Below are 52,952 nucleotides of genomic sequence, written 5' to 3' on the forward strand. Positions count from 1 at the left end.
GCCTTTCCTTATTAAGATACACAACATTTGTTGCATTGACCAGAAAGTTTACTTATAAAGTAAAGGTTTACTGACTTCAATCAGGCTGACCACTTTCTACATTTTGATTCTTGATTGTGCATCAGTTTCTAGATTAATATCTGATAATTTTCCATATTTCCTCCCCTTCCAATCCAGGCATATCAAATGCGAGATGCTGGAGCTGTTATTCACAGTCATGGGATAGAATCATGCCTTGCAACAATGATCAATCCATCAGCAAAGGAATTTAGAGTGAGTTTTCACTTCTTAGTATTTATTTACAAGGGTGAATGTTGTGTGTGCTCAATCCCACAAAATTTTTTAGTTCATGCCCACCTTTGTCCAGATCTGCTTACTTTCTTTGGATCTGGATGAAGGCTATGACTGTATGATGTATGAAGATTAGGAAAATCATGTAGTTACTCCCGTGATCTCAAATAGCAAAGAACTGTAAGAGAAAGTATGAAAAATGGATGTAACACGCTTAATATTGCTTCAAGGGAACAAGATGAAGGCTATATGATGATGAACTGCCTTTTATATGAATTATTTCCAGCTCATTGGACTAGATAATCTTTGGTTGATGCTACCATGAATGCTATCTGGATTTGCAAAGATGCCTGTAGGTGGTTAGCTAAATATTTTGCAATATGCCTTGTATTCTTTCATTTTTTCTCAATGAAGCTTGTGTTTTCTATATATATATATATAAGCTAAATATTTTGGAAGGCAATATAGTATAGATGCAAAATGTCATGATGATCACATGGGAATATATTATTGTAGTTGTGAGCTTGTGAGAGATTTTTTAATAGTTCAATGTAGAAACTTGGTCATAAGATTGACAATTCTACAATAAATTTGAAACTTAACCTTGAATTCAGATCTATTAAACAAAATTAACAGTTAACGTTATTTGTGTAAAAGGACCTGTTGTAATCTTCAGGCTAATATATAATAATAAAATATTACAAAATTAAATTCGACTGATGTTTTTTTCATTTGAAGAGAACATTAAACATATGAGAGATAGGCCAAATAAACTGTCGTTTTAGCTAGCATAATCGTACAGTTGCATATAAACTTGTCGAGCATATCAGTATTAGAGTAGTTTTGGAAAATAGTCGTGAGACGCACTGAAATATAATCCATGGCAACATGTGAAACTCTATCATGAAGACAAGAATATCCTTAGTTTTCTGTTATTTATGGATCTGTTTTCTGTTGAATTCTCAATTTATTTGTTATTATTATTTATGATTGCTCCTTACTACTATTACTGCAGATTACCCATATGGAAATGATTAAAGGAATCAAAGGGCATGGTTACTATGACGAACTTGTGATCCCAATAATAGAAAATACAGCTTATGAATATGAGCTCACAGAATCTCTAGCTAAAGCAGTAAGTAGTCCTAATCTTTTAAACTTAAATTTTATCTGCTGGATTTTCTCCTTTGTCTCTCCTATTATGACAAGACTTTGAGGAGAATTAGAAAAGGGACCAATTATGAACAATTTCCACTTAACAAATGATAGACTAATACAGTCTTTTATTTGAAATTCAATTTACTAATTGATAAAGTTCCTATGTGTATCACTGAATGTTGGGTGACTTGACTATACTTATCAGTGTATCTTTTGAGTATTGATCAACATTATTTTTATATGTATTAACTACTATGTCATTAAATGAAAATGATGGAATTATTGATATTGATTGATTACTGCATACTCTGGCAAGTGTTTATTTTGTTCTAAAATCTTCATTTCACTAGTAGACCACGTTTGATGGGCTAATGGAATTTCCTTTGCTTTCTACAGATTGAAGCCTACCCAAAAACAACTGCTGTGCTTGTTCGAAACCATGGTATTTATGTATGGGGGGATTCGTGGATTCATGCAAAAACACAGGTTTGTTATACATGGTAGTTTAGGGCCGAGTCAATATTTATGACATCACTTGATTTCAAAATAATATGGTTCCTGCTACCCTGTTGGTATTGAAGTTTTCTAGAGCTGTACACTTGAACACTGAAAGATGAAGTGCATCTATACTCTGCATTTTAAGATCCTATTTACATTCAGAAAATATGATTTGTAATATTTGGATCCTTGCTCACTCTTCAAAATTTCCAGCTTTATACAATAATGGTCCAACATGGAAGGCAAAAGAAGATATTAAGTTCAATATTCTTACACGCTCTTTCTGAATAGTCCACTCATTGTTTCAGGCTGAATGTTACCACTATCTTTTTGATGCGGCCATCAAGCTTTATCAATTGGGCCTAGACTGGTCTACTCCAAATCATGGTCCCATTCAGAAATTCAAAGAAGTTGCAGTAGGTGGTTGCAACGATGAAGCATCTTTGAAGGTTATAGCTCTGATATAATCTATACGCTTAGGCAATTTGATTGTAGTACAATCTTTGTGTTGACTGTAGAGTGTGTACCTACATGTCTGTGTTAAATTAAATTGTTCTTTAATTATTTTCTTGAGTTTGAGTTTGTAACTCTAAAATTCAATTCATTTTTTGGATATTTTTTTCTGCAGCGTTGCATTGTTCTTGACATAGAAGGAACTACTACTCCGATATCATTTGTGACTGATGTTCTTTTTCCTTATGCTCGCGACAATGTTCACAAACATTTGTCTCTAACATTTGATACTGCTGAGACTAAAGAAGATATTAAGTTGTTGATATCCCAGGTGAGATAAGTTCTATTCAGGGCTTTAAGGTCACAAAACATCTTTGGTGTTGGATTAGGATACTTTAAAACAAGTATCTTAGGAAACTTAATTCAAATATTGAAGAATGAATTTATGACAAAAAGGAGAAGTCATTATGAAGTAGTGTCTTGTTATTTAGAGAAGCAGACTGAAAATTCAACATGGTCCTCTTACAAGTTCGAAAATTCCAGAGTATTAAAGCAAAGTTTGACCATAGATATAAATCGTTCAGTTTGAGCTTAGTAAAAAAGTATTCTAAACATGTGTTGGAAAGTAACTTTGGAAATCCATTGCAGGTGCAAGATGATCTGGAAAAAGGCGTTGCCGGTGCCGTGCCTATTCCTCCTGATGATTCTGCGAAAGAGGAAGTTATTGCAGCTATAGTTGCGAACGTTGAAGCCATGATAAAAGCTGACAGGAAGATTCCTGCTCTAAAACAGTTGCAAGTAAGCAGAAATAAATTGTGAAGGAAAATTGCTAACTTTTGAACAACAAGAACTAACCTCCAGCTTTGTTAGGGTCACATATGGCTAACAGGATTCGAGAACAATGAATTGAAAGGTGAAGTTTTTGAGGATGTACCAAGAGCTCTGGAAAGGTGGCATGCCTCGGGCATAAAGGTTGTATAGTATACACTTTTCTCTCTTCCACATTTGCCATGCTGATGATTACAATTTTTTACATACAACCTTACTTGAACAGGATTTGTTTTATGGGTTGTACAACTGTGTCCTTGAGTTCTAACGGGTTCTAATGTGACTATAACTACTCTGCTCCATCACATTTTTTTCCTTCTTATAAATTGATGCAGCAACATTTTCTCTGATCACTTTCTGGAAAAGTATAATTAACATCTCAAAGCACATTAATTAGAATTTTAACATTTGACCAAACACCACGAAGTTTTGCTAAGTACTCTCTAAAAGTAATTCTTCAAAAGTTATATCAAACTCATTCCATGCAAATTATATCCTTTAAATCTATCTTAATGCTACGGTCCCTACTATTTTTAGATGGAATCTACTGAGTCCTTGACCTGTATTCTAGTAATATCTATTTTGTTCCAATAGTTTTCTGATTTTTGTCATCCAATGATAAATGAATCTTCATACCTGAATGCTGCTGTGAGTGCTAATACAACCCCTGGGAGCTTAACATAATATCGCCATCCGGGTGATTACGTACTGTAAAGTTAGTTTTACTCACGGTTAACTCCCTGTGGTCAAATTTTATTAATAATCAACCAGATAACTCAAAAAATGAAAGTTCTTTTCGTTCATCTGTATATTTTTCACTTCAATCTGAATTCTTTTGCTCTCATGGCGTAGTATCTGGAATTACATGATGAGGAGGTAACCAAAGCAGTATAAATACATTCAAAGTTTCTATGCTCTCCTTTGATTGTCATTTTTCATTTCTTGTACTATCTCTTAATTCTTGCAATGTTTGGAGAGTTCAAGTTTCTCCACCATTTGTTTCTGACATGACTGTTAACCATGAATGAGATAATAAAATAAAATTTGCAGGTATATATATACTCGAGCGGTAGTAGGTTGGCACAGAGGCTTCTATTTGGAAACACAAAATATGGGGATCTGAGAAAATATTTGTCAGGATATTTTGATACCGCGGTGGGGTAAGATCTAATTTTACTTTTGATACTTTTCCTTTTAGGATAAAAATACGTCTTTACACTCTCATACCAACTACTAATTCTATGCTCTCAGGAACAAAAGAGAAACGCGCAGTTATGTCGAAATCAGGGAATCTGTTGGAGTCGATAAGCCATCGGAAATTTTATTTGTCACTGATGTCTACCAGGAAGCTGTAGCTGCAAAAGCAGCAGGTATCTAACATCTTAACCCCTTTGGATTTATGTAGTCTATTAACATCTAGTTGTAACAGTCATCATCTCCTTGGCATTGTTGGTTTAAAATGATTAAAAATAAATAGTGATGAGTAATTGTCTTGTCATGAGACGAGTTTAAGAAATAATACCATCCCTGCTAGGCATCATGATGAAGGAAACAATACATAAACTCCAAACCTTCCTAACAAAATTCTGATATGTACGACTAACGAAATATCTGAGACGACCATACGAACATCAAATGCATCAGTGATTGACATATACAGTATCGTGTTAACTGTTGATCTGACTTTTAACAACTTACTACTAAGGAAATAATCAGTCTGAGGACGAAGAATGCTTTTCCTAGTTCACGGAATTTAATCAAACAGAGAATCCCCACATCAAGGATTGATCCCTATGGCGTTCTTTTTTTACTTTTGTTTTTGTTACAAACCATATCAAACTTGTTCATTTTTGCAGGATTGGATGTGAATATATCCATTCGACCCGGAAACGCTCCTCTTCCAGATAATCATGGGTTCAAAATCATTCAATCTTTCTCAGAAATTTGAAGAGCTGGTATGTGAGTCTCTTTTTTCATAGTGGAATGGAATGTACAATAAAGCTTGAGAAGAGAGACTATTTTTCTCAAATAAATAACTTCAGCACCTTTGCGTTTAAATGCAAGTTCCCATTGTCTGCATCAATAAATAATCATCAATAGTCCTCCTTTTAAGTCTTATTCCTTTCTTCTATCCTGCTAGACTATTGATTAGCGATGCCTCAGACGACTATGTGTAGCGGTAACACTCGCCAAAATTTTGTTTTCCTGTCGCTGACCTTTTTCGTTATTAGTTTTGTTACCAACCTGATCTGAAAGTTGAGTTCTACCTTTGATTTACGTTGCGTTCATACAAATGAGGATTGAATTATCTTGCACGTAACAGAAACATAATCCTAGTTTGATGTATGATCTCATTAGCTAGAAGGAGAGACTTCTATCAAATATAAAGTTATATGCAATCTATTTTCTACTTTGGTTTCTGAATTGTACTTAGTTAACTAAAATCACAATAAATTTGAGCTTACAAGTCATCCTTAATTTGTTCAACTCTAATGCTATTAATTTTATCTTTTAATAAAGGGTTCTATAAAAGGAAACTTAACCAGCCAAGCTATCTTAATTAATTACTTTCTGAGCTCATTATTTTTGTATCATTGATGTTCCAAGAGTACCATACAATGAATCAACAATCATTTTTAGGTTCAAAATCTATTAATCTCTTGGAAATTAATTTTGGTATAACTGAGTATTTTAAAACTCCTTACTTATACCGTTTCATACTCTCTTGAATTGGATATTATTTTTCCAAATACTTTGTTTCCATCTCTTTAACAAAGTTGTTTGTTTTCTATTCAAATGATTTGTCCTTTTTTTGCCGTTTTATTTTGGAATATATATTGACTAATCAATTCATTGTGCTTACAAACACAAACACACATAAATAAATAAATAGGTTAAATTGGACTAAATAAAACTCCATTTTTACTTTCCTAAAATTAGCATCAACTTTCAAAATTGGTTTAAAAAAAGCTAAATTATTTTAAAAGTTGTTTTTAAATATAGAAAAATGAACTAAAATATTTACGTAAAATTTCATATATATTATTGATAAACTTCTACCAATATCTATAATTGATATAATGCATTTCTTATAATTATATTGTGTACTATCTATCTTTGGTTTCAAAGATACACTATACAATGATACAATATATTATAAATGATACCTTAAAATTAATATTGAAATGCAAAACTCGATAATTTGAGAGAGACACGTGTTCCTCCTCCTGCAGATTCTTATGTAGATTTGTAAGTGATTATAAACTAAATAAAATAAACATAATTTTGAAATTCAGAGATGAATTTAATACAAACTCTAAGTTTCAAAAACCATAATCGAAACACGTATCTTTTATGTCATATTTGTTCATCACGAAAAACTAACATTTTCTACAAAGTATTTTGAAATCTCTAATAATTTAAACGAAAAGTCTTTGAAACTTATGAAGTAAATAATAGAAATTCATCTCGACCCTTTTAAATTAATAGATATCAAAACAGAGGCACATGAACACACAACTTATTGCCTAATAATTTCGAACATAATTTTGCCAAAGACAGCCTAAATTCCAACCCAACCCTTTGGAATCAATCCAATTGAAGAAACTTTTAGGTAATTTTGTGAATTGGTTAACATTTTCATAACTCACATCCCATCTCTAAAACTGAAAACATCAACAAATTGACTTTGATTTCAGGTTGTTATTCACTGCCACTTTTAATGGTATTTGTTTCACTTGTAAATTACAATACTTCTTTCTTTTTTTTTCTCTTCTTTTCGAGTGATCGACAACGAAATTTGATATTTTTCTTTTTCAGCCTAACGTAACACATACATTGGATTGAACATTTTAGGTTCAATTTTTAACATAAAACTCTTTTCATTCTAATAGTTTTTAATTCAACTGTTTTACACTTTACGATCTCATTTTTGTTCGATCTTTGAACTACTCACACTTTTCAATACTCCTATAATTTTTATATTTAGTAATATTGTAATATTAGTAAATCTTTTCATTCGCATAGAAGCTATAAAATAGTATTATTGTAAAGATTTTAGGTATACATGGTATTAATAAAGTCTATGCTAATTCGATTTCATACTATTTTCATTTTAGTCCTTAGTATACAATTCATGAAGTATGATTTGAAAGAGAACAACCAATTTATTGTTCTTAAATTTATTTGGAACCATACAAAGGCTCAAAGTATGTATATATATATATAAAACTAAATAATTGATATAGGTCCTACATGGTTCCTACTAGCACGAGTGGTAAATACAACGTCAAAACATTGTAAGATACTAAAAAGATATTTTAAGAGAAAGTGCAACATAAAGAGACATATTTAAAAGTGGTAAAGTGAAATTGTTCATCGATGTCAAAATAAGTTTATTATGTGTCAGTAAGAGTGAGATTTGCGGTTCAAATTTTAGAGTTGGCTAAGGGGTTGAGTAGTTGAGGTATGAAGTTGGAAAGCAATATATTGGGTTTAGGAAGTGATGTGTTGGAGAAACGGCGCTATTTATCGTGGGGTAAAGAAAGGTTAAAAGTAGAAAAAATTTCAACAAATGTATAAAACTTGAATGGGTAAAGGGCATTGAAATGATGAATTATGATATATGTAATGTGTGGGGGCAACCACCTTCCAAAAAGAGTTTTGAAAATTTGGGAGTATGGGCAGCTTTTATACAGTTCAAAAGTCATACCAAACTATCCACAGGACTTACAAAAAGGACAAAGCCAAAGCATTTGAAAATGAAAATAATAATCGAGAGTTTTGAGAAGAAAAAAAAAAAGTTGATTATTTTTGGGTGTTTTTAAAAACAGAAAAGACAAAAGAATGAGAAAGGAAGAGGGGATTTAGAGGTCCAATTTTGAAGAACAAAGATATCCATGAAAACATTGAGTGGAACTTCCAACCATTTTCCTCATCAATCTCCACCATTGTTTAATCAATGCACTCTCATTGACTCACTCACTCTTTCTTTCCTATTACTGAACTTTCAATTTTCAAATTTAATACATAAAGTTACTTTTATGTCTACTAAAAATTTAGATATTCATTGATCATTTTAAATTTTTTACCTAAACGTGATTAAAAAAGAGAAATTTGTGTTTATTAGGACAGTAAATATTAAAAGAAAGAAAAAAACACGTTAACAAAATAGAGAGAAATCTGAAATATAATCTACGAAATTTAAAAATAAACCTAAGATTTGCCATAATTTCAAAGGTATAAAGTGATTGAAGGAAAAATTATGGCAATTCAAAAATGGTTGGATCCCCCACCTTGGAATGGCCTTTGTGGTTACCACTCAAAACAAACACAACAAAAAATTTCTCACCAACTTTCCGGGAAAATTGAAAAGAAAATAAATGGGAAAATGGTTCATAACAAAAATCTAAGTTGAATTCAGTTCAGGCTTTACCATTTTCCAATGGATTTCTCATCAAATTGTACATCGAAAATTCGTAACACTAACATCTCCCTTCTCTTGTTTGTAATTTTTTTGCCTTTTGTTGAATCTCAGGAGAATCAATCAATTCATCAAACCCAAGCCCAGTTAATTGATTCGTCAACCGATCATCTTTTCATCTTGGGGTTGGAGAAAAATCAATCAAGAAGTTACAAATCTCTACAAATCAAACAAACAAACAAACCCTCGATTTCGTTACGAAGAAGACGATGATCCAGAAACCCTAGGCGAAGTTTCCGGAAACAGAGAAAGAAGCTGCGGCGGGTCAGCGGCTCTAGGTGTATTCATCGGCGATGGATGCAAGTAAAACCCCTTTTCAGCAATCGCTCTCTCTTCCTCCGACGAGCTCCCAAGCGACGGCGACGACGACGATTTATCAAACAACGGGTCATCATTCAACGGCGTAACAGGACTAAGAGCAAGAGAAGGAAAATCAAGGATGCTAGGAGAGAGAATCTCAACGTTGCGAGGAGAAAAACCCGCTGCCGCACCAGAACCGGAGAAATTGGGGATTAGGGTATTGATCATGAGACTATTCTTGAGGTGATTTCTTCGTTCGTAGAGCTTGAAACTCTGTTGTTTCTTAGGGGCGGTTTTGATGGGAGGAATCGGGAAGTTTTTGGAAGATTGAAAAGGGTCTTGAGAAGAAGGAGGAACAGAACAAGGTTTTGAAGATGGGGTTGGTGGGTGTTGCGGTGGCCGGGGAGATTCCGATGAGCCAGTGAGCATTTGAACAACATGTTTGAAATTGGAAGTATCAGCTTGAACAAAAGTTGTGGGGTAAGGATTTGAATCAGATCTAGGAAGAAGCTTAGGAGGAGGAGGAGGAGGATTGGAGTTGATGGTGGTACTGTTAGGGGAAGTATTAGGAGAAGGGTTTGTTTCTCTTTCATGGGATGATCTTGTTGTTGAGGTTGAAGATGAAGTGATTTCCATTGATGGGGTTTCTTAAGAAATGTAATACAAATTACAAAACAACACAAACCCACTTCGATGAAGAAGAAGAAGAAGAAGAAGAAGAAGAAGAAGATGGAGGAATTGAGGGGGTGAGTTTTGATTGGAGGGGATGAGAGAGAGAGAGGGGGGAAGAGTGAGAAAGAAGGGTTTTGATGAGGGAAAAGGGGAGGAGAATGGAGGAAGAAAAAGAAAAAAGAAAAAAGAAAAGTGGAAAATGTTTAGGCTTTTGGTTGTGTATGAAATGTTTTTGTTGTTTTCTGTCTATTTTCTCTCTTTTTCTCACTTTATAATAATTTTTTTTTCTTCCATCTTCCAAAAGTCTTCACTTTATTATTCTTGGTGGGGTTTTGCAATTGTTGAAGTTTTCTTCTTCTTTTCCTTTTCATATATTTCAAGTTGTTTTAAATATTTCAAAGGGTAACCCATGAGATGATCATCACATATATATATATATATATATCTATTATTTTTTAAATCATTTTTACACCAACATTTACTTGAACATTTTCTTCTTCTTAAAGTCAAGTTAAAACTAAATACTTATGTTGTTTGGACATGATCATATATAGTTTGGAGGGTGATTAACTTTCTTAATGACGTTATAAAAAATCTTATAAAAGTCTTTTTCTTTATTGATGAGTCAGTGATGGTTAAGTAAGATAATCCATGTTTTCTAGTTCTTCCATATGAAGCGTTACCACAACACCTCTATAACTCTTGTTGGTTATTATACTTTGACTCTTGGTTGTAATTTTGTTAGAGGTTGCTTTGACGTTTGTTACCTAAGAAGAAGCTTTAGAAAGAATAGGTGATGTTTTAACCGTTGAAGCAACAACAATCATGGTTTATCTACCAAATAAAACTCCATGAAATACAACTTTACACAAGAATCTCCCTTTAGATAACTATTTATTTAATTTGTCAACTTAGAAAGAATATAATTTAAAATAAACAATAAGAAAAACAACAACAAAGGAGGAGTGTTAGTGGTGAGTGACTTGGTGAGAAAATGCCCAACAGCCCACATAAGTAGAGAGGAAAAGGATGCCATTCCCTTGGTTTGGTTTGACAGAAGGAACCAAGAATTTTCCATTTTTCTTTATTTTTTCAATTTTATAAAAATAAGGAGAATTCTAATATATATATATATATAAAGCAAATGTTACAAAATATTTGTAAAAATATAACAAAATTTTGAGATTCTATCAATAATAGACAATGATAGCCACTGATATTCTATCAGTAACATTGACAGAGAGTGATGAAAATTTATCACTTTCTATCATTGATAGAATCCAAAATTTTGTTATAGCTGTAAATATTTTAACTTTTAAAAATACTCATAAAAATAATAACTGATAATTGATAAAATAAATTAGGTTATTTTCAACTATAGTAAAATGAATCAAAATATAGCAAAATATCACTGTCTATCTAAGATGGACGGCAATAAACCAAGATAGGGTTACTATACGTGTCTATCACAAATAGAGTATTATCTTTTACAATATTAATACATATTTTTTGTTGTAAAATTTAAGTTCTCAAACTTATAATAATCGTTGTAATTGGATTTCTCAACGATAAAAATTTAAACCGGAACCTTCGTTTAGACAGTAATCATCAATTGAACAGTAACAAATTAGTTTGAGAAAGGTGATTTTAGCAATTTGTGTGGAGGGCAAAAAGAAAAAAGAAAAGAAGAAAGGAAGAAAGAAAGAAAGAGGAAGTAGGGTTTGACTTGAGAAGGTATGAGCTGACGGTAGGACTTGTTTTGTTTGAGTGTGTGCCCGACTGCCCCATGTAGTTGGACATTTTTACGCCCTGCCTTTCACACCTCAATTTAATGTTCATTTACGTTTTCCTTCTTTCAAATTTTTGTTTACTTAAATTCCTTTTTTTATAATACACATTCATTTTTTTTATACTAATATTTGAACTTCTTACCAAAATTTTAAAAATAAAAATAAAGTTGTACTTACAAAACAAAATAAATAAAAATACCTTTATGATTTTTTCTTTCTTTTTTCCAAAAAAAAATTGTTATCTTACAATTAATTTTGGTATCACAAAAGTAATATTGAAAAAGAAGAAAACTAAATATTAAAATTTCGTTTAATAACTATTTTTGCTTTTGTTTTTTTAACGAAAGACAATAAAAACATATCAATGTCTACGGATGTTTATTATAAACAAGATCTGAAACGTAAATATTTCATTAAATTTACTATTTTTGATAATTTGTTTTTAAAAAACTAAGTAAAAACTTAAAGCTAAAAAAATAGTTTTGTTTTTAAAAATTTAACTAAAAATTCAATCTTGTATTTAAGAAAGATACAAATTAGGTTAACACATACAAATCAAATAGACTTATTTTTTAATATTAAAAAAAGTAAATTGATTATTAACATTAAATTAATAAACACATATTTGAAAGAAATTTTAAATTTGATTTAATGATTTTTAAATTAGTTTTTGAATTTTTTTTTTTAAGGATTTGTTCTTTTTAAGAACTGTCAAATCAAGGTGGCTCTCCAAAATATCTCTATGCATCATTTTTCTTCTCTTCTTTTAGATGAAAATTTATATTAAAGAGATGCATACATAACGTGACATGTAGTTTTATATAGATGTATGTTGAAGAGAAAATTTAAAAAAATATATAATTCTCTAGCACTCATGTGACAATGTTATGGAAGAAAAATGTATGAGTTTGATTTCATAGGAACTAAATATCATCACTGACACACCTTAGCTTTAGATGAAGTGTCTCATATATATCAAATAATTAAGCACATGCCTTCCTTCTCCTTTGGAATACATTTTCTTTTAAAGATTTTATTCTGTTTTAAACTTACGGATATGTATTAGCTTATAACATTTTGTAATACTTTTTCTTACGATAATAAAGAAGCATGAATTTCAAGAAATAAGTAGAAGTTTATAAACACAAGCCTCCTAAAAGATTAAAAATCAAATAGGCAAACCAAAAGAAATCTCACTCACATCTTTAGAGAGGGATGAAGAGAGATTAACAAAACGAGTTCCACAAAATTATCATAAAACACTGTTGCTCGAGCAAGACAATGCAATGCTCCATTCGTCGCTCACAAACACCAGGCGAAGGACACAACCTGCTCAACCTCAAACAAAAAGCTCCTCAACTCATAAAGGACTTTCCTTGTATGAATAATAATAGAGTCATACTCAACATATAGGAAGAACTATTTCAAATTAAACCAAAAGTTTTGGAAAACCTTTAATCACTATGAGAGCCTCACAAAGTTTGCTCCTATAATACGAGATACTATCCATTTATCACTTACACTACCCACAATATCTTACTACATTTTCCAACTGAAATGGAATATTACTACACTGAAATTGACTTGTACATCGTCTAAAATAGTCCTAAGAAGACATGATTGATCCCAAACGGGTGCTTGACATGTACCCTCTTTTAGATCAATTACAAGGAAACAAAAATCTTTATCTGCTATCAAGCACGAGTTATGCAAAAATAAAACACCTTTTAGGAGTATCAATATCGTTACATAAATCATAAATGCATGAATATGGTATATAAAAAAAAATCACACATATATATATATATATTGAGATGGTTTGATTTATGAGAAACATGATTGTTGAGAAAATGGACCATAAAAAAGGGGTCAAACTTTGACATTTTGTGGACAAAGTGAAAGTGAAGGCTTCTTAGAAGCAAAGCAAAACTCCATGACATCATATTTTAACCTAACCTTTCATGACTTCGAGATCCGAAAAATAAAAGTACAAATTACAACTCATGTATACATTAATATCATCATATTACATAATTTAAATTATAAGATATCATTAACTCAAACAATATCATCGTCAAATTAATTATATAGTTCAATTGATTAAAAATATCTAACGACAATATTTATATTTGTAACTCTATATTATTCTAAACAAATCAAGGAATGTATATTTTTATATTTGAAAATTTGGCTAACTTTTTTATTTTATTTTATAGATTTAATTTGAATTTAAAAGTTTTGTAAAATATAATTTATTTAATAAATAAAAGTGAAATTATTTCCACTATGTATTGAATATGAATAAGTTCTTGTTCCAAAAATAAGTGTTTGCATTAGTAAGCTGAAAACCCCAATTAGATTCCCTAAATTAAAGTATTGTCAAATCCAAAATTTTGAATATGTTTATTCCCACAACCACATTAGCTAGTGGCTCATAGTTTTGTTTTCATTTATTTATACAAAAAAAAAATGAAGGAAAGAAAGAAAGAAAAATACACTTTTGGGAATCATACCCTTTTCCATTTGCATTTGAAAACATAGAGAAGAAGGCATTGTTTAGTTTTGAGAGTCAAAACATATAAATCATTTTAATACCAAAAATGTGGAAAATTTGTTAGAAAGTTGGCTGAATAAAATAGTGAAAGGTTACTCGAACCCTTTATTAAAATTTTAGGAGATATATTTGAACTAAAAACTAAATAATTTCAATAAATAATCGACAAATATTTGAAAATTTATTTCTTCGTCTCACTCATTCCCTACGTATCATGCGATAATATTTATGTCTCATGGTCTATGATGTGATACATATATCATACTTTATCAAAAATTTTATAAATTTAATGATCATAAGCACGTAGTCTTATGCGATATAAACATTTTAAGATATCTTTAATTATATTGACATTTTTCCAATAGTTCTTCAAAATACTCTTTTCTTTTCTTAAATTTCTAATTGCATCCCTTAATTGAAAATAATTTAGAAAATGAATCAATTTAAATTGATGAAGAATTAATAAATAGTAGTGGACAATTTAGGGATGAGGTAAAAAAGAACACCAAAATATATTTCGTAAAAGAATATAATTAAAGACAAAAAAATGTTTCAAAATACTTATGATTATGGAGTGAAAATGGTGAGGGGACCTAAAATGATAACACAATCTATAAGGTCAAAAATGATGGATTTGTTAGCTCAAATATCTATGTGATTTGATTCACATTCACACACACACACTGTTCAAAAGCACCATCAAAGGTCCACACACACACACACACTCAATTCTATATATAAATTATTAATTAAAACCCCTACCTATAATATTTTAATTTTTTTTAATTAATAATAGCTCTATTATATAAATTAAACAAATGAAATTAAATAAAAGATTGTTCCAATAAAGCAAGGCTTAGGTTCTTGGGTGCTCAAAATATTCTTTTCAATTCTTTTTCCATAGGAATATTGGATCTTGCATCTTGTTGGTGGATGGAATATTAAAATAAAAGCTACCATCATGGTTTTCAAATATATTTATATATTATTGTATTGTAATTATAAAGTAGTTTTAAGACTTATTATTATAAGTTGATGGTAAAGTTTTTTTTCCTTCAAAACTTATTTTAAAAAATTAAATTTGGGGGGAAAACATTATCTAAATTAGCAATAAGAAGAAGAATGGCATGATATTATCATCCAAATAGTTGTTTCATAAGAGTAGTTAATGCCCTAATTTGGTCACATTTTGGAAGAATTATAATATTTATGAAAACAATTTAGGTAATGTTTGAGGCATCTAGTTGATTGTTATAGTGAGTGAATATGCATAGTATTTTAGTTTGAGTTATAATAAACTAAACGGCAAACTATTTTAGTATGAGAAAAAAATAATAAATATGGTATAAAAAATGAGAAAGAAAATGAGCAGAAAATAATAATAAGAGAAATTTAATAAAGTAATACTGTACTCAATTGTGAATTATAATAGCTAAGAATACAAACTATTTTTGTAATATTGTAAACATGAAGTGGACTCGATTGCACTCGAAATTGGTGGCCCAAACAACCTCTTTATATATATATATAGTTAGGGGTGAACATTGATTGGTCGAAGTCAATTTTTTGATTAAATCGACTATGATCAATTTAGTAAATGTTCAAACCGTCCCTAACCACAAAGGATTGCAAACTGACCATTTTTTAGTCGATCAATCGGTTTATGTCAATTTAAACCTTTAGTCAATCAATGCTTCTATTAGTTGGTCGAATTTGATCAATCAACTCGATCTTTTAATCTATCATATTAACTCTTATATGTAGTTGATGTGTGAGAGAGAAAGAAAAGAAGTGTCTGATAGGAGGGAGGATATGAAATCCAACGTTAACAACATAACACAAGTTGATGGAAGGTGATATGTGAGGGGGTTTTGTAGGGTAATGGCTCATGTCAAAAGTGAAGTAATAATTGGAAGACAATGTTTATTTTTGTTTGAGCATGAGGTTGAGGGTGTGATTTCAAAAAGGCTATAGGGCAATGTCAAAAGAGTCATGAATGAGAGAATATAAGCAATTCTTTGTAAACTTTTCAATGCCCTTTTTCTAGGGCACACCTCATAATCATTTTGTCTTCTCCTTCTACCCACAATCACATCTCATCTCATCTCTCACCCTAACAAAAATAAAAACATATTTAAAATCTACAAAATATATATACACATTGATGATGAAAATATGGTTTTCAAGTAAAATGCTATTAGAAAATATTGGAATCATGTGAAGCTATCAAAATTAAAATAAAACGCTTAAAAACTTTTTATTATAAAATTTGGTTAAGAGTGATGATGGCATCAATTCTTAGACTAATTTCAAAAACAAAAATAAGTGTCTTTTAATTTTAAAATTTGTGTATAACAAATATTTAACATATAGCTTGATAATTATTTGTTTCTTTGTTTTTTATTTTTAAATATTAACTTACAATTATCTAAATATTAATTTTAGAAAATAAAATAGTTATTCAAAGAAGGTTGCATTTTTTAAAAACTTGTGTTTAACTAATCAATTACAACCCATTCAACTTTTTTTTTTTAATAACTCACACACTTATTAAACACAATTCATTATAATTTTATCTTTTTTCTACAATATAGAAAAATATAATGAATTAAAAAGAATCATACACAATCCTAAAAATTCAAGATGAAACTTGTAATAAAAATTATATGTATATCAACTATCTTTTTTCTTTTTTTGACAATATCAAAAAGTGCTTTTGAAAGGAAGAGAAAGAAAAGGATTTTAATTTAAAAAAACAGTGGTGGAGAAGTCATATGATATGTTCAAAATTGCCAAGTTTACAAGGAAAGGGAATGTGCTTTCAAAATATTTAAGTGAATTTAAAATTTGATTATGAAAGAAAAAAAGGGAAAAAACATATTTTAAAAGGTTGGGTGGCTTGACTTATTATTATTATTATTCCCCAACTATTTTCTTATAAAAAAAATTGAATTAGGTTTAAATTTGAATGTGGAAATTACAAAAGACAAAATTAAAAGGCAAACTCCTACTTTCATATATTCCCTTAGTCAAAATTATTATTATATCCTACAAATTTTTACATTGTAGGGTCCACCCCCACCAAACCCCAATCATTTGTCGCCACATCACCTTTTGATAATTGTATCTATTTAAACACTCAATTTTATACGTGAGTATCATTGTTGTCGATTGAATCACAGTCAGTTGGAGATGAGGAGAAACATTTTTTAAAAAATTGAAAAAGTTCAATTAACCCAATTATCAACTCGTACTCTTCGCGATTGGAGTTGGTTGAAAAACCAACTCTCATCAATTGATGCTCACCCCTACTCAATTTTCGAGTTGTATTAGTTTAAACTATAAATTAATAAATACATTAATTTTTAAACTATGAATTTTTATAAATATATCAATTTACACCTTTGTTTTTTTAGATTTAGTTTGTAAATGATAAGACGTAAACATTTATGTTTAATTTTGTAAAGTTTAATTGATTTAACAAGATTGGCTATAATTTTCAAATAAATTTTAATTAAAAGTCCAAATTCAATTGATAATCTAATTTAAGAATTGAATTGATAAAGTTTGGTACCAAATTTATTAAAATAAAACATAATAAAAAGTTTAAATCAATAATAGATTTATAAAATTTAAGATTTAAATGGGTATAATACCTTGTAAAAGTTGGTTTTAAAATAATTATAATTTATTGATTTTTATTAATTAGAAGGTGATTATTACAGAGTTTGAATAATCATTATATAAATCCATAATCAATTTAGTACATTAATTAATCCATGTTAGTCAATAATTACTGTAATTTGTCTTACTCAATAGAAAGAAAACATTAACACTTTTCCTTTTTTTAAAGAAAAAATAAAAATCCAAAAGAATATGAAACGTTGGTTCAAATTTTATTAAAGTCTAAGGGAAGCTTTCCCCATAAAATATTTATTGACTTTTTATTCTAATTTTTATCATTTTATTGTGTTTTTCTTATATTATTTTTTAATAAAAAATCTAATTTCTTCTTTTTATTTTTTATGAAATTATGTTTCGACAACTCTGTATTATCCAAAATCATTTGTGTTTAATGTATTTAATTTTGTAAATTTTTTTTGATGAGATTAATTAACTTTCGTTTTGTTTTTAAAAAATTAAACATATTTCATCACATTTTTTATAATAATTTGTCAACTTTTAAATAAACTGGTTGGTTTCTTAGTCAAATTTAAAGAATAAAAACAAGTTTTTAAAAGCTATTTGCTATTCTTTTATAAAAAAAGATCAAAATTTGGGTTTGTTTTTTAAATCGTTGGTAAAAGGTAAATAACAAATAAAGAGGTGAAAAACAAAAACAAAAAGGTGGAATAATTACCAGATAATTAGAATATTAATTATAAACAAAATATTCAAATTAGAGGATTGAAATATGAACAATCACTGAAAAATAGGTGAGACGAAGAATAATATCCTCAAGTTATATTGAAAGTAATTAACCTAAAAGAACAAATAACACGTAAGGCTTTGTTAACCAAGTTCGGCAAATTTAGCCTACGTCTGATGAGCTTTTCTACTCTGACAAGAAATATTATTAGGATTCAAATGAGTAATCAACAACACTCTTAAGTTATAAGAGAAATTTAATCAAAGACAAACTCTCCTGAATTTGTGTTTGAATCTACTTGAAGATAAACTCAAACTCCCTTAAGTTAATTGACCGCAATTCAATTATTTCAGTTATTCTTTTATATTTCTTAGATGCAACGTAAATACCATTTGCAAAACTTCAGTAATCCACCTTCATAAATAAGGAAATTCGACTACCTTCCCAAATAATAGAGAACTTCTCCGAAATCAATTTTTCATCAATGTGCACAAGAAATTAAGCTCATAGCTTAGCTATTTAAAGATTACGATAATATACATCCTCTAACTTCATTATGCAAAGATATAAAAGCTTCATGTTGTGAAGGAAAATCTTTTATCTTCAAATAATATCTTTATCTTTATTTTAAATAACTACAAAATAATAAAAAGAAATGAGAAATATCCAAACACCACATTCTATGAAAATATGATAATCACTAGTTAGAGTCTTACCCGCTTAACTATACTCAAATTTACAACAAGAATGATCTCTAAACCTAAAAGATCTATAAATTATATAGTTAAATAGATTCACTTATACAATTGATCTAGAGGTCGGATCAATTTTCCACTTCATAGTGTTAAAAAAAGTAGTAATTTAACTTTATTCATAGCTAGAGTATTATATATTAACGACAAAGATATATATGATTCGAACCTTGTCTCCTCTCGCACAAAAATCATTTTGGTATCTATAGAATTTCTGATGCTTCACTTTTTTTTTTTTTTCCACACACTCAATTTTACTAATCTTGGTTTGTAAGAAAGAATATATATAATTAGATCAATTAATTGGATGCCATTTCCCACACTATTAATTAATCCTATAATTTCCACTTAATTAAATAACCCTTTCTTTGTACTTTTTCTCAAGATTGAATCCAACTTCTTCAAAGCTCTTTAAACCTTCTCAAGTTTTGATTAGGTAAAAATTTTGGTCACCAATCAACATCCAATATGATGACATTTAAAATCCATTGTTTTTTAAGATTGAAATTAATATTATTATCAACATTTGGTCTACATTTGAATTTAACCTCAATATTCAACTATAAATATATAATACAATGCAATTTCATGTAGATATGTCACCCTTACCATCCAAATATTATATCTTTTATTCTTAAAGTGCAATTTCATGTCAAATCTAAATATGAACATCTCTTTATGCTCCCAACCATCTTAGTTCAAATTCCCATTTAATTTTTTTCCCTTTCTTTTCAAAAGCTTAATCTAATTTGACCTTAGAAAAATATATATATATATAATTGATTTGATCGTTCTTATAACGTAGGATTAATAAAATTATTATTTATGATTAAAATTAGATTCTTAAAAAATGAAATAGCGAAACATTTATACTTTATAAATATTCATTTATTTATTATATTAAAAGTTGAATAAGTTTGTTTATAGTGGATTTTGGTGGTAGTGCCTACCACTTGGATATTGGAGACCAAAATTAACTTTATAATATACCATAAATATAATGTTGTTTAGTAGTCCAAATTAATAGATATCATGTACTTTTCAACCAATATTTGACATAGTCCTCCAATTAGGTATGTAATTCTATAATAATATAAATTTAATACAAATAATTGGGTCATTTTCTTTTGTTGTTTTCTTGTGATGATTGAAAAGAGTGATTTGAATATTATCATGCAAAATTTTCTATTATATGTTTTTTTTTTTCTTTTCTTTTCGTGGGGTGAGAGTGGGGGAGCTTCTACAAATTCCATTCTTAATTTAAATCCCTATTTTTTTAAATGAATTTTGCATCATATATTCACTAATTAAATATTCTTTTTTAGGTTAAAATCAATAACCTTCCCTTTTTATTTACACGTGTGTTCTTCTCGTTTGTTCTGTAGATTGTGTTCTTTTAAGATAGACTTAACAAAATGTTCGTTTTGGATTTATGAACTTTAATACCATCTTGAATCGGATAAGTATTTTCTATCTCAAAACAAATTGATAATAAGTTACGATAACAAATTTAAAGAGTAAAAATTAACAAAAAAAAAAATTAAATAGTTACCAAATAGATCATAAATATTATACACGTGAAAGTTCAAAGAGTAAGCCTACGGTTTAACTCAATTATATGTTAAATACAGTTTTTAACTCATTTCTGATTATGGAATTAGTGAGGTTTGATGTGTTAATGACTGACTTGTGATTTGGAAGCAATATTAGTTTAATAATTTGTTACGTCTCAATTTAAACTCAAATGAAAGATGTAATATAAACTATAAGGTTAATAATGGTAATTGAAATCAATTAGCAAAGTGCAAACATTAATATGTAGTGGACTAGTTCTAATCCAGGTGAGTTGAGAAATACTATTCAATTTCTATGCTATAAATCAAAATTTCACGTTCAAAAATTTATTATATTTTGTAAATATTTTAATTCATTTCGTTAGATTTAAAAATCAAATATGATTGATTATTATTGTTGTTATTATTATTTGATTTTGGCATGGACAAGATTTGAAAATTATGAGTGTTTTGACTTTTTAATTTGTAGACCAACCCATATTTTCTCTCATTTTCTTTTGATCTCCTTCTCTTAATTAGATCAATATATAATCAAGTGCAAAGCATATATGTGAAGTTGAATAATAGTTTTCTACATTTTGACATTTTCAATGCATCTTCTACATTTTTTATTTTAAAAAAAATAGTAGAATTAAGCATATTCTATAAAGATGTAGATAGATGATTTGGAAACTTTCTTTTGGACTATTTTGTTTTTTTTAAAAAAAAAAATTAAGTTTGATTGTATGTTCATGTTGTTTATGTCACCTCTTGATTAAAAAACGAAATTCATCTTCACAATCATGCATATTTTAATTAATCAAATTTATTAAAATTAGCATAAGTGACAATCAAAAGTTCGATTTTCCTTTAAAAAACAATAATTAAATTGTAACTTTTTTATTATGATCACTATTTTTCACTATTTTAATGTTTAATAGACATTATTCTACACTATAGATTTATTTGAGTCCTTTTAGTCCAAAGAAAAATTGGCTTTTGTTAAATAATCAATATGAAGTATTTTTTAAAAATGGTTAAATTACAATTTTCTTTCCTTCGTAATATACTATTTGAAAACAATTTTATATTCAAACAACTTTTGAAGGCCAAAAACAATTTTTTAAGCTGTATTTTTTCCAAATAAATAAATAAAAGTGAGGAAAATGGACATTGTTTTATAAAAGCTTAAAAATCTGAAATCTAAAAACTAAACCAATATATTAAAAAAAAAGCATTAATAAATTAGACTAAAATATTATTTTGATGTATTTTAAGTTGTCGTAAATAAATCTTAACTTTAATCTATGTATTTATCAATAAATCTTAATCTTATTATTCAAATAAATTTTACTGTATTAAAATTGGTTCAATAATAATAGTAATGATTTTTTTTTATTTTTTATTTGCAAAAAAGAATCACTACATATATATATTTTCAAAATTTATAAAGAAATATTATAGAGTTCAACTAAAGAAGGAAAAAAAAAACAGACAATAAGCTATATAAAGTGATTATTATGAAGATTTATTGGACATTTAAAAACACATTAACCTTTTTTCTTCGTGGATGGGTGGACCATTACAGACTCGACTAATCTCACGAGACGTAGATATTTTAACAAAAAATACATTAGAGAGAAATCAGCTCAGCCTACTTAATAATTGAGGATGAACAAACTTGCAACTTGTACCATCTGCATTTACAAAGACAACCAAACATCTAGACCATAGCCTCCTGACCACAAGCTTTACAAAAAAGAAAAATTAATGAGAGAAGAACTGCCTCTGACCACCAATTTTTTCACTGGAAGTGTTATTAAAGAACTCCATCCCCTTCAACTTTTAACTTTCAACTTTAATCAATCACATGCACATGAGCAAAGTTATTCAACTAATTCTGGTTGGGATTGTGGAAAAAGAATTGCCAAAATCAAATTGTCCATACTTAGATGATGATGGCATTAACATACTGCCAGTAACGTTGTCCTGCAATCAAGAAATATCATGGTCCTACAGTTTGATAAATGTACAACAGGATGAGGAGAACAGATCAGTAACTCCCCTTTGTTTGTTTTCAACATTTGGTAGCTATCTTATTTGATCTTATAGACTTCTAGAACAATAGGAAAAGCCAACGGAACAATTGAAATAATAAGTTATCTCAATAGGAAAATTAGCTTCTATTTTACATAATATGTAAATCGAGAAGAACTGCACGATCCTAAACAGGAAAATAACACACTTTCAATATGCTCTCACAAGTGAAATAATCAGGGAGTTGAGTTTCTAGCATTGATGCAGGTGAAGTGAGACAACAAAGTGATTGACCCGCACTTTTGAACTCATCAAAACTTGCTTTTCATATTCATTACTCCTGACGCTTCTAGAGAGATTGCGATTTAGAAGTACCTCAAGATGAGGATATACTTACATTGCGTTGTGCCGCCAAGGACGGAAAATTGAAATACTTCGGGTACTTGGAAGTGAAATCGAGGAATAACAATCGAAATTCGAGTTCCATTAAACTATCAACAAAGAGATTGAGCTACAGTTTTGAACTCGTTCAGGCATGTTTGTAGCGTCTTTTGACGCTTTTGGAGAGACTGTCTTTCATTCTGAAGTACCTCAATAGCACCTGGAGCTACGAACATGTCTGTGAACTTCTCGTCATTCACGGCAAATAATTCCAAAGAGAGTGCCACCACAAGTCTTTCTCGACTGCAGGAAGGCATATATAACGAGCAACAATGAGTAATTGCCAACAAAAGTTGAATAGTTTCTTTTTGTATTTGTTTCTTGAAGAAAATTAAACTGTCTTCTTTACCTCATTGTCATATAATATATCTATTTTTATAAACATTTACAACTCTGAGCAAATTTGGGAATAATAGCCAACTTACCAAGGTGTTAAAAATCCAGAATTCAGTGTAGACATCACACTTCGCTCGATGAGAACTTCACGAATCCGAGCAAAATGTTGCGCTGCGGATGAGCAAATTTCTGTGTAAGCTGAGCTACATCTTGAACTTCCATCACCATTACCAAATAAAGTTCCACAACCATCTTGACCACCTATCCGGCTAGAGTTTTTTATTCTTGAAACCCTTTTTCGAACTCCAATATCCATCCCATTCCCAAGTTCCTTCTTTACTCCATACCCAGCATCATTAGGTTGTTCTGGTGATGGAGTCTCAGGAACGGTAATTTGGCATTCTCGAAGGGCATCTCTAGATTCTGTACCTTTTCCTGGTGTTATCTGCTGTATGTTCTTTTCTGGAGGTATGTTCTCCTGATCCTTCATTGTTTCATCGCGAGATACTCCACCACAATCAGACAATTCAAAGGAGAACAAACTAATCCGATTGATTTTCTGGAAAGATGATGCATTTGAGAGAGAGCCTCCTTCAAAGTCGTTCTCATAGCAGACAAGTGAATATGGGCTCGTAACAGAATCTAGATGGTGACGAAGTAGTTGCTTGCACTGTTTAGCAAGATCCTTAAGAAAACGATTGTACGCATGCCTTAAAGCAGCGTGAAAACCAACGTAGCCATCCATGTTGCAGTGCTTCTTCCCATCTGAAAACAAAAATCGTTGTTTGAGAAGGCACCAACCAGAAATGAATTAGAATGCAAGTTATTTTTTCCACTGAACAAACATAAAAGAAAATGAGAAGACCGATCCCCGGAATGATTACAGTTCTCGCTCATTCATGATTATAGATAAGTCAAAGATGAAGTTCTATAGAAGTTGCAAAGAAAGAGAAAAACCCCAAGAAAAGTGAATAAATGAAGGCAAACTGGGCGAAGTCTTTTTACTTTGCGATTCATAGGCACGATTTCTTTCCAGAGCAAGATCAAAAAGATTTTCCAATACAAAAGCTAGACGATCACAAGCAGTATCTAGAAGAGGAGCAAGCCATGATCGTGCAGCAGCACGGGCAATCTCTGCAGCTGCCTCAGTCAACCCCCTACCTCCACGTTTGCCAGCATGAGCAAGTAATATGTTTGCTACCTGTTTCCAAGAAGCAAAGGAGCTTAAGCAATAGTTGATTGGAAAATTAATCAAAATTGAAGAATGAGTGATCCTTGCCTTCTCTCTTGAAACTGAAGGACACTCAATGGAGTAAGCAGCACATCGAAACTCAAACATTACTCTTTCAAAAGCAGCACCACCATACAATCGAAGACTAGAGTTGGCAGGTTTGACTTCTGTTATGACACCAGGCCAACTTCCGATACCACTTCCTAACTGTTCCTCTAAAGTAGTTTTCCCCCATTGCTCTGGGGCAGGATCCGCAGCTCCTTCAATCAATGCGCTCTTTACCATAGATGAACAGAAAGAAATTATTTTATTAGTCTAGAAGTTAAACTCAGTTAATGAGAGAGTGATATGAAAGAAAGAGTAAAAACATTAAGAAATGCAAAAACTATAGTAAATAAGTGATGAGGAAACATGACACAATTTTCAAAACTAAAAACTAAACAAATTGTTATCACATGGGACCTTAACAATTCAGTGATATTTCATTCACGCTGTAGAAAGTTCAAGCAAAAAAAAAGATGGTTGATTTGCAGCTCAGATGGATATGAAATGTGAAAGCAGTTTTAAACATATGACACAAATTTGGATCTTCAAAATGTTGGTGTTCCCAATCCAAAGTCCAGATAAAAGATTGCAAACAATAAGTAAATTATAAACTGTTGGTGATGTATAATTAAATTTGCTTTCAACCACTAGCTTATGCTTTTGGATGAATTGATGGTTCAAGCCCTGCATTGTCGTTTCCTCCTCAATTAAAATCAATTTCTGGACCTTTCAAATATTTCAATAATTAAATTTACCATCAACCACTGGCTTATCCTTTTGGATGAATGGGTGGTTCAATATAGATAAAAACCTACAATCACAAATGTCAACTTCAAGAAACTACTCACCACATGATTGCTGATAGAAGCCGTGTACAACATAGCAGATCTCCTAAGATGTGCAATATCGGAAGTTGCTTGTATTTTTGAGTCCATTCTACATAGTTCAGATGAAACTTCGACACAACGTTGCTCTAACAGAGCCAAAGTTGCTGGAGCCGCTTCCTTGTATCTCTTCTGAAGCTCAGATTCTAAATATTCCCTGAGGCAGCCAAAACCAATGTAAGACCTATATTTCTCTTCGTCAAACCCTCCCTTGACACCATCACGTAGATGACGAAGAACATCGGAATCCACTTGTGATATTTGTCGGCGAAATTCATCATTAGAAACAGTATTTCTATCCTTTGGCAGTGCCACAAAAAATGGGTGTGTGTTATCTCCAAGATAACCGCTGGCACTCAAATATTTATCCACTTCCCATCGGTCACCGAATTCCTGAGCATGAAAGAAATATCATAAAAGTTTATTCCTGCTGTACATGTTTCAGTGAGTTTTTTTATTTCATGAATTAGCAAAATCCGAGTCTTTAATAGCCCATGAAAATGATCAAAACGATTTTGATTCAATGACTCAAGTTTACGTAACTTTCTGGTGGTAAAATATCCATCTAACATTTCTTTAGAAAATGGGTTTCACAGTGTGCAATGAATTCATACATACCTTCAGACGGTTATCAAATTTGGAGACAACAACTATTGTCCGTCTGAAAGCTGGATCAATTTCACGAATAGAATCCAACCACAAGGATGAACACCATTCTACACTACTTTGTTGAAGGAACAAGAGGATACGATGGGGAGGACTGGCAAGGGACTTCACCATTGAAAGAATTTCGTCTGGCGTGTTCTCTGGTTCTCCCTTCCTTGCCTGTTATAAAGGAAAAGGATCAATCGATCACTGAGAAACGGGAATTAATATATGTTTAAAAGAACGTCAATTTTGAACGAATTAATCATATCATTATTGATAAGTTCTATACCAGACCTTAAGTACAAAGCCGGGGGTATCGATAATGGTAAGGTTGGGGCAATGTGCATATTCTGCTCTCATCACAATCGGCTTGGAAGAAACTGCACTTTTGGTCTTCTTCAACAGTGCCTCAGTTCGAGACTTTATAATGTCTGCAATAGCAGATGCTAAAACAACAGGATTTCCATATTCTTCAGAATCTTCCTCCTATTTTCCCATAAACAAACAAAATGAATAATCAAGACAATTGAAATTCACTCAAATTATTTCCTATGAGGTAAAAAATGAATGATGAAACTAAAGCCCCAAGTATACCAACAGTAAACTACAAAGAGAAACTAAATAAAAGCAATAAGTGGACCTGAAATCGGCAGCGGGGATCGAGAGCAGTGGGATCGTGGACCATTTGGAGGATCAAGGGTCTGCGTGTCCCCATTTCGACTTCGCGGACATTGAAGCGGAATCCAAGAAGGGCTTCTAAGAGAGAGCTTTTTCCATCGGATTGACCACCCAAGGCAACGATCTCAGGAATGGGAAGCTTCTCACCAAACGCAACAGCCGCCGCCTGAAGGCGATTGTAGGCTTCGAATCGAGATCTGGATTCGGAGGCGTCCATCCGGGTGGAGTTCTGAAGCTTCCTCGAGGACTTTTCTGAAGGGGTTTTGGTTTTGGTTGGCGTAGTGAAGTACGAAGTGGAGGAAGCCATTGGAGTAGTGAAGAAGATGAAGAATAAGAAGAAGAAAAGGGGGAAATGGGAGCGGACAGAAGAAGATGAATTTGAATTTGAATTTCGTTTTAACGTTCAGGGGAAGGCTGGGCCTTTCAGTTTGGGCCTCCCCAAAATTTCATAACTATTTTCCATTATTTCCATTTTCAAACTTTCTATTTTTATATATATATTATGTGTTTATGTAACCTTCATTTCTTTCTTCTGCTTTTAAAAACAGAGTCAAAATGGCAACAAGCCAATTCATGTATTCTTCAGCCTGAAGACTTCAGGTATTACACAAAAGGCAAATTTAAGGCCTCAAAATAAATATTTATGTATCAGCAAAGAAGATTGATCATCAAAGTCAAAATTTGGAAATACATTGAAAGAACCAAAATGCATGTTTTTCAACAGTAAAAACACTGTGAACCTGACTAAAATGCCAACCATTATGAGTTGAGTCCATCCACAGTAAGGATGAAAATAAACAGAAATAAACATAATTAAAAATACAACTTATCCTCCTCTAAAAGCACCCACTCATCATCAGCAGAAAATTTTGTCTCATCCATAAAACCTCTTCTAACACCTAGTTTCACAGTTTTTTTTCTTAGAGAAGGTAGTAATAGTAATATCCAAGAACCAGAAGGATCACAAGTAACACCGCAGCACCAGCAGCAGCAGGACCAGCCCATTCCAAGTAATTGATCGACTTCTTGCGCTTCCGAATCACTTTCGGAACAGAATCCAGCCCTCTTTGCCTGCCAGGCCTCCTAACAACGGTCTCCTTTGGGATTTTGGTCTTCACTGGAACTGGAGCTTCAGCAGTTTCATTAACCTTTTCAACCTCTGTGGATTCCTCTTCAACTGCATCAGCATCAGTAGGTTCTTCATCAGGAAGTGTGGCAAATGATCCAGATGTTGTTGCCTTCTTCTTTGCTTTCTTTTCACGGTCCTGAGGTGGTAAATACAGAAACTTGTCACTATCATTCATCACGATACAAACGTAAGAGAAAAATGTAGTTCACTAATGTCAAACTATATGTGTGTGTATATAAATAATTTCCTTCAATTTCTTTTCTGCTTCCTTCTGAGCTCGTAGAGAGGCTTTTGCAGCTGCTTTCTCTTGCAATTTCTTCTTCCTTTCCATGGCTAGTTTAGCTTTTGCGATTTCCTCCGCCCTCTTCATTTCCTTCAATTTTGCAAGATCGACCTCGGGTTCTTTAGGGATGTCCTTTGACAATTTTTCTAAACCATGGATCTCATCCTCTGCTTTATCCTCTTGCTCCAAGGGCCGTGCGGACTTTCCGACTTTGTGTTTAACTTCCTTATCGACTTTCTGTGCAGGAAGAGTATCAGATGGCACTGGTTTGGGTTCTTCCTTAGTTCGTTTAATGTTAGGTTTTGCTGCCATCTCAGTTTGAGGAGGTGCAGGTTCTGCAGGCGCAAGTATTGGCTTCTCATCAGGGTTCCTTATCCGACCATCTCTACTCATCTGCCGACCATCCAACGATGGAAGAATTCTTTTTTCATACTCATCCCTGAAAGCCTTATCACCATTCCAGAGAGACATAAACTTCTCAACCTGATCAACAGAAGTTTTGAAGTTACAAAGTGAAGCCATGAGCAATTGTGAAAATTAAGATTATTGTTCTTAACAAACCTCATTAGAAGCAAGCTCCTCAAGGGCCTTGACGTCCTTCTGTGCAGCAAGATCTCTGGCTTTGTTTAAGAGTGATCGGCTCTGATAAAAGTGGGCGTTCTGGAAAACATAAATAACATCCAAACAAAAACTATCTCAAACCCCATTATAACTAACCAGATGAATATTAAACGAAGGTAATATAAGAAACAAACCCAAACCCAAATTATACTAGAAAAGAACAAACATTGTTTTGAAACTCTCTTATTCTCTATGTATGTTGTTTCCATCTGTTTAGTTTAGGCTGAATTTGAAACATCAAGTTAAGAAACTTAAAATTGAATAGTTGCATTCAAGACACCCAAACTCCAAAGAAGCCTCAAATTACAGGATAAAAGGCAGGGACAATACTTCATTGGACTTGTATTTTTGTTTTCAATATCCTCTGTACTTTTAAAACCCCTAATCTTTAGATAAAATAGATCAGTCAAATCCAAACCATCGTCTTAGTTCGTCAAACTTAGAAGACAAAGTGAATTTAGAAAGAGATTGATTATTATTCATAGATTATCAAAGTTTTCCTACATATTTCCTAAGTGTTCGATTCAACTTGTTCACGAGGGATGATTTAATATTCTATCATAGCTGCATGAACTACCATCAACTGGCCTCCTGCAGAGAACAATATAAACAGTTATATAACTAAAATTGTTAAGATCAAGTAATCCAACACACCCCCTCATCACGGTTCTTCCTAAGTTGCTGAATGCTTTCGTGAGCTCTGCCTCTCTTCTCTGTAACAGAAGTTAGCTCATCCTGCAAAGTTTTAATTTCATTGTCTATTGCCTTCAAGGCATCATCGAGTTGCTTTATCTTGGCTCTAACTGCTTGTTGTTCCTTCCTCACTCCATCCAAATCGCCACCTATGATCTACATTGCCATAATTTGTAAGACATGTGAATTGATTGCATGACAGAAGTTAATTTGTAAAACAGAATCGAATTCAACTTCACAGTTCCTAACCTTGACTTGATCTTGGAGGGCTTCTTTCTGTACCATCGAATCCTGAAGCTTTGCTCTCATAGCAGCATTAGCAATAACTTTCTCCCTCGTCCCTTCAAGCTGTTTAATTTCTCTTAAAATTTGCTTTTCCTCAGAAAGTGGAATGCTTTCATGTTGTATATGGTATTGCAGGCTCTGAATCTGTAGGCAGCAACCCAAATGGGATTAAAAAAAGGAAAATGAGGAGAGAGAAAGAACAAGATGCAGGATCAGAAGGAAAGAAATTAGTAGTTTTGAAATTTTCTAAAGAACTCAAATCACTTACAACAGCATTAAGCTCTTCCTCAGATGAACATAAACCACCATTTCGACCTGCATTGTTTGCATTACGGAGCTTGCCAAGAGCTTGGTTAAGAGGTTCGATCTCTTTAATTTTCTCGTCAACTATTGATTTAAATTGCCTGTTGTCATCTCTCAGAGCTTTCATCTGAGTAATCAACTCTGCTCGTTCCCCCTGTCAAATTATGATCATCAATTACATTCTTTCATCTGATTGCATTTGCACACAGCTTACACAACTCAGAAGAAAAAAAATGCAACATTTTAACAAACAGGAAAAGTATATAATTTTTAATGCATCCATGTAATGCATTTTTCCATGCAAGACTAGAGCTAGTTTAAGTGCCTCTACCAAGGTCAATGAGACATAACTCTAAATCCTTTTGAATTATGACTATCAATTTCATTCTTTTCATATAATATTATCTTTTTTCTTCCCCCTTTTTTTCTATATCCATAGATGTTCGGACCAGCTTAATCTGCAGAAATTTGAGTTGTATATTTTGCACATGATAGAAAGCATTCCAAAAATTGAATAGTATATCATGCTTTAGATAGAAACCCTCTCATAATTTGACCTAACACCTATTCCTCGAACTAATTAGGGGCTTCATTTGCCTCCATGCTTTAATCAGATGATTTCCCTTCACACGCAGAGTCATCACACATAAAATTAAGAGACCAACAAGGAAAGAGATATATGTGTGTGTTACTTTTTATCGAATTATGCTTAAAATAAACAAAAGGTATACTATCATTTCCATTTCAAGCTCCAATTTGTTATATATAGAACACGCCTTTTCTTACCCTCTTTCCCTTAAGTGCTTCAGTGATTTGAAACCGAGCTTGACTCCTCTTCTGTATCTCTTTATCAGCCAAATCAATTTTGGCCTTGACATTCGGATCATCATAAGCCCGATGCCTCACGAAGTAGAAGGTATGGATTTGCTTAGGTGCAGGCCATTCATCAGCAGCATCTTTGGGGACATTGGTGGTTGAAGAACCATCTGCCTGTTCTTTAACGGGCTCATCTTCATGAGAACCAAATTTGATGGTCGCATTTTTTTCAGGCAATTGATCCAAATCTCCATTTTCCTTGCTTTTCAAAACAGAATTATCTGCAGAATCCATCGGTCCATTCACCATCTCAAATCCAACAACCTCGACACCCATAGCTCCCAACACAAGGGAACTAAAAGATCCTGATACAATATGCCGAAAAAAAATTTAACCTATAATTCAGCAATCAAAACCAAAACCAAAACGCAAACGCCCCATTTAGTTAAGAAAAAAAAAAACCAATCCAAACATTCAAAATTGATTGACTATAACAACAGATTACAATTCCTAATAAAGTTTCAGTTTCAAAAGAACAGATCTCTTAATTAACAATGCGAAAAAGAAAAAAAAAACATAAGGCAACCCGATGAAAATTCTCGATAGATTCTAGAATTAGAAAAAGAACCCACAAAAGGGGGATTGAAAAGAAAGAAAAAGGGCATGAAATAACAGAACATAACAAGCAGATGGTGAAAGATCAAACCTAATTATACGAAATCAAACAAGGGTATTCTAAAAAAGAGAATCACAAATTCCTAATTCACAGAGGAAGGGGGGAAAACCCAATAAAAGAAAGAATAATTACCAGTAATGGAAGAGGGTAAATACGAAGAAGATGATGAGGACGACCCTTTTTGAACGAAGGGATCTCGAATTCCGAATTTAGACAAAAACCCAGAAAGGAAAAAAGAAAGAAATGGGTCAGACCCAGATCTCGCCCTCTATTTTTAATCTGAAAACAACTTCTCTCTCTTAAAAATAGAGGGGGGGCTGAGAGAGAAATATATAAAGAAGAAGAAGAAGAAGAAGAAGCAGAAGAGCAGAAAAAAAATGGAAGAGATTAATCGATCTATATATTAATATTTGATAGGGTAGGTGTTTGTTCGCTCCTTCGCTATGATTTTAATGGGCTTTTCTTCGATTTTGAATTTTCTTCTTTCCAAATTTTTAACTTTCCTTTAATGGGTAACACAAATTTATGGTCATTTTATGAACAAAAATTGTTCTTGGTTTCGTAATCCATTATCAAACAAAATAAAAATTTTAATCGTTGTTTAGTTTCTTCTACAATTATATACATCCCTTTTCTGAATTTCTTTTTTGCTTTCCTTTAATAATTTTTTTCTTAAAAAAAAAACTTCTGTATAAAAATTATAATAAAAATCTTTTATATTTTTGTAATTTGTTTAAAATCAGAAAATAGATGTTTTAGGTTCGTCAAACTTGGAAGTTAATTGGTTAATTGATGTTAGTAATTTATTTTAAAATTATATAAATGGATTGAATTGGTGTTTTCTTAAGCATGAATTGATATTTTTCGGTTGTAGAGCTCACAAACCCTTTGATCCAATTAAGGGTAAAGTTAGAATTCGAAACATATATTAATAATTCAACTGTGTAATGACATTTTTGTCATAACTCAACAATTTAACCTATTTTCTATAGATTTCAAAAATCAAAATAGAAAAATATTATATTTTATAAATATTTTTATATTTTGGTTTATGGCTATATTTTTATTTTCAACTTTTATTTTTTATTATTGGATGTAAGATAATTACAATAGGGAAAACGGTAAATATTGAGTAATAAAAAAGGATTGGCGTTTTGAGATTTCCTTCCATATTTTGGAATTTATATGATGAATCATGATAATAAAAATTATTTATTATTGAAATTAAGTTTTTTTTTATTTATTTTATGATGTAGTTAATAATAGTAATTTGACATTAAAAAAGGTTAATTATTTAAGTTGACTTTTTAGGCAACAAAACTATGAGTCCCTTTAAAAGATTAGTGTCAAAAACTTATAATATGTTTTTTTATTGTGGACTAAAAAATCTCTACTTACAACAAAAAAAAATTACTATTAAAAAAATACGAGAATATAACATTTTTTATCCTCCTTCTTTGAACCTAACTTTTTTAATGATATTTATTCGACTCTCACTAAAATCGTCAAAAAAATTTTGAAATCTCATATCTCTAAGTTGAAGAATATTGGAAGAAAATACTATTTTCTCTTTGAAGGATCCAGTGTGAATCAAATCATATAACAAATGAAGTAATCACAAAATTTTTAAATCATCTTTATAAAAAAATATTAATTTATCTTTAAATATTTTTAGCTGCTAATGTGGATATTTTGAGTACATATCAATAAATCTTACCAAACTATTATGGAAGAAAATTATAAAATACCAAAATATTTATAAAAGAAAAAACTAAAAAAAAAAGAGTTGAAGAGATAAATGATTTGTATAATATAAAAAACAAAATGGAGAAGTTTTTTTTAAAAAATGGAATAAATAGGTGAGTTTACAAAAGAAAAGAAAAAAACAAAAAAAAGCAAATGGTATTTGGTTGGTTAGGGAAAAGTGGGGGAAGGCGCGTGGGTTACACTGCTGGATGAAAACTGAGCAGTTTTGTCTTTAATACCCTTTCTGTGTAATGACGTTAATACCCTTGCAGTTTCTACTTTGTATTATCATAATTCTGTCTCCTTCAATTCAGTCAATTTTAATTTCCCACGTGTTAACACGTGGATTTTTAGGTGCCCTTAATAAGGACACGTTCACAAATCTTACCACAACAATACCCTCTACTTTCTTTTTTTTTTTCTTTTTCCATAAAAGATATCTAAAGCACTTTGGATACTTTCCTTATTTTCTTCTTTTATTCTTTTCCACTTATACCTCAATTTAGGGGTTTTTTCTCGATCATTTTTTAAGAATCTTATAGTCAAATTTATATCCACACTCAAATTTAAAGATTATGAAATGCGAATTTGAGACAACCAACCAGGCTTGGATCGTGGACACCAAAGAGTGAGCTTGAAAATAGGGACGTCTCTCCCTCCGAGGGTGAGGCGAGGAAGTTGGGTCCTTTTGTTCAATGTCTTTCCTGTTCATAGTCTCTTCCTCCCTTAAAGTCCCTTACCAGTTCATGATTTTTGGTTCAACGAATTAGTATATTTGTTGTTAATAATTAGACAAAATGTACTTTTGATCTCCGAAGTTTGATGTTATTGTCTATTTAGTTCTTAAAGTTTTAAAAGTGACACTTGAGTTCATAAGATTTAAAAAATAGTTATGAATGATTTATATGTTAAGGTTGACCGTTAATCGGCTAACGAAAAATTGATGTGGCGCTAAAATACAATTATTCTAATAATTTTATATTCATTTATTTTATTTTATTTTGCCTTTCTTCTCCATCTTCTCATCTTAAACGTTTATTTTTCCTCCAAATAGATAGATTTTCAATTGGTACCATTTTTGTCCTATGGTTAGTTAGTTATTTATTTCTCTCAGATAAATATATAAAATTGTTGTAGCTATATAATAAACTAAGTTTGGCTTTTTATTTCCTTTCACACACGTGTAAACAAAAACCACATAAAGAAAGACAATAGAAACAGGACTTTATCTTATTATATAACTTTTGCAATCATTCCCACTAGAGAAGTACGCCACTACCCTCAAAATTCTATCATTAGTACAAACCACTAACCCACTAGACCATTACCATTTATACACAACTCATACATAACATCTCCACTACATCGAATTGCTAGAAACTACAAACAAGTTCATGGCAGAGACTTACTACATGGTAAAACCAACAATGTTAGTATCAGTTAAGCTTTTTGTTAAACTGTTATAAATCGATTTATCTTACTGTTATAATGACCAATGAGTGAAGTCCTTTCCTCCTGAATCATCTTATTCCTTCTATTTATATAAAATAATAATAAATCACTACAATTGATGAAGATTTTACCAAATAATTTGTGGATAATTCTAATGCGTATATAAATATCACATTGATTGGGAATATTCTCCTATGGGTTGGCGGGCCAAGTCAAAGTACGCGCTTTTGAAAACCGTTTTAGGCCTTTGAACCGCCACGTGTCATAATAGATATCTGGTAGGTCCCACTAGACATTTCTATTTTCCTTTACTTCTTTTTCTTTCTTTTTTTAGTTGGACGGTTTAGATGAGCCCAAAATGATTAGATCATTTGGACAGAGGCTCAATTGAGTCAAAGCCCAAACCCTAAGGACCTCCAAAACTATCTTTTTCATCAATTCCCTAACCTCAATTGCTTAAAATGAAAATATATATTTGGAAAAATATAGAATCAATTGCTTAGATTTTACTTTTCAATCGTATGTATATTATTATATTATTTCATTTATATGGTATTTATCTTTTGTTGCTTAAATATATTTTTCGTTTGATTTTAGTTATATGTATTTCCACTTTTTTTCTTAGTTTTTCCATACAACCTATTTTGGCAGTTTCAATATTAGGATAAAATGATAAAGATCTATTAATAAAAAAACAAATTCATAAGACAATTTCTTTTTTTGTTAATTGAATTGCTGTTGACGAAATGCATTAGAGAGGAAATGAAGAAAATCTATTTAAAAAAATGTTCCCTAACGAGTAATTGTGATGGTTTCTGAACTAATCTTTTAATTATTAAAACGAAAAATATGAACTTTTTTTTTAAAAAAAATTTAACTATATAATTATAAGAAAGAAAGTTATTTTAAATTTAAAAAATATTTACAAATATAATAATAATTACTATTTGTGTGAATTGTATTTTTCTTTTCTTTTCATTTGGCTATTTTTAGAAAATAAATCACAACTTAACTTGAATCTTAACCATTGGGCATGCATGCATACACGTCTTATTTTGTTTTTTTGTTTTTTTGTTTTTTTGTTTTTTTATACTTTTAATAATTAGTCTCAAATGAAATTTAATTGGGAAATGATTGGACCAATATTTTATTTAATAAATAAACAATAGATGGAAAGCAAAGTCCATCCCTATATTAATTATTTGAGGTCAAGATCCCTTATTTGTTTCTTTTTTTTTAGTATAAGACAAGTCCTTTTTGAAAACCACTTTTTAATTTATATATAGTAAAAACACATGAGTTTGTGTGTATATATAAATATATCCAAATATTATATTAAAAGGTTTTATTTGTGAGATTTGAAAAAGATTACTTACCATCTCAGTCGCTTTGATGGAAATTACAAACATGGACCTTTGAAAAAAATTGTACTCTTAAACTTAAATAAGTGTACGAAATTATAACACTACTAAATTTTAAATTCAATTATTTATTATTTAGATAGTGAGTGTTCAATTTTCACCGCTAATATAAGTTAGAGAATCAAATTTTAACGCTTATATAAGTTATTGAAGCTCATTTTCAACTATTCTTTTTTCTTATATATATATATAATAGAATTTTAAAGTATTAAATTTAATATCTATAAAAAATACTAAATCTATAAAAAAAATCAATTTAAATGACAAAATTTCTAAATATAATATTTAGAAATACATAAAATATCACAATTTATTGTAAAATATTATCTGTGTCTATATATAAATTGTGATATTTTGAAATAGTTTATATATTGTAAAATGAGGTTTTAAAAAAAAATTGACATTTTTTTATAAAGGGTAAATATTTTGTAAATATTTTTTAATAATTTTTTGTAAATTTTTATTATATTTATAAATATTTATAGCCATATAAAAAATTTGTATAGGAACTAAAATTCTAAAAACTTAACAAAATGTTGTTTAGAAACCAAAATTCTAAAAACTCAAAAGTGCTAAGATGAAAGCGATATTTTTACTAGAAAACAAATTATAATGGTAGGGTAAGTAGCCGTTGTCTTGGTCAAGATCCCAAAGAAAGCTAACACCATAACAGAAATGGCTAACTCTCCAATTCCTCCTTTCTTTTTCCTCATTATTTTATTTTCCCATCTCTGACTTTCATCTTCTCTTCTCAGTCCAAAATCTGAGCAATCCTTTTTTTTTTTTATTTCCTTTTTTAAATAATATTCTTCCTTCTTCTCTGGACGTGCGTACAGCAAACCCATGTCGCCTTCTGCTTCATTTATTCCTTCACCAACATAATTATCTTCTTCTTCTGTTGCTTCACTTTTGATTCTCTTCTGGCTTTGAATCAGATTGCTGCTCTTCTTCTGCTCTCACTGGTGCCACCATTTCTGGGTATTCTTTTGTTTTTGTTTCTTCTTATTTGTTATGTCTGTTTTCGTTTTGTGCCTCTGATATTGTGAATAGTTTGAGTTTTTTCTTGGATTTGGGTATCTGGGTTGATTTGATAAATCGATTTTCTTATCTGGGTCGTGCTTGTTTTTGGATTCTTATTGGTGCTTTAGTCTTAATGTTATTCAGTTGAATTTGCTGCCTATTACTGAGTGTACAGATTGGGGTTTGTTACTGTTTCACTGATTTGGATTCCTAGAATTTTGGAGAGAGAAAGATATGTTAGTTCATCCTCATTGTGTTTTAAGCATTTCCTCTCTTGTTAATTGTGTTTATCAAATGAAAACGGTAGGTTTATATGGTGATTTTAGTGCAGTTTTGGCCAAATTTGATGTTATTTGGACTTGTTTCACTTTGTTTCAATATCAAAAGCTCTTGTTACTTTGTGAGAATAGATGTTAATTCTAGATAGTGGTGTTTTTTCTTTTCTTTTTTTCTGTTCATTTGATTAAAGTCTAAATGTCATTTATTTGTTTGATTAAAGACTGTTGATTGGAGTTGCAAAACATCAAGCAGATGAGAGTTTGATCTGCAAGAACTTATGATAAGAATCTGCTATGGGGCATCTCAGCTTAGAGAAGAAATGGCTATTTCCTCTTGGGATAAGTTCTGTAATATGTATATTCCTCCTTGCTACTTCCTTCAACATGGGACTAATCTCTTCTGTTCACACAATCAATTCAATCTTCTCAATGTTTCCATCTCCAATGGCCACAAACCAAACGGACCCAGCGTTGTTTGCCGAGAGGAAAATTGGGAGGTTACCACAGTCTCCGCCACCGCCGAACCCTGCATTTATGATTCCACGGTTTGCTTACCTGGTTTCAGGATCAAAAGGCGACTTAGAGAAGCTGTGGAGAACTCTCAAAGCAGTTTACCATCCATTGAATCAATACGTTGTTCATTTGGACCTGGAGTCACCTGCAACGGAGAGATTGGAGCTTGCTTCAAGAGTGGCAAATGAGTCCATTTTTGCTGAGATTGGGAATGTTTTCATGATCACCAAAGCAAATATGGTTACTTACAGAGGGCCAACAATGGTGGCTAATACTCTCCATGCTTGTGCTATTCTTCTCAAGAGAAGCAATGACTGGGATTGGTTTATCAACCTTAGTGCCTCAGACTACCCTCTCATCACTCAAGACGGTCAGTCTCATTTCCATCATTTAATTTTGGCAATATACCAGCCATTTGCTTGCACCAGTGAACCTTTCTTGCTTATGATCTCGTTAGCCACACTGCCATCAATTGATTTGAGAGTTTTCAAGCTGTGAAACAAGACCCGGTTGAATATTTTTGTCTCATTGTTCGAATAAATAGATAGGCATAAGGTTGAGAAGTGCTTCCCCATTCTCTTTCAACATATGAAACAAGGTTGGAGGGTTTAGAACATAGAAGTTCAGTAGCTAAAATCACCGGTGTATCTAATTTTCTTTCCTTTTCTTGCTTTGGTGTGATTTAACGAGGAAAAATTTTGATGCTACTTACAGATCTTCTGCACACATTCTCACCACTAGATAGAAATTTGAACTTCATTGAACACACAAGCAAGTTAGGATGGAAAGCGTGAGCATTTTCTTCTCTCTTTCTCTCTTTCTCTTCCTATGGTGGTGAAATGAGTCGATATTTGAATTTATTCTGCAGGGCTAAACGAGCCATGCCATTGATGATAGATCCTGGATTATACAAAACAACCAAATCAGATGTTTTTTGGGTCAACCCATCACGAGCTCTTCCTACAGCATTCAAGTTATTCACTGGTTTGTGATGAGATAACTGATCAAACATTCTAATCTACTGAATTTGAATACGTTTTAGTTCATTAAAAAACAGAAACTTATCAAACGAGTTCTTGGCCTTTTTCTTTTACTAGGATCGGCATGGATGGTTCTGTCTCGTTCATTTGTGGAGTATCTCATCTGGGGTTGGGACAACCTTCCTAGAACACTTCTCATGTACTACACAAACTTTGTTTCTTCCCCAGAAGGCTACTTCCACACTGTAATCTGCAATGAGCCTGAGTTTGCAAAAACTGCAGTTAACCATGACTTGCATTACATCTCTTGGGACGTTCCGCCGCGACAGCATCCCCATGCCCTCACCATTAACGACACAGAAAAGATGATAGCCAGCGGCGCTGCCTTTGCTCGGAAGTTTCGGCAAGACAACCCTGTGCTGGACAAGATTGATCAAGAGCTACTAGGACGTTATGATAAAGGGAGTTTTACCCCTGGCGGATGGTGCTCTGGGAAACCAAAATGCACAAAAGTTGGAAACCCATTGAAGATCAAGCCAGGACCAGGAGCTAAGAGGCTTCGCCGCCTCACAACAAAGCTAACTTTGGCTGCTAAATTAGGTCAAGATCAGTGTAAATAGTCTTAGCTAGAAGAAATATTGATCCATGAAGAAGGTAGAAGATAAAAAGTTTGGAATTCTTGTTCCCACGTCACTCATCATTCTCTGATAAATAGTTGTTATCGTTTGGATAACATTCTTGTTTGTTGTTTCTCATTCAGTTCATTGTTTCTCATTTAAGTGAGAAACAAACATGTTTTTTAATGACTTTTATTATATTCACTTCATGTGTAAAGAAACATAAACAGGTTTCACAAATTTAAAATAAGTAATGAAAATGTCATCAAAGGAACGCAAGTTAATTCTATCTAGTAATATTTAAGTTCCCTTCATATTTTCATTTTGCATATTGCTTTTCATTTTTTTTCCAATGAAGGTCAAACATATTGGATTATGATTTTCCTATGCTATGTTCCTCTGTTTAGGAAAACAAAAATTTGTTTCACAATTTGAAAACAAATAATGAAAACGTTATCTAACCTAGTATACTTGTTTACATTGCATGGATTAAAAATGCAAGACTAAAATTGTGACTGTTCTTTAAAATCATCTTTACGCTACTTTACTTGATTCTCATTAAAGATTAAATTTTTTTAATAAGCATTGACAATGGTTGGCAATTGACATATTAATGGTGTTACATTAAAACGATTGGTGAGACAATCAACAAAGAAGCTGATTTGAAGGATTGAATCCTGCAGTAGAAGCGACTTCCGATTCAACAATACCAAACTCAGATTTACATAACATCTCAAACATCTCATGTTGTTTAAATTTTAGGCTAAGCATACAATTAAAGGATTTAGAAGTATTACCTTTGAAGACCTTCGTCAAAAACTTCTCCAAAATCTTTTTTTTGTGTCCGAGTTAAGAAGACCTCTTTCTTAGCAAATTGGACACTTCCAATGGATCTTCCCTATGGAAGCTGTTTGAGAGAGTAAAGGGAATTCAATACTCGTTGTTTTAATTATGATGTTTATTATGCCCTGAGCTTAATTTAATGGGTAATTCTTCTTTTTTATTTCTTTTTTCGTGTGCTTCTGAAATTTTTTTTACTTCATTCACCTATAGATGCATGTATGTATAATATATATGTAATGAGTTTTATCCTTGTGTCTCATTGGAAAACTATTACAATCCAAATGGTTGAACCAATTAATGTAGTTCTTAGACAGCATTCATTCCAACAGACACGTATAACTAATTGATTAGCATCTTAATTATAAAAGTATGTATTAGTCATTAAATTGGATGTGAAACTAATAATCAAATTTTCATTAAAAAAAATAATCAAAGCATCTATTTCATTTGAATGGCCTAACCACCTTTATTTGGTTCAACTTTTTGTACTCTTTTTTTTAAAATCAAACTACTCACTCTTCATTTAGTTCTCACTCAAACTTGGCATACAAAATTAGAACAATCAAACAACAAAACATTATTCAGTTTGAATGCCACTTTGTAAACTTACATTGGAGATTTTTCTCTTCAAATCATTGGCTAAATCTCCCCTGCCTTGAACCTGAAGCTTCTTCAGAAGTCTCGTGTACACATGAAAGTGTGGTTTAAGACCTGCATCCATCAACTCAGAAAGAATTTTTTGAGCATCAACTAAGTTTCCTCTTTTCTCATGAAGAGTTGCAAGCAAGCTATATGTTGCATTCTGTGTCGTGACATATTTCAAGCTAGAATCAACTGCATACTGATACGCTTCCTCGTATCTTTGTGAACTGAAGTAGCTTTTCACAAAGGCAGCGTGTGTCGAAAGGCGAGGCATAAGACCCCCTGCCACCATCATGTCAAGATAGCCGAGTGCTGATTCAATGTTACCAATTTTGCAGAGATGGCAGATAATGATTTCAAATGTCAAAGAGTTTGGAGAACAATTTTGTTCGAGCATTTCTTCAAGCAGGTTATGTGCTTCACCAAATTTGTCATTCTTGCATAAACTACTGAGCAGATAATTGAGAATCCCCGCATCTGGGATACAACCCACTTGCCTCATCTCATCAAGTGTACATCGAGCTCCTTCGAAATCTTTTTGTTTACATTTTTCCCGAACAATTATATAGTAGAAAGATGATCTTTTCTCAGTTATCTCAATCACAAACTTGGCCATTCCAAAAGAACCAAGGGAACAGAACATCTCAATCAATGCCATGATCCCAGATAATCTACAAGTTCCTCCCGCTTCATTCAACAACTTAACAAGTTTTACAACAGAAAGTTTCATTGAATGTTCATTTGATAGTGGAAGTAAAAACCCAAATGCTTTGTGGTTTAGCTCAATTCCTTTGAGACCAAACTCAATCAGAACAGGAAGAATCCCCTCATAATCATCTAATCTACCAAAATTATCAATAAGTAGACTGTAAACATCAGAGTTACAAGGAAATTTACAGGATTGAACACTAACCCAGTTGAAAAAACGAGAGGCAGAAATCTTATGCTTATTCAGCATCTCCAAAATCTGACCAACTAAAACATTAGTTAAACGTACATTCGGAGAATCCAACTTGGACTCCAAATCCTCTTGATTTTCCCGAATGATATTGATAATATTTGATAATTGATTGGAAGTGACATTCCGTTTAGACACATTTAAATTACCAGTCCCACATTGACGCTTCTCCAACGAAAATGATGAAAATGCACGGCAGCTTCTGTAGTGGTGTCGAAACAATGCAAGATTCAAATCCGATGTTCCGCCATTACATCTCTCAAACAAACACAACGAAGGCACGGATTGAGAAGTTGAATTGCAGATTAAGGACGACCCAGCAGCAGAATCGGACGCTAGTATGGTATAAAATCGAGAAAAGCGGTACAAAAGAAATGGAGAACGAGGAGCAAATGAATAAATAGAGTAGAAGTAAGGGTTGGAGAAATTACGGAGGTTTCGAGAAAGACAAGGAATCTCCATGGATTTCGTTGCTGTCACTGTTTACGGAGAACTGAAATGAAGAAGAGTCTGGGGACGGGACATAGCTCCGGTGGCTTCTCCGGTAACGAGATGCTTGTAATAGTAGAGAGAGGAAAAGGGTAGGGAGGAAGGAGGGGGTATTTCCTTCGCCATTTCACATCCCTAAAAAACAAATAACTTATTGTCAAGTTCAACCTTTGATGAGTCTTGAGGTCATTTAAAGCAAAATTTAGACTAATAGCTTAATTTTAATTCTATCATAAATACTATTGATAATATATTCACTATTAGCGTGTGCTTATGGTCATTAACTACGTATTTAATGAGTGTCTATCAAAATAATACTGTCATGTAATCAATCAGACATCCAAGAATGGAGAGAAATTCCAATAATTTGGAGGAAGTGGGAAATTATGAGATTATCAATTACTTAATTACTTAATTATTTTCTTATTTCTTTCTTTCATTATATATTATATTATGAGATACTTTCTAAAATACTAAAGTAAATTAAAATATTTATAAACCGTAGTAAAATTTTGGATTGATAATCTATTACTGCAAGGAGAGAATTTGCTATAGTCCTAAATATTTTGTAAAATTTGCTAATTTTAAAATTCTTTTTATATTATATTTTTTCTTTCGTTATATATTATTTTATTTTAATATTATATTTTTCTTATCCCTCCAACAAATTCATTATATTACGGTTCATAAAAAAAATTTGAGAAATTTTTAAAAGTAGTAAATTTTACCGAATATTTACAACTTATAGCAAATTCTATTACAGAAAGTGATTATTATTTTAATTTATTTTGCTATTTTTAAAAATATCCTATAAATTTTTTGTTTTTTTATTAATAAAGTCAAGTTTTCAGATAAATTTAAACTTATCAATTATTAATAAAAAAAATATATTTATTTAATATAAATATATCCAAATGCATTTCTTACTGTATTAAATATGGCATAGTATGTATGAGTCAATCAAATTAGATGTGAAATTAATAATCAAATTTTTATTTTAAGAAAAAAATAATGGATATCAAATAGTTGCATTTTTCTTTTGATTCATTTTTATTCTTTTAAAAAATAAATTTAATATCTTCACCAACAAAACAAACTAAAACAAAACGTATATAGATATATAGCGCATCACCTCGCCCCTTCTCAAAGAAAAATAAATATTTTCACCATTACCTAATTGGAAATGTTTAGGTTAAACATAAGAAAGTGTATCATTATGAAATAATTTGATTTAAAAGTTAATTTTAATTAGTTTTGACTATATAGTATAGAAGTTCTCAAACCAATATCTATGTCCAACCATCCCATTAGAATGCATATATTTTGAACTTACAACGATTTTCATAGAACAATGTAGAGATCACATTAAATAATTTCTTTTAGTGAGAGTGAGGGAGAGAGATGCAAAGACTACAATATACTGGATTGCTCTGAAGAATTTTGCATTCGATTTATACATGAATAGGGATATCAACTCACCCCCACCCCCACACTTCCCTCTTCCTCTTTCTCTTTCTCTCTTACTCTTTGAATTTCTATCTACAAACTTGAACGCCACCAATTTCTTCCAAACAAAAGTCCCCAACCCACTCTGATATAATGCCAAATTATTGTTGCTTAATATTAAGATCTAACCTTTGTAAAAAGTTGTAGCTGCATGAGCTTCTTGGGTACGCAACATATTTCTCTGCCTCAATTTTTCTGCAAACAAGTTACACCCTTATTTAAGGCATTGCTCCTCTCTTCTAAACCATTTCCAAAATTTTGATATGCCCAGTTGAGTTTGCAGCTACTAATGAAGACGACTGACTTCGCCAACAAACCGAAGAGATAAATTGTGCGGAGTCGTCCATTTCATGACTTGAAAGAGGATCGATTTGAAACTTGTACGACAATGCGGGCATTGGAAAGGCTTTGTGGTAGACGAAAACCTACATCCAGGGAATAGAAAAACATTCCAAGAGCTAATGAGATAATAATTGATCAATAACAACAATAATACATGTTATTTTTCGAACAGCAACGATAATGATCTATGTTCTCGTAGTATGAAAAAGAGGACAGGGGGAAGGGGTCATATTTTGATCTAGAGAAACCAATATCCATCTTTATGTGTTCATAGTTTCATATTGAAGAGTGCTCATATTGCTAAATTGGAATTCACAACCCTTAAGCATATGACAACATAAAATTTTGTCCTGACAAGAACGGATGGACAGAGATTTCTTAGATGCAGTTTTGAGGAATGAACAGAAGGAAGAAGCCAGTGAAATAAAGAATGAATCATTGGTGGCAACAAGAAATGAGATTAAGGTGGTATTATCTAAAATTGATGGAAATGGATTTTAGCAATAAACAAAAAAAATGGATGCAAAAACTAACCTCATTTGTCTCTGAACCTGTAGCAATGTAACCATCAGAAACGGACAGCCCCACAAAGTTCTGCAATAGAAATTTAAATAGGCCATCAGCTATTCGTCAACTTCAGTGCTTTTACAGGGTAAGAGGCTTTTATTGTCAGATGGGGGATAGCAACCCATATAACATTTTAGTATTTTACAGATATTAACAAACAACTATAAGTAACCCTAAGTACTGCAAGAGATGGTGAAAAGGGTTGAAAGAAAAGGAAGCACTCCGTAGGTTGATTTATTGATGTTTTGACTTATTGGACAAAGATTCTTCTCCAAACGAAAATATATAATTGTTTTATGACCCTCTTACGGATGCCTTTCCTCTTATGTGATCCTCTTGGTAACCAAAGTATATAACTATAGGCTCATTTAAAAAATTATAGCATTTTTTTTAATCTAGAAAATGGTTAGTGTTTCCCAATGAAAACAGTTTTGGTGCCGATAAGTTCGCACCAACTACTCATAATTATTTCTTCTACTATTTGAGGAAGTTGAACTTCATTTCGTTAGGAAACGATAATAGAGACTACTCAACAAAGTAACCATTCAACCGTGCACTCTATAAACTATAACCAAATAAGATAATCAGAAGTTCCTATTAGGATTCCTTTCCACCTTCCATTCTCCTTCCATTCAATTTTTTTAATGAAAAAACCAAAAACCAAATGCAAAAGAGCTTCAATTTGGCTAAACCAAAAAATTGATGCCAGCACCCACTGTTTCCTAATCTTTTGGGATAAGAATCCACCATTTCCAAGTTAATACATAAATCCGAGTGAGAGAAATTATTTACCTTTTTGCCAGAGCAGATGAAAAACACTAAAATACGTAATCAGATTTCCACAAATAAAATTTGTACCTTAATATTCATGTGGCCTGTGAAGGACTGAACTGGAGAATCAACAACCCGGGATGTGGACATGGACAAATCCCAGAGCTTCAAAGTGTTATCCGTGGATGCAGAAACAAGAGTGCTTGAGTCTATATACTTGACGTAACTCACAGTTTTGTTATGTCCAGTGAAGGTGCACAAAGGTACTCTTATATTCCGCATGTCATAGTAATAAATTTTGTGATCAGCTGAACCAAATGCAAGTGACCGACCAGAATCCACAGGAAATTGTACACAGCAGACATTGGCTTTTGTTCTGATTGTTCCAATACTTATACCCTGCAGTAGCAACCCAAGTAAGGAACAAATTATCAAACATTCCACATAAATATCGTTAGCATGCAATTAGATTACTGTAGTACGTTTAGTTTCAAAGCTGACATCCACCAAGTGGAAAAATAGAATTGCCTGATTGATACTCCAGAGCTTAACTGATCCATCATCACTCCCACTTGCCAAAATTGTAGGATCTGCTGATGAGAAGTCAATGGACCATACACGCCGCTCATGTTCTCCCATTTCAGTGACTACTTGACTTCTTGTGACATCCCATACCTAAACAAATCAAGCAACAATATGACCACAAAATAATAGAATCTCAAAGGTGAATAAAATTTATGGCATCAGTTACCTGCACTACACCCTCAAAATTACTTGAAGCAATTTGACTTTTGATGTAACGATTCCAACAAACACTGCTTAGTTTTGACCTGCTGGCCATTTCAACAACAGGGTAATGAATATCACGGTCTTCGTTCACAATTGAGTCATATCCAAACACTTTAATTTTCCTATTAACACCAGCTGTGGCAAAAAATTCTCCATCACGATCAAAACTGAGAGAACACACTAAGTTGGAGGAATTCAATAGATCTCCTTGCTTCAAGTCTGCCTTTACTTTTAACTTGCTAAAGGATAGATACTTGCACAAACCTTCCAGGAATGGACTTATCCACCCACCTTGTCTATTGTCATTGCAACTCTCTTTTGAAGCCAAATTATTAACTGAACTTCTTTCAGTTAAAACTACGGACCCCCTACCATCACTACTTACTGATGAGTGTTTAACAAACTGCCTTGATGGCTTGTTTACTCTACCTCTCATCAAAAAGTATGCTAACTCCAATTTCTTAAAGTTCTTCATTAATCGAGAACTCTTAAAAAGTACGCCTTGTTCGTTATCATTCTCTGAACTTGTCTTTGAGCAATGATCAAGATTATCACCGCATGCTTCTATATCATGGGTCAAAATTCCTGGTCTAAATCGTTTCCTTGATCCCAGAGCAGCAGAATCAGTATTCCTGACAGGAGGCATTGAAGGGAGATTTAATGGCAAATGATTGTCCTTCACAAGATCTGTGTGTGACCCAATATTTTTCTTGAAATTAGTTTGGTGCCTCATAACTTGTTCAATATCACTGCATAGAAATGAAATGGTATCTTGCAGCTTATGAGCAGCTTCCTGCTTTCTTTGTTGCATGAGCAAAAGGAATTCTAGCAGTAACTCCTGCTCTTCAATTTTTTTTCGAAGCTTGATTGCTGCTTCACGTTCTTCTAGATCATCTTTTGGTTCATTGAGAAATACACTTTGCAATAATTCACTGTAAAAGAAGAAGACAAGAAAAGCCTGATAAATGTATACTCTAGATAAATCACAGATGCACTACTAAAAGTTAGCACTATTTGCTAAGAAATAATTACATTTCCAAACAAGATGAAGTAAATAAGAATACAACGCAAGATAGGACTATAATCCAAGTAGGTGTCTGTAACATACATAAGCTCGATTTCAATATGTCACTGGTTTAGCAAAGGGCAGAGTGAGAAGAAATCACAATTATATACTGTGATAAATATTATCATTTTTTAAAAATAACTTAATACAAAAATATTTGGATATAAAAACTTCAGCAAGTAGTCAGCCTGAATTAATAGCTAGAATGTCTTGCAATTTTGTGGCAGTAGACAGTTCTCTTGCTTATAGAAGGCTCCAAAAATATTAATTTGACAAACCATGCCAAAGAGCACAACTCCTAACTGAAAGGGAGCTCTGGAAGGCTCCAAGGATATCTTCCAGCATTCTACACACGTCCTTTCTCATAACTCATAAGCATGGGCCAATAAACTGAATCTGCCAGAGATGCCTCCATAATGCTAAAAAAAGGGGATAACCACCAACTCAAATCCTTAGCTTCATTCCAAAAGATATTCCAAAGATTTCTCCATCACAACATTCATCGAGCACAATTCTGTCAGATTGGTCTGAACAACAATTCTCAGACTACTCTCTCATTCTCACTTTCTTGCTCAAGTAAATTTTACTGTAATATGACAACCCTATGTCTATGTGAAATAACCAAATCCAATTTCCTTTTATGTCGTGTGCCTCATGAAATGCAGTGGATTCCATACATCAACGCCTTCATGGAATTCCTCTCAAAGGTAAAATAGAGATTCTTAGGAGAAATGAAGAACATTGTCTTCTTTTGCTTATTTGAATGGAAAGAAATTATTAAAAAATATTTGAACGGAATAATAAGGTTTTCTCATCCATTTAGGAGTATTCTCTCTGTTTCGTTATGGTCTGACATGAAAAAGGACTTCTGAAATAACATACATTATGTTAATTAATTGCCAATTGGAGGGTTACGATAATACCCTAGAATTTTCTCCAAGGTAATATCTCATCACCACAGATCGTCTTTTGCAACTTTCCTTAGCAATAGTAACCCCGTCCTATTAGTAAAATAAAAATACTAATTAAAACAGGTGAAACAAAAATAAAATGATATCTAGATTCATTTAACTGTGGACTAGTTTGTTTAACCATGGACGCAATTGCACTCTTAACATCTCAATATTATCCAAGTTGGACCATGATCCAATCTTCAAGTAAGAGGAAATTTCTGCATTCATAGCCTGATACCCACACCTTCAAGTTAAACATTGCCTAAAAGCTTTTATAAGGATACAGGAAAAATACTCAGACAGCACTCGTTTGATTATTTGAACAAATACCAATTTGTTGAACTGCAATGACACCTTGCCCAGAAAATAAACAAGCAAAACTGTTGATACTTATCAAACAAACTACACTTTAATGTAGTTGCATGATTGTTTCTTCCAACTCAATGATTTCTGGAGAAAGCAAAGGTTCCAGTCCATTAATTGCAAACTTAGCTTTTAGGAAAGGGGGGAAAACACAAAAGGCACTAATAGCTTAGCCAAAGATTTGTAACCCAAGAATTTTGGAGGGTTCACACCTTAGCTTAGGTCGATTGGTTGGCTCAGGATGCAGTAACCATAAGCAAAATGAAGCTTCTTTTGGCCACTTCAACAGCAATTGAGTAGGAAGCACTCTATGCCTCAAGCTGGACATAGTTCTATTCTTCTCTTCTCTCGAGCTGAAGGAGCAGAATAACTGGGTCACAAGTGTCATTATCAGACAAGCTTATATGTTAAACTAAAAATAGAAAGTCCAAAGGTGCAAGTAAGTGTTAATGGTAAAAAAGGAGCCTGGGGAAGTAAAAATGGCGCCAGGCACCAATTATATAATAACACAGATGAAACTTGCAATACTAACCTCAAAAAGAAGAACTCCTAACCGGTAGATATCTGAAGCACTGGAACTTGGGCTATCCGAAGCCTCTTCTGGGCTGGTGTACCATGTAGTCTCCATGGCCAATATCTGTTTCATGGGAAACGATTGCACCTTATCTTCTGTTTCTTCAATATGTCTTCTATCTTTTTTTCTAAATTTCCCAAACCCTTCATTTAAGGATGCTTGGGCAGCATATATTGAACTTGACTGCATGCAACTAGTTTCAGACAAAGCGTTTATAGGGGTCATAACAGATCGAAAACCCTCACTTCCAAGGCTGCTTGGAAAGGGAGAAGATGATGTTTTAACCTCTGCCATTTGACTATTAATGCCATCCTCAAGAGAATCAGAGCCAGAATCTGAACATGATGCCGACTCAATAAAGGTTACATGGTTGAAAGAAGACATTACAAAGCATGAAGGACGCACATTGTGAACAACAATGCCTTGAGCATGAGCAATATTAACAATCTCCACTATTTGCCTAAATATATGAAGGCATTCAAGAGCATCCACTGATCTTCCTGGCTTATCCAACCATTGCCTCAAACTAATATCACTCCATTTATGAGAACGCAGATAAGGGTCGGCAAGTATATCTTCCTCACAAACCCCAGATATATCATCCAGGTTCCTAAGGTGATCGGATGATCCCTCCATTGTTATCCACTTAAAGCAGCACATAAGCCAGCACACAAACATCCAAAGACTGGATATATTCTTCCACTACTATCACAAACCCTTTCTTCTACCATCATCAATCTATATAAGTAGCTCACAAACGAGCCCCAAAACATATCAATATCCCCATCCTTAACTTCACAAACTCGTATGACAAATTCCCTGCTGCTGGTTTCAAATAAGAAGACAAAAAAATTAGAATACAATACTTTTCACACATATAATAGCCCACCTTCCACTCGATCAACAAAAGCAATAAATGCAAAACGAATAAAAAAACAAGAAGAAAACAAGCAAACCCCTGAGGAAACCAGTAAAACAACCCCAAAATAAACAACCCTTTTGAGAAAAGATATCGAAAATTCCCAACAAAGGGGGGGAAATATAAGGAAAACGAAGCAAACCCACCTTAAGAAAGAAGAAGAAGATCACAAAAACCACCATGAAAGTGTAGAATTCAGTTTCCGCAACAAGCCCATCATCCACAAAGCGGCGAAAAAACCCATTTCAGCATAGAAACCAGATGCTTTAGTTTGCTGTGTCCACTCCAAATTCACCACCACCTCATAAAATCCCCGTACTTTTTTTTCACTAAAAAAGAAACAAAAAAAAAAAAAGCAAGAATAAAAAAAACACACAAAATCTTCCCACAAAAAACACGGACCGTTAATATTGCATACCCAAAAAAAAAAAAGAACAAAATTCTCAATAATTTTTCTGCTCCCTCTCAAACTAAGAAACACTTTTTTTCTTCAAATTTCCCACCTTTTTTATTTTCCCCTCTTATTCTAGGGCTTCTACAAGCCACTGATCTTCATTATCCACTTACTTTATTCCATAAGACTACGTGGCATAACCATGGCCTCAGGCTGATTGTATAAAAAATGTATTTTTTATATATTTTGGCGGAATATTTTGCTTAATTTGATTATTTTATTGGCACAAGATTAGGGAACTAATTAATTAATTGGGATTAATTTTCACTTTGACCTAATGATTTGTCACATTGTCACCACTTCCAAGATTCTTAATAACCATTTCTTTTAACAAAAAAAACTTTATTGTACTAATCGAAGCAGTATCTTTACTTTCAAAGTTAATAGAATAATATTAACTATATGATTTTTATATTAACTGCGTCAGCATATCCATGTTTCCTATATAATTCATTTTTAGTGGCTATCCTAACCAAATCCCAAAATAGATACAATCTCTTTTTTTCCTTTTATGATGATAATTTCCCATTATAAAGAACTCCATTTATAGCTTCCCTTTTTACACGAATCCGATAAAAAAGTTAATTCATGATCTACCTCTTTAACATAAATTAGTAGTGAACTTCAAAGCTTCAATTAATTTATTTTATAATTTTATTAGATGCATGTTTTAGATCTATATTGATAATCATTTAATTTTTCATTACTTTTCTCTATTGGTTTAGATGGAAAGATATATTTCTTGTGAGTTTTATATAGAAATAGCGTTTATTATTATTTTTATATTAAAAAATAATTATTAAACAAATACAAATAAACTATTGAACTTTTGTAATGGTAGTCAAGATAAACCTGTCTTAACTAATTGGATTAAAATGAGCATGAAAAAGTGAGTATTAGAAACTTGTGGTGTTGAGGCATTGGGGAGGATTAGGGAAGAGACAAAGTGTTGAAAGAGAGGATATTGATATTGAAAAAGGTTGCTCCACTCTAAAAGGTTGGTTCATTTTCTTCTCATCCAAAATAAAAAAGCAGAGATAGCTTTTGAGCTCTATCTTTTGCTATAAATCGTGGGCTCTACGAAAACCAAAACATATATAACTTTTTTTTAATTGGATTAGGGTTGACGTGGTCGGATTTAAGGATCTAATTTGTTCGAGAAAATAACTTAACTTATATGATCTACCGTTTGTAGAATCAACTTTGAAGTCAAATAAAAATCTAATAGTAAAATCATGATTTGTTTGATTTTAAAAAAGGAAAATTTATTTTATGATGGAAATTAATTTGTACGATTCAAATCTCTTCTTCGCGCGTTTTTTAATTTGGTTATCAAATATATTTTCTCTTGCTCGTACTATTTAACAATCTAGTAATGATGTTACTGATTAAATAGGTAATCATTCATTTTTTGTTTGTTTAATACAAATTGTGGATAGAGAATTCGAACTTCATACCTTTTGATATTTAATACATGAATATACTATAAACTACTCTTGTCCACGTATATGATTATTTTAATAATAAAATAAAATTTTGATTACACACAATAAAAGTAAAACTCGATTGAAGATTATATTATATAGTTTGTAGTTCATTTAATAAAGTTATAAATTTGGTTAATTACCTCTTGATATTCCAATATAATATTTTTCTCAATAAAATAGATAAATGAAAAACGATAATCTTATTACTGTAACTATAAGTAAATATTGTTGGATAAAATTAAATTGAAAATCATCCAATTTAAATTATGTTTCACGATAAAATCTAACATGTACAAAAGTTAAATCTGTAGTTTCTTCCATACGAACGAGTTAGTGTTCAAATTCAATTAAATAGCAACTAAATTAAGTTAAATTTGACCCATGTGTTCAATTTTA

At 31.8% G+C, this 52,952-nt stretch overlaps 7 protein-coding genes and 1 long non-coding RNA gene across 12 annotated transcripts in view; 2 read left to right on the forward strand and 6 right to left on the reverse strand.

The window, feature by feature from the left end:
* The window catches only part of LOC101205098 (probable bifunctional methylthioribulose-1-phosphate dehydratase/enolase-phosphatase E1 1), a 7,254-nt gene extending 1,749 nt beyond the window's left edge, over positions 1–5,505 (forward strand). Inside the window, exons 3-12 of the mRNA XM_004141172.3 lie at positions 178–273; positions 1,307–1,426; positions 1,846–1,935; positions 2,256–2,396; positions 2,576–2,731; positions 3,049–3,198; positions 3,271–3,372; positions 4,279–4,388; positions 4,480–4,598; positions 5,085–5,505. Coding sequence (XP_004141220.1) covers positions 178–273; positions 1,307–1,426; positions 1,846–1,935; positions 2,256–2,396; positions 2,576–2,731; positions 3,049–3,198; positions 3,271–3,372; positions 4,279–4,388; positions 4,480–4,598; positions 5,085–5,176 — 1,176 coding nt within the window. The 3' untranslated portion in view covers positions 5,177–5,505. The remainder of the gene's footprint in view (positions 1–177; positions 274–1,306; positions 1,427–1,845; positions 1,936–2,255; positions 2,397–2,575; positions 2,732–3,048; positions 3,199–3,270; positions 3,373–4,278; positions 4,389–4,479; positions 4,599–5,084) is intronic.
* A 2,972-nt stretch (positions 5,506–8,477) lies between these two features.
* On the reverse strand, positions 8,478–9,907 carry LOC101205343 (VQ motif-containing protein 19). The gene has a single exon (XM_004141173.3). The coding sequence runs from the start codon at positions 9,644–9,646 to the stop codon at positions 8,906–8,908; it is 741 nt and encodes a 246-aa protein (XP_004141221.1). The 5' UTR covers positions 9,647–9,907; the 3' UTR covers positions 8,478–8,905.
* Positions 9,908–22,624: 12,717 nt separating this feature from the next.
* Positions 22,625–27,417, reverse strand: LOC101218924 (dynamin-related protein 5A). Of its 2 annotated transcripts, none has more exons than XM_031883778.1 (8): positions 26,963–27,417; positions 26,617–26,808; positions 26,293–26,499; positions 25,639–26,067; positions 24,794–25,021; positions 24,472–24,715; positions 23,604–24,279; positions 22,625–23,421 (listed from the first exon to the last, which is right to left on the reverse strand). In XM_031883778.1, the coding sequence occupies exons 1-8, from the start codon at positions 27,305–27,307 to the stop codon at positions 23,232–23,234; spliced, it is 2,511 nt and encodes an 836-aa protein (XP_031739638.1). In that variant the 5' UTR covers positions 27,308–27,417; the 3' UTR covers positions 22,625–23,231. The 2 variants fall into 2 exon arrangements, with proteins under 2 accessions (XP_031739638.1, XP_004141359.1); XM_004141311.3 differs by having other exon boundaries at positions 24,520–24,715; positions 26,963–27,410.
* Positions 27,418–27,619: 202 nt separating this feature from the next.
* LOC101219165 (proton pump-interactor 1) lies at positions 27,620–32,123 on the reverse strand. The gene is made up of 8 exons (XM_011655769.2): positions 31,939–32,123; positions 31,101–31,495; positions 30,280–30,468; positions 29,976–30,155; positions 29,688–29,882; positions 28,974–29,072; positions 28,377–28,895; positions 27,620–28,265 (listed from the first exon to the last, which is right to left on the reverse strand). The coding sequence occupies exons 2-8, from the start codon at positions 31,464–31,466 to the stop codon at positions 27,921–27,923; spliced, it is 1,893 nt and encodes a 630-aa protein (XP_011654071.2). The 5' UTR covers positions 31,467–31,495; positions 31,939–32,123; the 3' UTR covers positions 27,620–27,920.
* Positions 32,124–36,998: 4,875 nt separating this feature from the next.
* On the reverse strand, positions 36,999–39,105 carry LOC116403348. Its single transcript, XR_004216068.1, has 2 exons — positions 38,486–39,105; positions 36,999–38,381 (listed from the first exon to the last, which is right to left on the reverse strand). It is a non-coding gene; the product is annotated as an uncharacterized LOC116403348 (long non-coding RNA).
* Positions 37,981–40,130, forward strand: LOC101205578 (beta-glucuronosyltransferase GlcAT14B). Its single transcript, XM_031884167.1, has 4 exons — positions 37,981–38,606; positions 38,951–39,026; positions 39,105–39,220; positions 39,334–40,130. Exons 1-4 carry the CDS (start codon positions 38,018–38,020, stop codon positions 39,834–39,836), a joined length of 1,284 nt encoding a protein of 427 aa, XP_031740027.1. The 5' UTR covers positions 37,981–38,017; the 3' UTR covers positions 39,837–40,130.
* Positions 40,131–40,391: 261 nt separating this feature from the next.
* Positions 40,392–42,954, reverse strand: LOC101219403 (pentatricopeptide repeat-containing protein At5g65560). The gene is made up of 2 exons (XM_031884166.1): positions 41,287–42,954; positions 40,392–40,740 (listed from the first exon to the last, which is right to left on the reverse strand). Exons 1-2 carry the CDS (start codon positions 42,736–42,738, stop codon positions 40,732–40,734), a joined length of 1,461 nt encoding a protein of 486 aa, XP_031740026.1. The 5' UTR covers positions 42,739–42,954; the 3' UTR covers positions 40,392–40,731.
* Positions 42,955–44,125: 1,171 nt separating this feature from the next.
* On the reverse strand, positions 44,126–51,096 carry LOC101205812 (protein SPA1-RELATED 3). 4 transcript variants are annotated; one of them, XR_969333.2, is made up of 8 exons: positions 50,762–51,096; positions 49,655–50,518; positions 49,335–49,492; positions 46,703–47,672; positions 46,434–46,626; positions 46,039–46,350; positions 45,148–45,207; positions 44,126–44,696 (listed from the first exon to the last, which is right to left on the reverse strand). XR_969333.2 is itself a non-coding variant. In XM_004141175.3 (8 exons), exons 2-8 carry the CDS (start codon positions 50,372–50,374, stop codon positions 44,511–44,513), a joined length of 2,553 nt encoding a protein of 850 aa, XP_004141223.1. In that variant the 5' UTR covers positions 50,375–50,521; positions 50,762–51,090; the 3' UTR covers positions 44,126–44,510. The 4 variants fall into 4 exon arrangements, 3 of the variants coding, with proteins under 3 accessions (XP_004141223.1, XP_011654072.1, XP_031740149.1); XM_004141175.3 differs by having other exon boundaries at positions 46,480–46,626; positions 49,655–50,521; positions 50,762–51,090; XM_011655770.2 differs by having other exon boundaries at positions 46,480–46,626; positions 50,762–51,089.
* Positions 51,097–52,952: the final 1,856 nt, after the last annotated feature.

This window comes from Cucumis sativus, chromosome 4 (assembly GCF_000004075.3).
Source record: "Cucumis sativus cultivar 9930 chromosome 4, Cucumber_9930_V3, whole genome shotgun sequence".
NCBI lineage: Eukaryota > Viridiplantae > Streptophyta > Magnoliopsida > Cucurbitales > Cucurbitaceae > Cucumis > Cucumis sativus.

Bases quoted from the DNA above. Each gene is read 5' to 3' on its own strand.
- LOC101205578 (XM_031884167.1), top strand. From the start codon at position 38,018: ATGGGGCATCTCAGCTTAGAGAAGAAATGGCTATTTCCTCTTGGGATA. The intron at 38,607-38,950 runs GTCAGTCTCATT...TGCTACTTACAG, and splicing joins CCCTCTCATCACTCAAGACG to ATCTTCTGCACACATTCTCA. The intron at 39,221-39,333 runs GTTTGTGATGAG...TTCTTTTACTAG, and splicing joins AGCATTCAAGTTATTCACTG to GATCGGCATGGATGGTTCTG.
- LOC101219403 (XM_031884166.1), bottom strand. From the start codon at position 42,738: ATGGAGATTCCTTGTCTTTCTCGAAACCTCCGTAATTTCTCCAACCCT.
- LOC101218924 (XM_031883778.1), bottom strand. From the start codon at position 27,307: ATGGCTTCCTCCACTTCGTACTTCACTACGCCAACCAAAACCAAAACC. The intron at 26,809-26,962 runs GTCCACTTATTG...ATGGGAAAATAG, and splicing joins ATCCCCGCTGCCGATTTCAG to GAGGAAGATTCTGAAGAATA. The intron at 23,422-23,603 runs GTAAGTTGGCTA...GCCTTCCTGCAG, and splicing joins TCTGGATTTTTAACACCTTG to TCGAGAAAGACTTGTGGTGG.
- LOC101205343 (XM_004141173.3), bottom strand. From the start codon at position 9,646: ATGGAAATCACTTCATCTTCAACCTCAACAACAAGATCATCCCATGAA.
- LOC101219165 (XM_011655769.2), bottom strand. From the start codon at position 31,466: ATGGGTGTCGAGGTTGTTGGATTTGAGATGGTGAATGGACCGATGGAT. The intron at 30,469-31,100 runs GTAAGAAAAGGC...ATAATTTGACAG, and splicing joins AAGCACTTAAGGGAAAGAGG to GGGGAACGAGCAGAGTTGAT. The intron at 29,073-29,687 runs GTGTGTTGGATT...TATGTTTTCCAG, and splicing joins GGAAGAACCGTGATGAGGGG to AACGCCCACTTTTATCAGAG.
- LOC101205812 (XM_004141175.3), bottom strand. From the start codon at position 50,374: ATGTTTGTGTGCTGGCTTATGTGCTGCTTTAAGTGGATAACAATGGAG. The intron at 47,673-49,334 runs GTGTGAACCCTC...CTTCTTTTACAG, and splicing joins ACCAATCGACCTAAGCTAAG to TGAATTATTGCAAAGTGTAT. The intron at 44,697-45,147 runs GTTAGTTTTTGC...CCCTGGATGTAG, and splicing joins CAGGTTCAGAGACAAATGAG to GTTTTCGTCTACCACAAAGC.